General features: G+C 33.7%; 1 protein-coding gene across 3 annotated transcripts; it reads right to left on the bottom strand.

Annotated features, from left to right (window-relative positions):
• Positions 1-21364: 21364 nt before the first annotated feature.
• MANEA (mannosidase endo-alpha) lies at positions 21365-60783 on the bottom strand. 3 transcript variants are annotated; one of them, XM_016135604.2, is made up of 5 exons: positions 60635-60783; positions 44982-45563; positions 34967-35076; positions 23174-23250; positions 21365-22398 (listed from the first exon to the last, which is right to left on the bottom strand). In XM_016135604.2, exons 2-5 carry the CDS (start codon positions 45523-45525, stop codon positions 21756-21758), a joined length of 1374 nt encoding a protein of 457 aa, XP_015991090.2. In that variant the 5' UTR covers positions 45526-45563; positions 60635-60783; the 3' UTR covers positions 21365-21755. The 3 variants fall into 3 exon arrangements, with proteins under 3 accessions (XP_015991090.2, XP_015991091.2, XP_036076026.1); XM_016135605.2 differs by having other exon boundaries at positions 44982-45199; positions 60635-60782; XM_036220133.1 differs by lacking the exon at positions 60635-60783 and adding an exon at positions 60177-60528.
• Between the last annotated feature and the right edge of the window lie 11306 nt (positions 60784-72089).

Here is a 72089-nt window from a genome sequence, read left to right as displayed (position 1 = left end):
CAACCAAACTATGGAAGATCAGGTTGTTCACAGCTGATAGGTTCATGGGAGGAAAGGGTAAGGGCATTAGTGACCCATCACAGTTTTATCTTGAAGGTCTCTCCAAACAATCTAGTCTCTCCTTTAGGTGTCACAGCATTTCCCCCTCTCATTTCCACAGTCCTATTTTATCTAAGAAAATGTCTGTCTCTGAAAAGAAAACTATTTTTGCCTCCTTAGGTTGGCAGGGGTTTTTTTTGTTTGTTTTATTTTTATTTATTTATTTATTTTTTCAGTCTTACTTTTTGTTTTAGAGTAAGATAGACTGAGGAGAAATGACCCTTCAGTTACAAGAGTGAGAGAAGAGAGATAGGGAATTAGAGAATATAATTAGATTAATTAATACTTCAGGATATAATTCCACCATACAGATAATACTGAAAGCCTAGTGCCTGACACTAGTAGCAGACTTATGTTGCTATCTAATCATAATCACCACTATTATGAAGTCTGTCTTAGTTCAGGTTGCTATAACAAATAGCACATATTGGGTAGTTTATCAACAACAGAAATTTATTCCCAGAGTTCTAGAGGCTGGAAACATGAGAACGGAGTGAGGTGGTTATGTGAGAGCCCTTTTCCAGGTCACAGACTTATAGTGTCCTCACATGATGCAAAGGTCAAGGAACACTCTGAGGACTCTAAGAACACCATGCTATTCATGAGGGCTCCACCCACATGACCTAAGCATCTCCCAGAGGCGCCACCTCCTAATGCCATTATCTTCGAGTATTTGTTTTTCAACATATGAATTTAAGTTGTCGGGGACAGGATACAAACATTCAGACCATAAAAATGACCCAGAAAAGATTATAAATAAGAATTCCTAAATGGAAAGAGAGAAAAGGAGTGGGGCAGTTCTGTCTTGGCCACTTGAAATAGCAATCAATAATATAGACCAAAAGTGAGAGTAAACCACTTTTGGTTTTGAGGAAAGGAATCATAATTTTCCTGAATGCTTTCTTTGACTAGCTTTTATTTTTCTCTAAATAGCAGCACCTGGATCTCAGATCCAAGAAAGACAAAAATCGGTCCTGCTCAGGCACTCACACATATTTTAACAAGTGGCAATGGAATGTTGTTCAATGAACAGCACAATAAGTAAGACACATCTCTCTCACATCAGTCTTGACTTTGGGTATTGGTTTCAATGCTCCAGGTGGTGCCAAAGACAGGGGATCACTGCAGGGACCAGGCTGGGTGAACAATAACATGTTTCCTTTTCTTTTTAGCATGAGTGATTTCCAAGTCATTTGGGGTAAAGCAAATTTAAAAAATAGGTGGAAAACTCTCTCACACCATTAGTTGATGTTTATCACATAAATGAATAATATAGTTAAGAGATTGATATCAACTTGAAGATTTAATCAATTTGAGATTTCTTTTTCTATCTCTTAAGCCATTCTTGAGTCAGTTCTACATGTTGTATCCAGAAGCTGGAGTTATTCCTTTTACTAAAACAAGTCATCAAGCCCATTCTTTTTCCTTCTATTTCTATTAACCTCTAGGATATTTTCTGAAGCTACTCTGAGACTATGAGGAGGTGTATTACTCCTAATTTTTTATCTGTTTTCCCTCGTATGCAGATTTTTAGCACTGAACCTCAGCTTGATTTTTCACATAATAATAGTCTATTTGCATATGCTTTACATATTATTATACTGCTATTCTCTTTGCTATAATTAAAGTTAGTACTTTATTATAAAATGCTGTTTTTGAAGTTTTATAGTAAGATAGTAAGTATTCCCTGAAGCTAATATTAACCTACACAATTATTTGCATTTCCTTTTTATAAATTGAGATATACATGTGTATGTGTTTCTGGGTGTGTGTGTTTTCCTCAAGTGTGGGGATGGTAAAAAGTTTAGAAAATGTTGTATTTTTGTTTTGTTTTCATTTCTTAGCTTCAAGTTTAAGTTTTTTCTAGTAATAATAATTGAATATTTTTATTGTTATTTTATCATTGCTACAAGTAGTTTGAGTTATATATATCTGAATCAATATTTTCTATATGAAAACCTTTTATGTTAAATCACCTCTGCCGTCATATGATTAGTGTGAGTTCTGAATAATCCAATTACTTCCGAATCATCTTCTTGCAATGGAAATAGACCTGACCAGAACTTTGCCATGGGCTGACACCGGCATTGACTCAGCCAGTCTTACTGAGTTTAGAGGCCCAAGGAGAACTTCAAAACACTGATATCATTTATTTTGCATTTACTCTCCAAAATACAGACCATGCATCTTCTGTCTTCTAAATCCATCTTTGCTAACTTTGAAGAAAATATAAAAAACATTTGCGACAATGTAGATTGCTTATCAAGAGACCTAAGTTCTACCTGGCAGTCTGATACAGGGTATAAGTCTCTTAACTTCTCTCATATTTAGTTTATGAGAGTTTAGATGAGATAATTTCTAGAGCCTAGTATTGCTTTAAAATGCTGAGATTATAAGAGCTGAATTTTAAATGTCAAAAGTCCCGTGTCCAAATCCAAAATCTGCTCTGATAACCTATCAATTTGCCAATTAACCTCTCTGAGGTTAGGTTTTTCATCTGTAAAACAAGAGATACTATCTGATATCTATAGTCTTTTCCAAGTATACCATTAAGGATTACTAGATTCACATATTAGCAACAAAATAGAGAATAAAATCATTAATGACGACATGTAAAATATATGCATTATGTTCTGCTCCTTCCTCTAAACTCCATTAAATGACACTAGAAAATATATATATAAAGTAGGAAATGACAAGAACAGTGAGAATGCAAGAAGACATAAAAGTAACATCTGGAAGCTGGAAAGCAGAGGCACATGGAGCTACTGACTTGGTGTACCCGGGAAAATGAACCCTAAGCCAACAGTGTGGAAAGCGGAGAACAGCTACTATATTTTTATACTGTGCACCCTTCCAAAGACTCCAGAATTCACTTTAATAATTACCTCTGGAAATTGGTCAGAAAGTAGGGCTATAAAGGCTGATTGAAAAATCTCTTTAAGGTGTTGGCAGCCCGCCACATTCCCTTCTCACTCTTGCAATTGAGCATTGGCTCTTCATCCAGAGTGTGATTTAGGTTTCTGAATTGGGACAAATTGAGGATTTCTGGACTGGAGAACAGCAGACCAAGCTGAAAGTTGGGGTCCATACAGAAAAGAGGGAGTAAATAAAAGTGCACGTAGTGATTGCTGAGTTCCAAAGCTTTCTTCTTCGTTTGCTCCCTGAATGCTAGCAGCCAGGCAGGAGACTGAAAGAATCTTCTCTCAGTAGTCTGGATCAATCAAGAGGAAAGACATAATGATGCTGACAGGAATATTCTCAAAAAATGATTCAGAGGAATATTCCACATTAAAATGTCACTCAATAAGTCCGACCCAAATGTTCTATCAGCTTTTTATTGTCCACTCTGAAATATAAGTGAACAGACAAGGGCAACCAGACATTTAAGGAATGCATTTACTTTGAAGGACAAAGATAGAAAGGAACACAAAAAATAGAATAAAAAGTTACAGAGGAAAAAGTCTAGGCAATGACAAAAAAAAAAAAAATTCAAAATGACTGTTTTTAACTTCTTCAGGCTCAACTTTTATAAACATTAATTTTTTTAAAAAAGAAAGGTGACAAAGAGCTTTGGAAAGATGAAGACTAAGTGTAGGGACATAAAGGAGAAGCGAGGAGGAGGAGGGGAAAGAGCCACTCTTCAGTAGTAAACTGAGCCAAATTTCAACCAACTGATGGCCAGAAAGAAAACTTTTAAGTTACTGATCAGTCATTTCTTTTTAATATGAGGAAATCAAGAAACGCAATAACAAGACAGGTAAACTTTAGATTTTAGGAATATTCAAAGAAACTCCTGATATAACAACTTTTAATGACCTTTTATTTAAAGCCTCATTTAGTTATGGTTATCTGGATTTGTGGCCTCAATTTTATGCTCAATTTTGCTAGCAGAATTCTGGCTATAGTGACACGAACATTCTGAATTCCTTCTTCTTTCCCTGTTTTGGATCTGACCTAGAGAGTAGCCCTAAGCATTATTTATAACTCTGGGAGACCTGCAGGGGTAATTCTGGAGGCTAGAGCCACACCCAGTTTGGGAGAACCACTGACATACTCCTTGTTGTTCCCAGAACACTGTGATGAGGACATGTTGGAGGTGTGAAGTAGCAAGGATTGTGGCAGATTTGTCTGAGACAACAGTACTGTCACCAGGTGAAGAGGAGAGACTAGCTCTGGGGCCTGGGACGCCACTGGGGAACATCTGCCTGTACTCATCAAAGAAAACACATGTGTGCATTAATCCATGTATTCGTTCTTTTTCCCTGTGACATTATCCAGGGGGCAAACCAAGAGTCCAGCCCAGCTCTTCACTTACTATCCTTCTTGCTACACAGCAGCCTGCTCAGTTTGTGCAATCCACAGGCCCAGTTGTTCATTTTTATCTTTACTTTGTCAGTACCCAGTTTCCACATTTTAACCCAGTGTTTGTCAAAGCCCAGAAGACCCCACTGGGAGGTGGAAGCTATGCTGTGTGAAGTAGCCACTGTGCTTTGTGAAGCAGATTTGAGAGCAATGGAAGAGGCAAGACACAGCTACTCTAACATATTTGTGCAAAAGAAAATCAATATGCTTTCTGTGTCCGTTTCTTTGCCACTGCTTTTTGATTAGTATGCAGGAGGGTAACTATTCTCTCTTAAAACTCCATTTTTTTAATTGATGCATTTTTACCTCACATTTTTACGTGTGGAAATACTACCTAACTATATACAGTTTGCTCCTGATTATTTCTTCTTGTCCCAATATGCCCTACTTCACAGAGGTGGAAAAGATTGTCACACTTCAGTAAAGGATCCTTCCAAAACTGCAAGTGCTAGTTTGAGAACACTGACATTTGAGAAGCCATGCTGTGTTTCCATAGAAACTACTTGCAGTTTTAAGAAAAACTCTAAGAGCCAGATTTTAATCTCAAATTCAAGAAGCACAGAACTACACATTCTAAATGGAGAAGAGGAATGAAATAATGGAAGAAATGCTAATGTGAAGGCATAGTGATTGTTTTCTGCAAATTTAAAACCCTATCCTAAAGTTATATTTGTTGTATGTGTGTAATAGTGCATTCAGGTTTGATTTTGTCGGAGGTCCAAGCACATTGAAAATGAACCATCTTCAGTAGGAGACTTTCAACTTCATTTTTAGTGGGAATTTGAGAAACCCATTTAAAAGGAAAAGCACTATGAAGAGACAATTTTGTGATTATGCACAGTGGGTTCATGAAGGTTGGCATAGACTCATGTCTATAGAAGCATAACACCATTGTTAGGAACTAAATGACAAGTTGGCTGTGTGTTAAAAATTTAGAGGATAGGCAAGTGTGTGAAAAGTATGTTAAACAAATTAAGATTTAGAATCAGCAAATAGGATTCTTTTGTAAAATTTGTAATGACAAAAGGGAGAAAAAAAGTTTTGTAACAGTCTTGAAAAATTCATAGGAATTTGGCACATTTAAAGAGTAAATTTTAAGGAGGGCGGGTATTGCTAGCCAGGACAAAGAAAAGGTCTTTCAAAAGTTTTGAAAGTTTTTTAAAAATGTTTTTTATCATCTGAGAAAGACCAAAGCTAAATAGAAGATTCCGATTAGGTAATGAATCTATAAAATGTCCTAACTAACAATTTTTCCTCAGTAAAAGTATTGAAGCAGAAAAAATCGATTGATGAAAATTTCTTGAAAGCCTAGATAAATACTACTATAATAGCATACTGAGTTAAAATTAAAGGTTTTTTTTTTTTTTTTTTTTTTTAAACATGAATTATGGTGTTCAGAGGCAAGGATAATGGAGACAAGATCCCTTAATTCCCAGACGAAGAAAACAAATGAGCCTATCAGAAATGTAAGGATCATCAAAAGTACAAAAACAGCTACAAATGAATTCTAGAACCTAGATAATAGATCTACTGCATATCAGCAAATTCTTCAAGATATAAAAAAACTTGATGGAAAACTATCTTTTTTACAACTCAACAAAATGCAGTATTTTGTCATTTCCATTTTCATAATTTGCTGCTCTACTCATAATTCACCTACCCTCATGAACTTATCTGCATTATGATACAGCAGTGAGTAGGCAAAAGACCCACCAGAACACGAAACTTATATTCCAGAAGGGATGACAGACTCTAAAAACAGCTAAATAATATTGCCTTTGGGCAAAAGAGTCCTGAAAAGGGAAGTAGTACAAAGAAATAAAGAGTAATGTGGCTGCTATTTTAAATAGTATACTCGAGGAAGGGATTTTGAGACTTTTTGGTGGAGACATAAATGAAATGAGGGTAGCAGTGAACCTTGCAAATATTTGGGGAAGATCATTCCAGGAAGGGAAAACAGCAAGGAAAAAGGATGAAGGAACCTGAGCAACACACCTGCATAGAGTGCTCTACAGACAGCAAAGAGGTCTGCGTGGAGTGAGTAAGGGAAGAATACAGGAAACACGATCTGGACAGAAGCGAGGGCTAGATCATGCAGGCTTAGATGCCTACTTTAAATACTTCGGATTTTATTCTTAGTATTGAGGAGCCATTGAGTATTTTTAAGAAACGAAATATTGTGATGCAACTTAACATACTAAAAAGGATCACTCAGCTACTACTAATAGGGGGATAGGCTGTATATTTCCAAAAACAATAAAAAAGGTGAGAGACTACAGCAAGGAAAGAAAAGATGGTGACTGGAATCAAAGTGATCCCAGGAAATGGAGTGAAAAAGATTCATATTGAGAACACATTTTGAAGGGAGAACTGGTAGAGTCTCAATAAAGGAATGGATGTTGAATGTGAAATAGAGGAGTCAAGATAGATTCCAAAGATTTTGACCTGAGGAACAGAAAGTATACTGATGCCACTTTTTGGGAAAGCAAATGTTTGTGGGATGCAGGAAATTAAGAGTTCAATTTAAAAAAAGGTAAATTTGAGTTACCTATTAGAAATCCAAGTGCAGATTAGGTGTCTAAGGTTAGAGTTCAAGTGGAAAGCGAGGGATGCATGGAGATATATATATATAATGTGTGTGTGTGTGTGTGTGTGTGTGTGTGTGTGTGTGTGTGTATTTAAAGCCATGGATTTAGACAAGATTGCCTAGGAAGGGAATGTAGATAAGGAAGAGAAGTGGTGCAAGCACAGGGCCCAGAACACTGTAACTTTCAGTGGCTAAGAAAGGCAAGAGGATGCATCAAAGTAGACAAAAAGAGTAGTCGATATTAGAAGAAAACCCAGAAGTGGGCGATGTCACCAAAACTAAGGAAGAGAGTAGTCAACCGTGTCACTGCTTAGAGTCCAAATAAGACGGAAATTGAGAATTGCCTGTGAAATTTGGCAATTCGGAGGTTATTAAGTACCATAATAAGAATACTTTTAGGGGAGTGATAGGAGAGAAAGACTAATTGGATCCAAAAGAGAACAAGAGAAGTAATAGATAGGACAGGATAAATAACTCTTCTGAGAAATTTGGTGTACAAGGGAAGAGACGGCTGTAACTGGTGGGAGATGAAGTCAAAGGAAGGTTTTATTCTTGTTCTGTGATGGGGATATTATACATGCTTCTATGAAAATTAGAACCATCCAATAGAGAAATTTTTATGGTGAGGGAAGAAATAATTCTAGGAGAAACATCTTTAAGATGGAGAGAGGAAATCAGACCAAATGCACAATTTAGAAGATGGCCTTAGGAGCATGGAAAGTTCATACTTTGTAATGGGAGAGACAGTTGAATAACCAAGAAAAAAAATATAGGTATGTTTTTGGAATACTTGCTGATGAATGCAGGAATTTTCTGATAACCTTCATCTCATCAGTGAATTCTAAAGGGCATAGACTGGGTTTTGGGAATTCAGGGGTGTATTAGTTGAATATTGCTGGGTAACAATAAAATTTAGCAGCTTAAAACAATGCAAATTTATCATCATCCAATTTCTTTGGGTCAGGAGTCTAAGCATGATTTATCTCATCCCCCAAAAGGCTGCAAACAAGGTGTCAGCCAAAAGTATGTTCTTAAAACTTGTCTGGGGAAGGATTAACTTTGAAACCCATGGCCGCTGGCAGAATTCAGGTACTTGCGGACTGACTTACTGAGAACCATAGTTTCTTTTCGGCTGTTGGCTGATTACCTTTAGTTCTCTGTCTTGTAGATCTTTCAAATAAGGCTGCTTGCTTCATCAGAGCTAGCAAGAAATAGAATCTTCTAGCAAAACAGACATTACAGTCTTATATATCATAATCAGAGATGTGACGTCTAGTCACCTTTGCAGTATACTGTTGGTTAGAAGCAAGTCACAGGCCCCGCCAATATTCAAGGGGAAGAGATTGCATAAGAATTTGAGTACCAGGAGTTTGGGAAAACTGGAGTTATCTTAGAGTTTGTCAGCCACAGGAAAGAAAGTGACCTTGAGTCAGATTAAAATATATTTAATGCCATATGGAGCTAAATTGAGAAAGAATATGGAGTTTGGACTTCTTGTCAGGGGAACTAAGATAACCAGGAGTACAGAACATAGTGTTATTCATGCTGATAGTGTTTTATGGAGAGGTGGGCCTAATTGTAGATTAAGTCTAATTGTAGATCCTTCTTGGCATTGATTCAAGGTAAGTTTGGGATGATTAAAGGATGAAAAGTCATAGTCATAGTAAAAGTAAGCCAAGCTCTGTCATCTTTCTCTTCATTTAGTAAAGAGCAGTGCAGGAGCTAGGGGAGCTACGGGAAGGTTCTTTCCAGCAGCAGTTAACTTTTAGTAAGTTATAGCACAATCAAGCACACAAACTCTAAAGAGATCGAAGTTTATGTCCTAGTCCTATCACTTGTTAGCTTTGCAACCCCTTATAGGTCACTGTGCATCATTTACCTCAACTCATGGCAGATAATTCCAGATTAGTGCTACTATTATTTGCATTTCACAGATGAGGAAACTAAAAATGAAGCTAACTACAGCTCCCTTACCCTATAAGGAAGGTTCAAACCTTAAGACAACAAAGTTAAAGTAGATATTCAAAAAATATACGTAGAAAATTATGCAATTTCAAGGTGATCTAATTTACAGTTTGTAATTTATGAAAACGTGTGATCATCTCAGCTAAAATTGAGTTGCAAAGTCCACAAAATTCAAGGCAGATTATAACACAGAAAATTATTTTAGTATTTAGATTTAAGAATCAAAGAGAATTTTTAAAATATATGGTATTCTACTTTGTATCACAGTAGTCTGCCTATGAAAAAAATCTTGTCTGAAGAAATGTCGTTAGAAACACTAAGCTTTTTGTTAGAAAGGAATGAAGGACACTAGGAAAGGAGAAAGGGAAAGCGAGGGAAATGAAAGGGCAAAGGCAGAAAGCAGGGGAAGAATAAAGAGAAAGAAAAAGAAGAAAAAAGAGGCCCTAGAGAAATTTTTAAAAATTTGAAAAAGATGCACATGTAAGGCTATTTCTAAGGTACTTAATTTTTTAGTGCAAGTGCCACTAATAAATTGTTAGCTCACTTGAAGCTAGTTAGGTAAAATAGGTTTCATAAATTCATAAGTGAAAATATTTTATTTGTTAGAGCATAGTAGTTACCAGTAAGAAGGCACAATGCTTCTAAGTGGGGAATAAAAACACATTTTTCTGGAGTTCTTGGAAAGTGCACAGTAAAGGAATATTTCAGCTTATGAATTCTTGAATTAATACTTGCAAAGTTAAAAATTCAAAAAAGACAAATTTTGCAGGGCATCATTAAAGAAAATTAATATTTCCCAGCTATCTTAAGAAAATATGCCATACTAAGCAACAAACGGACAGTTGTCAATTAGTCAAAGATACCTTAATTAAAGAAAAGTTTGGGATATTTCATTAATGTTAAACAGATGACCAAGATCAAGCTACGTGGTGTTAATGATCACACTAGCAGAAAAATCAGATAGTTTGAATAAAATGAATGCTTTTATAAGAGATATATTTATGAGAAAAAGTGTAAGAAGCTGCAGCACATAGAAGAAAATCTATATGGATTGGTGTTAGATGTTACTAGATTTTGCGAGTAAGTAAAGTTCTCTCAAAATTGTCAACTTATAGGACACATCCTCAAAAGTATTGGCCACTTTTCCCCCATAGAAATTAACATTATTTTCTAAACAATATTCTGTTACTACTGAGAAATAAAGTATTTAAAAAGCATCACACTAAGCATCTCAATTTTTTTTTTCTTTGTTTGACTAAGTTGTACTGATGGAGAGAACTTCCGCTAATCTCTCTAAGTAGTTGTCTGAGCTCTACCTGACTCAGTTTTTCAGCCACAGTAGGAGAAATACTTGATTCACACAAGAAATTGTTAATAATTGTATATATTCAGCAGTAACTGCTCTGTTCAGAGGTTTATAGCCCATAGATGGTAGACCACTGGTCGATAAACATACAGTTATTTTTCTTTTAAGCCACATTTCTGTTTTATCCATTGATCTTTATTTAGTATATTGTTCACCTTAAACAAAAGTTAGATGGTTTGCCAATATGTTAGGTTCTCAGACTTTAAAACTTAAGAGCAATTCCTCCGAAAATTTTGTTAACACTTCAGAGAGGCTTGACTCTCTTCCCAATGCCTTCTTCAAATTTTCAGTTCCATGAAATAAACCTAACTAAAATTAGCTTAATGAAAAATGTTTAGTAGGTTATGGAATAGAACTCAAAGGTAAATATAGTTCAGGGCAGGGATTGAGGTCTCAAAATATGTCAGCCGAGCTTGGTTTACATGCCTAGCCCTGGAGCAATCACTGCAGCAAAGAGAGTCTATATCATGTGTCCCACTCCAAAATATATGGATTAATAATATCACCAAGACCACACAGAGTAGGGAAAGGTAATTGCTCAAATATCAAGGACAGATGTTTTAACTGAAAGAGTTAAGGGACACTGGGCATGCAGAAATAAAAGCTATCATGTAAAGAAATGATTCTTTTGCTGTGAACTCTTTGGGTATAGAAATAGTGCATTCCTCTTATTTCCTCATTGAAAAGTAAGCACACTATAGGTTTGTTAAATGGAAATAAGGGGTATAATCTAAATTAAAATAGAGTGGTAAAGAAAGGCCTGATATCTTAGCAAAGCCCTGGAGAAGGTGAGGGACCACCATGTTTACTCTATTTGTCAAAGCTGAGAAATTAACATCACTTACATCAGACTTTATCAGATTTCAGCAGTTGTTCCCTTAATGTCCTTTTACTGTTCAAGGATCCAGTCCTAGATCCATTTGCATATAGTTATATCTCTTTAGTCTCTTCTTGTCTGTGACAATCTCTCAGTCCTTGTTTGATGACCCTGATAGTTTTGTGGAGTACTGGTTAGGTATTTCACAGACTATCCCTCAATTTGAGTGAGTCTGATTTTTTTGTTGTTGTTGTTTGTTTTCCTCATATCTAGACTTGGAGTTTTTTTAATTTTATTTACTTATTTTATTTTTTATTTTTTTCATTTTTAGAAAGAACACCTCAGAGCAAGCATTGTTTTTTTTCTTGGAGTCAGAAGAAAACATCCTGTTTTCTGATGGGAATGCTTCACTAGAAAAGGGGGATTTAATGATGTGGGAGTAAGAGAGAACCATTGTCAGAGTAATGCCTTTGAGCAAACAAGAGGAAATTGAATTTAGAACCCAGGGGCAGAGATTGGCCTTAGTTGAAAACAAGGACAGTTTATTGATAGTTAAAAGAAAGGCTGACAGAGCTTATAAGCAAAGATGATGCATATGGTGTTGGAAGCTTATGCACATTTTCTTTTGATTGTGTATTAGTTTTCTATTTCCGTGTATCAAATTATCACAAATCTAGCAGCTTAAAACAACATATATTTTATTATCTGTTTCCATGAATCAAGATATCTGTCATGGCTTAACTCGATTCTTTGCTCAGGGTCTCAGAGGGCTGTAATTAAAGCATTGGCTAGAGTCAAGGACTCAGGCGAAGCTCAGAGTCCTCTTCCCAGCTTATGTGGTCGTTGCAGAAATTCATTTCCTTGAAGTTGTAAACTCATGGTGGTTTACATTCTTCAGGCCTATAAGAGAGTATTCTCTAATGTCTCATGTCTTACCTCTCTGAACCTCTTTTAAAGGGCTCATCTGATTGGTAAACCCACAGAGGATTATCTACTGTTTGATTAATTTAGTCAACTAATTAGCGATCTCAATTACATCTTCAAACCCTGTTCACCTTTGCCATATAATAATCTCAGAAATGATAACATCTTAACTTTGCCATATTCTCTTAGAAGTAAGTTATAGATCTTGCCCACTCCCTAGAGGTGGAGATTATATAAGGAAATGGTTTATTGAGCATCATCTTCAATTGCTTCTACTTCCTTAGTTATTTTGGAAGCAAAATTAGAAATTGTTTAGACAGAGAAGGAAGTGGAGGTTTGAAAAAAATGGGTAAAAGAATGAACTGTATATGAGAATGAGTGTACCTTTCAACTCTAAACTATCTCTTCAAGTTTTGTAGGGCTTCTCCAGTAAGTGTGTTTCCTAAGATAACTGCTTATCTAACTCTATCCTTAAACTTTAATCAATAACTAAATATTCTGAATGGTATTTGTGGGCTTTGTCATAAATAGTAAGAAATAATTGATTCTACTGTCAAGATTTATTGATCTATGAGGAATTATGCATAATGGAGAAATTAGGTTAATATTCAACACATGATTTTCTAAATTTTAATATTGCTTGAAAAGTATGTCAATATTTACTTTTTATAAATTTCTGGTGCATGTTCTATTTTAATAGCAGTGTTAAATTTAGCAAAACGTTTAATGGAAAGAGCACGGGGATTATGTAAATCGCTCATAAGTTATGACTATCTCAAACATTATACTTGTTAGAGTAAATTAATGATTAAAAGTCTGTTTAACTAGGACACTTCTAGAATTTCTGCCACTGATATGTTAAATAAACATCAATAGCTTCACTTTTAAGAAACAATATTTTTTTGTTTGCTTTACAGAACTGTCCAAAATTGACTTTGTGTAAAAGTCTCATAAAAAAAATAAATAAAAACTTATAACTAGAACTACAATTTTAAGGTTTTAACTAATGAAAAAGAAATTACACGCATACATGCCAATATTATTTGGCTGTAACCATCAAATCATGGAATATGTTTACAATCTTCTTCCAAGTAGCCCAAGAGGAGCAGAACAGTATTAAGAAATGTTCATGAATAGAAATCTTTGTGTAACACATCGTTTTATATATGCAACTCTTCATTTGAATTTCTCTTCAGTACAATAAGGATTTATTTTGTACCTGCTCTTTGCCAGACACTGTGAATATAAAGGCGGAAAAGAACCACTCATAGGAAATGCTACATTTAATTAAATTTAGCATTGGTTCCATGAAAGTCTATGAAACTTACATATCTATTATGCTATTTTCTATGTATATTTTATATTCTTTAAAAAAGTATAAATATGGTCCTTACCCACAAAGTGCTTTTATAGAGAGAAAAATACTTATGTATAAAAGCTGATCTCAACACAAAGTAGTAAGTGCTAGAATAGAAGTGTACTCTTGAGTGCCTGTGTGAGTGTAGGGAAAGGGCTGGGTATAGGGATATGTTTTTAGATAAGTTGACCGTACAGTAAAATGACAGTTCGTTTAGGTCCATATCTACTCAGCTAAGGGACACTGGAAACTTCCATACAGTTTCCTTAACTATATAATAAACAAAGACTACCTCAGAATGTTGGAATATTATATTAAATAACACATAGAACAATATAATGTTTGATACACATTAGGTACTTGTTAGGATATTATTTACTTCGTTCACTTTTCTGCCCCACTCTTCTTTCCAGGAGTAAATGAAATAAGGAACAATGGAAAACACATCATTCCCCAACCCAACCTCTCCCCCCCCCCCCAAAAAAAAAAGGTCTGAATGGAATTATGAAATAACAAGTTGTGTTTAGTGATCTCTCTAAAATATTATTGTAGCAAAAATTTTAAGAAAAAAATAAAGAACCAGGATTAGATGAGACTATCACCGTAGGCACAGAACAGTAATGGGGCATCTTAAAGAATTTGAAGCAAGAGAATGACCTTGACTCTGAGTCTAAAGATTGATTTGAAATATTCAGCTATATAAACTAGTTGAGAAGATATAATAGGCCACGTGAAAAATGATGATGTCCTGGTCATGGCCAAATAGTACAGACAGAAAATAGCATAAATATTTAGGAGATATCTAGGGGAGAAAAGGAACCAGTATTTAATGTTTGATAGGATCTGTGGCATAAGAGCGTGGTAAGGAAAAGAATAACCCCAGGTTTCTGGTTATGTTGCATAAATGACAATGTCATGAATTGAGAATGAGGAAAGATGAGAAATTCTAATGGAAGTGGAATTTCTGGTCTTATGGTAAAGATATACCTACCTTTATAAGAAATTGCCAGTGTTCGAAAGGTGAAATATTTTACACTACCACCAGAGAAGTATAAGAGGTTTAGCAATGTTAGTATTATTAATTTTAGCCATTTGTGTGTGTAGTAGTACCACACTGCAGGTTTTAAAAACTATATTAATATACAGAAAATTCATCTTTTTTTGTGTGTTGGAAGTGTAGAGTTCTGTGGATTTGACAATTAGAGCCAAGTAATCACTACCCCAGTTAGGATAAAGAATAGTCCTTCGACCTCCAAAATTACCTTGTGCTGCTCTTTTGTAACCACTCCCATCCCTAATTCCTAAACCTTGGTGACAACTGCTCTATTACTTGTAGTTTTGCCTTTTCCAGGAAGTCATATAAATAGATTCATAATGTATATAACCCTTCGAGGCTCCTTTCACTTAGCATAATGCATTTGAGATGTGGTTGCATGTATCAGTTTCACTTTTTATTGCTAAGCAATATTCTATTATACAAATGTATCAGAGTTAATTTATTCTTTCAACCAATGAAGGACATGTGGATTGTTCACATTTTGAGTATAAAAATTATACTAATGGCCAACATTTACTGAATATTACCATGTTTCAGGAATGTTTTAGGCATTTTATTTGCATTAACATTTAACATCCACAACAGCAATATTTGAAAGACAAAGATTAGAGTAATAAAATCCAATGTGTGATAAATATTAATTTATAAAAACAAAATTCCTTTTGTTTTTATGCCTTTATCATAGAGATGTTTCATTTTTCTTGGTTTTGATGTTATTATCATTAACATAAAAAGGATTTTAGTGCTAAATAGCAATCTTAGCCATCATCCAGACTAATCCTCTCATTTTAAAGATCGAGAAACTGGGCAGATCAGTTATTAGTAAACATTTTTGTTTTGTTTTGTTTTTGGTAAAGATTGGAGAGCTATGGTTAATATATTACCAATTCAGCAAATGTAAATCTCTTTCTACATAAAATTTGGAGCTATAGAGGTAATTTCATTTTTCATTTTCCCCTCTGGAACTAATATATAATTGACTGTTTCCTTTCATTTTTTCAATTATTTGTGAGAAAGGCTCTGTCATGGATATAGTTGATTAGATATATAGAATCGAAAAATGTAAACTGTATCACCTAAAACATGTTTTATTATTTAAAAATCTAAGTATCTTGAAAGCAGAAGCCTATGTAAACTGTATCACCTAAAACATGTTTTATTATTTAAAAATCTAAGTATCTTGAAAGCAGAAGCCAGTGTCTTAATCATATATATATATATATATATATATATATATATATATAATCTTTCACCACTATACACTCTGGCAGAAACTCATGAAATATTTCACTAATGAAATACTCAAAAGAATTGTGGGAAAAATTGCTTAAAGGATACATGGACCATGCACTTTTTTGAGATGGATATAAAATCTGGTCTTGATGCATTACAGGGAAAGTGCTGATAAAGATATTGTTCGTTATATTATTCTCCTTATCAGAACCCCCAGAAGGAATTCCTCTTAATATACGAGGCAGCTATACTTTTGAGAAATTTCTATCTGCAATGTCTATAGTATAAACGTGTATAAATGATTACATATTTTTTCATACTGGCTACTCAAAGCTTAAATGTTAGACTTGACCACCAGTCTAGTGATGTATTTACTGTAATATTCAGTTTGCATTTTGTGTTGGGCTCAGTAATATTCCTATCCTTGCTCTACTTTTAACTGAGACTATATTGTCACATGTTAACAGATTCTAATGAATCTTTTTTGAAATAAAGCACGTAAGAAATACAGGTGAGTTATGAGTAAGAAATATATGTCGAATGGCAGGTAGGCAGCAAAAGGGAAGAAAGTGGGCTGCAGAAGTTGGGGCTAGAATTGAACCCAGTTACTGTTTTTTCACTGCCTACTTGACAGGCTTCAAAAATGGATCCAAATCTAACGTGACAGAATAAAGGTGTTCCAGGTCCCTCTCAGTGAATACAAATTAATTTAAATCAGCTATTCAAAAGCCAAACTGTGAGAAACAATAGATGTCCTTTTTAAACACAGCAAATGTCTTTTGGCTAAGAGATGTTCACCTAACTCACTTATTGAGGTGCTTTTAATTTCTGATCTTGCATCTGGTAAGATCTGAGGAAGGCTATTACATCAGAGCCCTCATGAATTCACTTTTATCGACTGGTCTCTTAGTTATATATTTGGAATTTATCCAATGATCATCACAATGACTAGTCATATGAAATCCTCGAGTGTTAAAAAACGTTGAAGACATTTTACATGATAGTTTTACATTCTTTACTACCAGAGGTCACAAAATGGATCCAGTCAGCAAATATTTTCAAGAAGTTTGCATTATCTGCCATAATTAGAAAAATTTACACACACACACACACGCGCACACACACACACACACTTTTCATTTTAGCGACCCATAGCTACAAAGGGCAACAATGACAGGAGCTAATTAGCAACTACTCTTTTTAGTTGAGAGTTGTCTGCAGTCCCTAGGACTCTCTAAGGCTTTAAACCTGATGCATTTATTTACAATACCTGACAGGTTCCAGAAGGTTTTTGTATTTCTGACCCTATGTATAATGCCTATTTGAGAAACTTATTTTAAAATTTATCAACAAAGTAAAGTTTACCTCATATAGGAAAGGAGGAGGTGTTTCTTTTCTGGCAATATGAACTATAATATCTTGCATTAACTACTCAGAAGCTCAATACCAAATGTGTAGTCAATCATTTCTGCTAGCACTGTAAATACATTCTATTTTTAATTTCCTCATTCACTATATTTTAATTTTTTAGTTTTTGTGAAAATATACTTCAAATCTTTTTTTTTTTTGCAGAGTACTCATATTTTAATAAGAGGAAACATTACTTAAACTCTATCTAAAAATAACAAATGAAAAAAGTGAAATAAATAATGTATTAACAGAACATTTTATTTGAGAATAAATTAAGCCTTTAGCTACAAACACATAATACTCATATGAGAAAAAACAAAATAGAATTTGAGTTCAGTTACTGTTCATATCATTGTCACGAAATATTTTTCTTATAAAATATCTAAAAACATAATTTTCAAGAATGTACTATAATTAAATATAGCAACAAAGCAAATTTTCAAGAGTATAGCAATCAGATTTGCAATTGACTTTTTACACGTAGTCAAGAGATTAGACTGCTCCATTTTAATGTTAATGGCTTAATGGGCTACCATTTGGTTAAAATAAGTCTGGGTAATTAAAAAATGATATAGAGTACAGCGGTATTTAATAAATATAAATTTAGCATGTACAAATAAAAGTTGTGGCATGCTACACTTAGGTGACTGTTCAAACACAGATTCCTAAAGTTACTGCATGTATTACGACTGAATTTCTTCTAAATATTCTTTTGCATTTGATATTTTTGAAATCAGGGTAAAGATCACATTACATTAGACATAATTACCAAATTAACATGGTGATATAGTAGTTCGATGATATTTTATAAAACTGACTTAAAAGTACTTTTATATACAGATATAATTAATGCATTTCAATATGATTGAGTAGCTGAAGTTTGTCAGAGTTATTTACAGTATTTGCTCAGATTTTTAACCCATTTCAAAGTCAAAAACAAAAATACAAAAGCATGATGACACAATCCTATACCATAAGTTGAATTACATGTAGAATTATCTTATCATAGTCATCATTGTTTTGTGTTATGAAATAGTTATTTCAATGCGGTAGCTTCTAAAAGACTTTTTTATCTTCATGTTTAAATTTATTGTTCTTTATATAAATTGAGAAACTTGAAATCCAATATATATAATACTTTTAAATGAACATCCAATAGAAAAAGTGCCACTGTTTTGATTTTAGTAAATTTTAGATGACTATTTGTTTATTAGGTCTCAAATCATTTTGTCTTTTGATGTCATAAATAGTAATTATAACAACAAAAGCTAATTACATTGAAAAATGTCCCCCCTTCATTGATAGCAGGAATATAAAAGCACTACCACTAAGTTTTATAATTTGACCAAGAATGAATGAGTCTCTGTAATTAAGTCAATGTAATACCTAAATTCTCAAGAATAATAACTTTACATTAAGATATAATAACATTTAGCTTTTATGTGGCTATATGTCAGTATAAAATTAAATTTGGAGCACAGTTTTTTAAAAAGGACTATCTGAGCCAAAAAACTTTCTTTTGCTTGTGGCTAGGTCAACTGTTTTTTTAAATTTTGAAATTGTAAACATTTGTAAAAATAACTGAAATTTTGCTGATAAAGAAGTATGTAGTTTCTGTACTATGGGACATGAAAGTGTCGACCTTAACTCAAAATTTAGATATAGACTTTCAAGGCTTGTTTCTGTAGATGCTATAAAATTTAAGAGCAGTCATCGTGTTTAAATGGAATAACTGATGTTTGAAAAAGCAAAAGGTTATGAACTTAGGTTTTCAGGCAGCTTATTACCTTTGCTGTTTTAGGGGAAGATCAATTTCCTAAAGGATGTCAGAGCTAATATACAATTATACCCAAAGAATAAAAAAAAATAAGAAAACATCTCCCAAATTAAAAAAAAACCTTTTGTGTATGTGTATAACAAATTCAGATTTAAAAAGTATGTACAGTTCAAGATATCTACTTTGTTAGTGCTACATATCTTGAAAGAGAAAATATACAAAGAGTGTGACTGAATTCTACTTTTCACCTGTTGGTCAGAAATCAAATATTTCATAAATAGAAAAATTTTTATATCTAAGATACAATATATTTCATGTATGCTTTTATTAGATTAAAGTTAACTACTTTATATAACAAAATAGTCATCTTTTAATTACTCTCTTAAAACAGAAAAAAGTTAACATATAACTGATATAAACACTAATAACAGCAGTTTTTGACAATATTAGTCCTTAAGAGAAACAGTAAAGGAAAGATTTGGTGTCTTCACAGTCAAAACATGTAGATCACTTACACCATAAAAGAATTCATTATGATTCATGCATTGCATATATTACACTTTTTTCTTTGCAAACCTATAGTTTTTATAATTAGGAAATCAATTCTTTGCTCTTATTTGCTTGTGATCATAATGATCTACATGGTGCTACAAGTCAAATGGTAAAGGCAACTCAGCTGTAATAAATACCTGAGGAAGATTCGGAAGCATTCCTAAGAATAATAAAACTCAGAATTCTGCCTAATAACCTGTTTTTAAAAACAGGAGAAAAGAAACATAACATTCATATAATTATAAATTAGTAAACCATTATGTGCTCAGATTTCAAACATTCTTCCCTTGATAACTTTCTGCAATGAAAACAGAATGTTTTATTTTACTTTGAAATGTGACTGACTCTTACTGGCTGGTTGGGGTAATATGCTGGGACCACAACAAAGGTCAGAGGTAAACTGTACTGCAGTAGATTATCTGTCTCCAGTAGAAGTAGGATAGGAAGTGGTGGTATCCACGTTGAGGATTTGCTGACCATGTTTTTATACATTTTCCCTTAATCTTAGAACTATTTCATAAAATTAATTTTGTTTCATGGTGGGTTCAAATATACCTCTGTAGTAGATATTTCTCTAAATTTTAATAAAACATGGTATATTATAAATTATTATTAGGTACAACATTTAGAGTTTATCCCTAAGAAAATATATGGTGGCTAACTGGATATAAGGAAAAAAAAAAATCCACAGGTTATATCTGTACAAGTGTTCATATGAAGATGGTTGTTTCAGCATAGTGATTTTATAATTACTTGTAGAAAGTAGACAATTACTATTGTACTAATTTCCTGTGGCCTGATCATTCTAAGGAACAGCAAATTCTTAAGCTATAAATAAGTTTGACAATCATGCCCCTTTTTAAAAAACATTTTACTTCAAAAACACTGCTAACTTGTTTCTGTATAAATGTCTTCATACTCTGAAGATTTATATGCATTATTGTTTAGTATTACCCTATTGCTTTTTTAATAGAATATCTTAATATTCATGTAATAGCATATATATGATTTTTAGTTCTCGTTACAAATATTAACTATAATAATAGAATGCATTCTTTAGCTTTTAAAGTAAAAAAGATTCATTTTTAGCATACAGGTGATTGATAAATTTGTCACAATATGACGAATAACTGATCACAAGGATTTAACCTGTAAGAACCATAAAAGTATGCTTTTAAATAGGAATGTTATACAATAACTTAAAATATTGTCTTTTAAATAAGAGACTTCCATCATTAAATGTTAAACTTAATGAAATGTCAAACTTCAAAAATAAATTTAAGATATAGGAATTTTTATTTCCATGTCCCTAAAATCTAAAAAAAGCTAAATAAATGTTCTCTATTACTTTTGGTAAAAATAGCTTAAAATATTAAAAGAAGGCAATCCAAAAATAGTATCACTTTTTTTCTTATTTAACAGTTGGTCTCTGATTAATATTAAATTGTAAAATATGAATAGTAGAATAACAAGTTAACATTAACAAGATACTCTAAAAATGATAACATTTTGAATATTATTGTAATAATTGTGAAGCAACTATGTTTTCTTAAGACTTGAGAAACAATTGTTGACTTTTATAAAATAACTTTCTATAGCTTCTAAAATCTAGAGTCTAGCATTGTAAAGCAGAAACATTAGACAAGCAAAATATCTAGCATGCTACGGGAAACCAAAAATCTGCAAATGATGTATATTGTGCTGTAGAAAGCAGGTCTTCCTAACACAATATGGTTCACAGTAAGGTTTAAGGTATGAAGTTACTTTTCTTAAGAATTATCCAGAATCCAAACACCAATATAATAAAATTGTCTGAGTCATTGAAAAAACTTAGAGAGTACACTATTTTTTTCAGTTTTTCTTCAACATACCAAATATATGCACAATCCTACCTCTTTGGGCCCAGAATACAAGTAGAATTTAACTGTGTGCTATTTTATGTAACAAGCAATTAGCTATTATAAAATAAAAATTAAATTGCTATGAAAACAGGATTTAAATTTCAGTTATAAATTTAGTGAATGATGCCACAGGGGATGATTCTGCACAATGTTCTCTCAGGCATTTTCTCAGTGCAGAGTTGTGAAGTATGGCAGTGATAACATTACTACTAACTTTAAAAAAGTGCAAATTATTTTCATTAAAGAAAATTGTAATAATGCATCTTAATTTTTACAGTTTTTTGTCCCTAACTCAAAAGAAAAGGCATTTACTGAAATTAGGTAATTTCGATAATAAACAGGCAGCTATTGATCTAATGTATAAGTTGCTCTTTCCTTACTGTATATTCCAGACCACTTGTGAGTTAGTTCTAGATAAAGACTTGGTTTATGAGGCCGGTAATCCAGGTACACTGTACTGCTAGTTCTTTTGGGAATAGCCTTTTCAATCTGAGTTCCTTCATGCCACTCATTAAAAGAGGTGATAGAAATCACACTGGGGTGGGTTTGGAGAGCAGCACGCAGAGCCGTTTCATAATACTTCCCATTGATTCTGTTCCGAGTGTTTTGAGCGTTCCATGGACGGATGCTGGTATCTATATATCCTGGGCCCACACTTGGGATAAACATTAGTTTGAAGTGATCACAAAATAATTTTAGCTTAGCCCAATTCTCATATGATGAGCCATAAGTAAAGCCATTTGTGGCAAAATATGTATAAATTCCATCAAAACCACCTTGAAGGATATCATATTTATGCTTGTCTTCTACTAGAAGTGCAATAAACAATCCATCATAAGGAGAATTGCGAATGCTCTGAGACCCTGAGACGGTTAACAGGTTGGCCCATTGTTCAGGCTTTGTAATATAGGAATCGTAGACATAGAACATAGGAAGAGCATTGCCGGTCTTAGTCTTGTACCTATAAAAGGCCGGATGATTTCCATATCTACAATACAAACAGGTAAAAATGAAATTAATATTCACAACTCATTTGCCATATACAATGATTATTTATTGAAAATGAAGGTAATCAGTACAGTTTAAGCGCAATGTTTACCTTCTTTGGAGAGTCAGTTATATAATTATTATAAATGCACTGACTTATATATTGGGAAATAAAATACTGGATCCATTAAGACATTACTAAACAAGAAATGATCTTATATTGAGGTTTACGAATGATGACTAATACCGTGAAGAGTCCATTTTCTATATGAACATATAAACTGCTTTTAAAATATCAATGATAATTGGTCCACTGCTGCTGACAAGTTTCTTTGTAAGAGTATGGCATCTGTCACAGACTCTCATCAGTAAAATAATAATTCATTCAAGGGAACAAAATGAAACTATTTTTTCCCTGTAATCAGACTAAATATAAATAAAAATATTAAATGTTGTTCCCTTGCTATAAACAGTTCACCTATCAGAGTCTGAACTTTCTTTTAAAAAGAAAACTCTGTAAAATTGAAAGAATATCAATTTAAAATGTCAGTGTGATAAACACGTAAAATAAAAATCTTTATTCATAGAGAGAACTGTAAGGAACTTCAGAAATGTTCCTCAAAACGACTGCAATATTCATTACAAAATTAGTTTTATTTTAATGTCAGACTATAAATCATTCAAATCTCTCAAACAGAATTAAAATGTACTTTTCTTACAACAGTAAATTGGCAATGGATCACAAACTGGTGATTATAAACACAGAATAAACTCACTTGTCTATAATATATTTGATATTTTTGTACATGCTTTGGTCATCTCGATTGTAATATGGTTCGATGTGAAAAGCGACCTAAAACAAAAATATTGATTAGAAAAAAATTTATGATGTAAAAATAAAAGTATATTCCATATTTTAAATTAATTCCATGATTTAATAACCTTAATTTAAAATGCTTACTGAACATGGAAGCTAACAGAGTTTAATAGAATATTTACTAAGAGCTTTCTCTATTAAATAATATGCTAAATATTTTGTACATTTACCTCAGTTAATTCACAAAATGATGTTTAATTTGTACTATTAACAGCCACTAGTACTATAAAGGACAATAGTTTTCAGAATGCTTATTAATATGGTTTATATATCTCTAATAGTAAAAAGCAGTAACTAAAAGTACTTAAATACTAAGCACAGAAGACTCCATTTTGTTTTTTTTTAATTGAGGTGTTATTGTTCATTAACAAAAATTTCAGGTGTACAACACTACAATTCAATGTATATTGCATGCTCACCACTGAAAGTCTGGTTTCTAATTATCATCATACATCTGACCTCCTTTACCAATTTTTCTATCCCCCTCCCGTAATCACTAGTTTGTTATCTATGAGTGTTCATTTTTTAATTTTGAACATATGAGTGAAATCATATGTTCTTTGTCCTCTGTCTGACTCATACCCTCAAGATCCACCCATGTTGTTGCAAATGGCAATATTTCACCTTTTTTATGAATGAGTATCCCACTGTATATAGGTACCACATCTTTATTCATCTGTCAATGGACATTTAAGTTATTTCCATGTCTTGGTTATTGCAAATAATGCTGCAATGAACATGGGCTACACATATCTTTTCAAAGAAATGTTTTCACAGTCCTTTGATAAATACCCAGAAGAGGAATTGCTGGATCATATGGTAGTTCTTTTTTTTTTTTTTTTTAAGAACCTCGATGCTGTTTGCCATACCGGTTGTCTCAATTTACATTATCACCAACAGTGTATGAGTGTTCCCTTTTCTCTACATCCTTTCCAACATTTGTTGTCTTTTTGATAATAGCCATTCTAACTTGTGTTTGGTGACATCTCATCGTGCTTTTGATTTGTGTTTCCTTCAAAATTAGTGAAGCTGAACATCTTTTCAGGTACCTGTTGGCCACCTGTATGCCTTCTTTGGAAAAATGTCTATTCAGATCCTCTGCCCATTTTTAATTATTCTTTGTTGTGTTTGAATTGTATGAGTTCTTTATATATTTTAGAGATTAATCCATTACTGGAAATATTATTTTCAAATATCTTCTCCCATTTGGTTGGCTGACTTTTTGTTTTGTTGATGGTTTCCTTCACAGTGCAAAAGGCTTTTTAGTTTGATGTCCTATTTATTTTTGTTTCTCTTGCCTTTAAAGTCAAATCCACTAGAATATCACAAAGATTGATGTCCATTAAGTTTAGTGCCTATTTTTCTTCTATATATTTTATTGTTTCAGGTCTCATGTGCAAGTCTTTGAGATAATTTTTATATATGGTGAAAAACAGTGATCTAGTTTTATTCTTTTGCATACAATTATCCAGTTTTTCCAGGACCATTTAAAAGACTTTCCTTTTTCCATTATATATTCTTGGTTCCTTTGTCATATTAGTTGTCTGTATATGTGTGGGTTTATTTCTAGGTGTGCAATTATTTCCCATTGGTCTTTGTGTCTATTTTTCTGCCAAAACCATACTGTTTGATCACTAAGCTTTGTAATATAGTTCAGAATCAGGAAGTGTAATATCTCTGGCTTTGCTCCTTTCTCAGAGGATTGCTTTGGCTATTGGGATCTTTTGTGATTACATACAAATTTTAGAAATCTTTTTTTCTATTTCTGTGAACAATTCCATTGGGATTTTGGATTTTAATAGGAATTGCATTGAATTTATAGACTGTTAAAATGTCCATATATGTCTAAAGCAATGTTAATTATTTTAATCTATGAACACAATATCTTTCCGTTTCTTTGTAACTTCAATTTCTTTCAACAATGCCTTGTTGTTTTTAGCGTACAGGTCTTGCACCTCCTTTTAAAAGTATATCGCTAGGTATTTTATTCTTTTTGTTGCAACTATAAATGAGATTGTTCTCTTCATTTTGCTTTGTGATACGACACTGTTAGAATATAGAAATGCAACAAATTTTTGCACATTGATTTTGTACCTTACAACTGTACTGTACTAATTTATTATTTCTAATTTCTTTTAGAAGACTCTTTAAGGTTTTCCATATATAAAATCATATCATCCACAAACAATGACAGTTGTACTTCTTACTTTCCAATCTGGATACCTTTTATGTCTTTTCCTTATCTAATTGCTTGGGCTAGGACTTATAGCAGCACTGTGTTGAATAAAAGTGGCAAAGAGGGGTGTCCTTGCCATGTTCTCGATTAGAGAAAAAGCTTTCAGTTTTTCATCATTCCTGTAGGTTTATATATATGTGGCTTTTATTATGCTGAGGTATTTTACCCACTATAGTCACAGTTTTTATCATAAATGGATGCTGTATCTTGTCAAGTGCCTTTTCTATATCTTCTGAGGTGATCACATGATTTTGATTCCCCATTATGTAAATGTGGTATATCACAATGATTAAATTGCAGATGTTGAATCATTTTTGCATTCTTGGAATGAATCCCATTTGATTATGGTGTATGGTCCTTTTAATGTATTATTGTATGTGATTTCTAGTATTTTGTTGAGGATTTCTACATCTATGTTCATCAGAAATATTGGCTGTAATTTGCTTTTATTGTGTTGTACTTGCCTGGTTTTGGTATCAAAGTAATGTTGGTTTCCTAAATGAGTTAGGAAGCATTTCCTCCTCTTCAATTTTTTGAAAGAGTTTGAGAATGGTAACTATTAAATGTCCTATGAATGTTTGGTAGAATTCACCACACTTTTGTTTTTTTTGTAAGGTTTTTGATTACTATTTACATTTCCTTGCTAGGGTTCAGTCTAGTCAGATTTTGTATTTCTTCATGATTCGGTCTAGGAATGTTAAATGACTCTAAGAATTTACCCATTTCTTCTAGGTTATCCAATTTGGTGGCATACAGCCTTTCATAGTATTATTTTATGATCCTTTATATTTCTATGGTATCCATTATAATTTTTCCTCTTTCATTTCTGATTTTGAGTCTTTTTTTTCTTAGTGAATTCAGCTAAAGAGTTGTCAATTCTGTTTATCTTTTCTACTGTCTTTTTAGTATCTATTTCCAATGCCTTCTAAGGAATTTTTCATCTCACTGAGTTCTTCAGTTACAGAACTTCTGCTTTGTTCTTTTTGAATTATAATCTCTTTGGTAAAGTACTCATTACTTTTGTTCCTGAGCTCACTTAATTGCCTGAGTTTTTTGTATCTTCTAGAGTTTCCTCATGGATGGCTATTTTCAATTCTCTATCAATCATTTAGATCATAATCTTCCATGACATCACATTTGGTTACCTTGGTTGTTCCACAGGACAATGCATTTTCAGTTTTAAACACTATATTTAGGTACCTTTTTATTCACCAACTGAGCAGGCTGATAATTAGAGGTCTTCCTTTTATTTTATAGCAGATGGTACCAAGACACAAGATGTTTTCTTACTTACCGGTGCCACCTGTACCTCCGTGGTTGCTGGTGCCACTGTGGCGGGTGCCCCAGCTGTGTCTGAGACAGCTGGGTCCTGAACCACCACCGTGGTGGAGGGATGAAGAGGGTGGAAGTAGAGAAGGCTTCAAGAACCCACAGCTACCTGGCTCCCTATGGCCCTGCTGCTACCAGGCCCTCGAGAGGTGCAACTATAGCCACAGCAAGAGATGGAGGCAGATTCTCAAGTGCCAGTGCTGCGGCTGCCCCTCCTCTGCCGGGCAGTGGTGCAGGGCACTATTGTGGGTACTTTGTAAATTAGTACCTAACTCTAAGGAACCTGGGAAGACTCTCACCCACCAATGCAGTCTATAAGAAAAAGATAAAACTACATGGGATAGAGGAGGCAGCCAAAATGCCCAGGTGCTGGGCAAAAACTGGGTGAGGACAGACCTGGGTAGGAACTCATGCATTACAACTTGTAGAAGTGTCACCTTCCCAAAGTGAGACTCCAGCATATCACTGGAGGAAAAGAAAAATACATATTTGGAGGCTGTAAGAGAAACTTTTCCAGTACCACACCTCCGCCCACGGAAACACCTTTAAAAAGGACTGATTTTCTGGTGACCTCTCTCACAGAGAAAAAGGAAAGTGCTGAGTACCTGGTTTTATCTCAGCTGGAGAAATCCATTCTCTCCACTAGCACCTAGACTATGGTGAAAGCTCAAAGGTCTGTGGGTGTGTGCCCAGGGGGAGGAAGGGGTGTAGATATAGGGAAAGAGGCAGAAAAGAATTTTGAATGGTGTTAAAAGGATTATGTTCACCAGGAAGTCCACCCAGGAGCTGATGGGAGTAATGCTCCTGGGAGCAACAAACTGGGTCTGCAAACCCCCAGTGCACTCAGTTCTAAACCCTCAGCTCCTCCTGCTCTGCCAGTTCCTTCTATGGGCTGCCAAGTGCCACTGCAAGAACAAGCTCCAGTAGACAGCACACCTATCGACCACCGAGTTGAGGTAGTGTCACCTTACTGAAAACAACATTTTTTCAATAGCCAGCTTGGTGAATTTTAAGAACTGGAGAAGACATAAAAGCTTTAAACATTTGCCTCAGAGGGAGCAGTTACACCTTCACAAAAAGGAAAAACTCAGGTAATAACATAAGAGAACATAATATTTCAACTGCTGCAAAGAAAGAGGGAAAAAAAAGAGGTATCTACTACTTCAAGTGTAAAAGCAGTAACATATTTACAAGGAATAGGAAATATGTGTCACACCCACACAAAATGATATTCTCCAGCAACCAAGCTCAAAGGGACAATAACACTGTAATCTAACAAATAAAGTATTCAAAATAGCTTTTCTAAAGAAACAAGTTATAACTCAATGAAACCAGGACTAAAACATGAATAAAATGAGTTCTTTACTGAAGAGAATAAAATTATAAAAAGAACCAAATTCTGGAGCTGAAAATTCAATGAATGAGATTAAGAATGCAATAGAGATCATATGTAACAGGGCAGACCACAGCGGGGGGAAAAAACTGGAGAATGGGAATTTTGAAATAATACAGAAGGAACATAGATTTACGAACAGCAAAGAAAGCCTATGTGACCTATGGCTCTTCATAAACACACATATCAGAATAAAGGAGATTCCAGAAGAAAAGAAGAAGGGGGCAGAGAGGTTATTTAAATGCATAATAGCTGAGAAATTCCCAAACCTGAAGAAAGACTTGGACATACAAGTCTAAAAAGCTAAGATCATCCTATAATCTCAATGTAACCCTTTCTAAGATAGAACTGTCACAAACCAGTGATGAAGAATCTTAAAAGCAGCAAGGTTTAAAAAAAAAAAAACTACTACACAGAAACTCCTATTGCACTATCAGCAAGTTCTCAGCAGAAATTTGATAGGCCATGGGATAGTGACATATTCAAAGCGTTGAAAAATAAAAATGGCCAGCCAAGAATACTTTGTCCAGCATATTTATCCTTCAGTTATGGAGAAGGCTTTCCCTAGACAAAATTTAAGGGAGTTCACCACCACTAGACCTGACTTGCAAGAAATGCAGAAAGGAGTTCTTTGAGCTGAAACGAAAGCAGGCTAATCATGCACATGAAAACACACGAGGAGTACACAACCCACTGGTAAAAGTGAAAAACAGATATTTAGAAAACTCTCTATTAGGATGGTGTGTCAACTACCAACTATGGTATAAAGGTTAAAGGAAAAGAGTAGAAATATATATATATATATATATATATATATATATATATATATATGTACTATAAATTAACAACACACAACAACAACAAAATTGTATCAGTCATATTCAAGGGAAGAGTAAAAGGGTATATAGCTTTCACAGGAGATCAAAGCTAAGTTGTTAATAGCCCAAAATGTATATCTAAAAGATGTATTATGTCAAGCCTGTAGTAACCACAAAGCAAAAACCTAGAGCAGGGGGAAACAGTATACCACAATGAAAAATAACCAATTTACAAAGTAGGGAGAAAAAGATGGCAAAATTCCTTAGACATTAATACTCTAAATGAAAATGGATTGAATTAACCAATAAAAAGGCATAGAGTAACTGGATGGATTAGAAACAAGCCCAACTCTATGCTGCCAACAACAGACCCACATCAGTTTTAAAGACACACATTCACTTAAAGTGGAAGGAAGGAAAAGCTATCCCATGAAAGTGGAAACCACATCAAATTTCACACTGTAAATTTTTTTAAAAAGCAGAAGAATAATACATCTAGAAACTACAGCAATGCACTCAGGGACCATAGGCTGGGGGACACCACATTTGTGCTCTCCCTGTATCTCATTACAGCTCACCGGTCATCTCCCAGAAAGGAGCTTACACTTGACTGAAGCACTGATTTTCGTAACAGCCACTTTGGGGACACCTCTAAATTTCTTGACTCTGGTGGGTGGTGGGGCTTACACTTTTGGTCCCACAAGACTGCATATATTTGTATTCTCTAAAAGATGCTGCCTGAAGTTTGGCTTACAATGAGCCTGGATCTAGGTGCTGATTTGAGACCTTCCACTATGGGAAAGTAACTGGTCATGGCAGACTTCGAACTACTGGGAGATATTAAAAATAAAATGGGCTACTTTGAAAATCAAAAAAGGTTTGAGAGACAAACAAGAGCTAGGGAAAGCTTGAGCAATAAGATTCATCTACTACACGAGGTCAAACCTTCAAGACTGGCAGAAGTAGCTATTTTATCTAATGCACAGAAACAAAAACAGAGTCAAGCAAGATGAAGAAATAGAGGAATATGCTCCAAATGACAGAAAAAGATAAAACCTTAATAGAACACAGACAAGTAAATTACCTGATAGAGAATTCAAATTAATGGTCATAAAGTTGCTCACAGGGCTCAGGAGAGGAATGGCTGAACACAGAATTTCAACAAAGCAGTGGAAAGTAAAAGAAAGTACCAAACAGAAGTCAGGGAGCTGAAGAATAAAATAAACTGAGAACTGCACTAGAAGATTGAAAAAGAGACTAAATGAAACAGAACAGCACTACTCTGAAACCAAAAACATTACAAATAAAATTGCAGGTCAATATTCCTGATGAATATAGATGCAAAAATCCTCAACAAATACTAGGAAACTGAACACAGCAATACATTAAAAAAATCATACATATAGTATAATCACGTAGGATTTATTCCTAGGATGCAAAATTGGTTCAAATTTCACAAATTAATTAATGTGATACAATACACCACATAAAATGAAGCATAAAATTCATGATCACATCAATAGATCATAAAAACCATGACAAAATCTAGCATCCACTTATGAAAAAAACTCTCAGCAATGTTGGGATGGAGGGAACATATCTCAACATAATAAAGGCCTTATGTAACAAACCCACAGTTAACATCATATTCAAAAGTGAAAAGATGAACCCTTTTTTTAATTTTAAGATCAGGAACAAGACAAAGATGTCCACTTTTGCCACTTTCATTCAATACAGTAGTGGAAATACTAACCACAGTAATTAGACAAGAAGAAAAACAAGCAACCAAATTATAAGGGAAAAAGTAAAACTGTCATTATTTGCAGATGACACAATAATATAAAGATTCCACCAAAAAACTATTAGAATGAATTCGGTAAAGTGACAGAATATAAAAATATTCAGAAATAGGTTGCATTTTTAATCACCAGTGACAAACTATCAGATAAATTAAAAAACCAATCCAATTTAAATCTTATCAAAAAATTAAAATACCTAGAAATAAATTTATTCAAGAAGGTAAAAGACCTGTTTGTAAAATTTTAAGATACTGAAGAATAAGTAGAAACTGATACCATGATCACAGACAGGAAGAAATGACATTGTTCAAATGTTCATACTACTCCAAGAGATCTAGAGATTCAGTACAATCCCTATCAAAATATGGCATTTTTCATGGAACTAGAACAAATAATCCTAAAATTTATATTGAACCAAAAATGACCCCAAATAGCCATAGCAATCTTGAAAAAGAACAAAGGTATCAAACTATACTACAAGGCTATCATAATCAAAACAGCATGGTACTGGCTTAAAAACAAACACATAGATCAATGAACAGAATAGCGAGCCCAGAAATAAACCCATACCTATATGAGCAATTAATCTATGACAAAAATAACAATGGGGTAAAGACAGTCTCTTCAACAAATGGTGCTGGGAAAACTAGACAGATAACATGCAAAAAAACCCCCAAAAACAAAAAAACTAAACTAGACCACTTACACCATATACAAGAATAAACTCAAAATGAATTAAATACTTAAATGCAAGAACTTAAACTATAAAACTCAGAAGAAAACACAGGCAATAAACTCTCTGGTATTGCTTTTAGTCAATTTTTTTTTTTTCTTTTTGCATATGTCTCCTCCAGCCAGGGAAACAAAAGAAAAGTAAACAGATGAGACTATATTAAACTAAAAAGTTTTTGTACAACAAAGGAAATTATCAACATAACAAAAAGACAACCCACTGAATGGAAGGAGATATTTGCCAATGATACACACGATAAAGGGTTAGTATCCAAAATATATAAGAAACTCATACCATTTAACACCAAAAAAAACGATGTAATCAAAAAATGGGCAGAAGACCTGAATAGGCATTTCTCCAAAGAGAACACACAGATGAGCAATAAACATATGAAAAGATGTTCAGTGTCACTAATCATCAGGGAAATGCAAATTAAAACCACAATGAGATATTGAGATATCAACTCACACCTGTCAGAATAGCTATCATCAATGAATCAATAAACAATAAGGGTTGGAGATGATGTAGAGAAAAGGGAAAGCTGATGTACTATTGGTGGGACTGAAAACTGGTGCAGCCACTATGGAAAACAGTATGTTAGTTCCTCAAAATTTAAAAATAGAACTACCGTATGACCCAGTAATCTCGCTTCTGGGTATTTCTCTGAAGAAATCCAAAATACTAATTTGAAAAGATATATGAACTCCTATGTTTATTGCAGCATTATTTACAATAGCTAAGATATGGAAGCAACCTAAGTGTCCACTGATAGACAATGTGATAAAGACGTAGTACTTATATAATGAAATATTACTTGGTGTAAAAAAGAATGAAATCTTGCTATTTGCAAAAACATGGTATTATGCTAAGTAAAATAAGTCAGAGAAAGAAATTCAATATGATTTCACTTATATGTTAAATCTGAAAAACAAATGAACAAACAAAACAAACAAATTCATAGAATAAACTAATGACTGTCAGATTGGAGAAGGGTTGGGGGATTGGGTGAAAAGGTGAAGGCATCAAGTACAAACTGGCAGTTACAAAATAGTTATGGGGGTGTAAAGTATAGTTTAGAGAATAAGTCAACAATACTGTAATAACTATGGTCAAGTGGGTACTAGACTTATCGAGGTGATTTTTAAGTTATATAAATGTTTAAATATTATGTTGTACACCTGAAACTAATATTTTATGTCAACTGTAACTGAACATTAAAATTAAAGGAATAAGAAAAAGAACAATTGTGATTCATAGAAAGAGCTCGAAATATCAACATGATAACAAGACTCGTGGTAAACAAAAACTAAAAATCTATAGTAGATACACAAAAAATGGAGAAAGTCATATAAGCCTACCACTACAGAAAATCATCAAATCACAAAGAGAGCAAGAAGAAAGGAATGAAAGAATTACAAAATAATTAAAACAGCAAAACTCTATACCAATCAATAACTACTTTAAATACAGATAGACTAAATTCTGCAAAAATGAACAAACAGTGGCTAAATGGATAATAAAACAAAACTGATCTATGTGCTAACTATGAGTCTCTGAAAGCAAAGATATATAAAAGAGATATTCCATGCAAATGGAAATCAAAATAAAGCTGGGTAGGTATACTTATAACAGACAAGATAAACATTAAGTCTGTAATGTGAGACAAAAAAAAAATCAATATATAATGATAAAGAAATCAATCCAATAAGAGGATAAATATTTATCCAACCAATATAGGAGAACCTAAATATAAAAAGCAAATATTAACAAACTTAAAGGGTGAAACAGGCAGAACTAAATGAACAGCAGAAAACTTTAATACCCCCTTTTCATCAGTATAGATCATCTAGACAGAAATCACTGACCTTAAATGACACATTATACAGAACAATTAACAGTCATATACAAAATATTCCATCCAAAAGAATCATAATACACATCATTCTCAAGTGCATATGGAACATCCTTCTGAATAGATCATATATGTTAGGCCACAAAACAAGTCTTAATAAATTTAAGAAGACTGAAATCATATCAAACATCTTTTCAGACCACAATGATATGAAACTAGAAATTGAATACAAGAAGAAAACTGGAAAACTCACAAATATGTGTAAACAACATGCTACTGAACAACCAATTGGTCAAAAAAGTAACCAAAAGAGAAATCAAAAAGTATCTTGAGAAAAATAAAATAAAATGGGAGTACAACAAAATAAAAAGCTTCTGGACAACAAAGGAAGCCATCAACAAAATGAAAGGCAACCAACCTACCAAACTGGAGAAAATACTTGTAAATCATGTATCTGATAAGGGGTTACTATCCAAAAAATATAAAGAACTTATAAAAGAATAAAAAAACAACAAAGCAAACAAAAAAATTAAGCAAAACAAAAAAAACGCAAACCAAAAACAAAACAAAACAAAACACACAAGCAAACTAACAAAAATCTGATTTAAAAATGGGCAACCAGATGGCCAACAAATAAATAAAAAGTTGTTCAACATCACTAATCATCAGGGAAATGCAAATCAAAACCACAAAAAGATATCATTCCAAACCTGTTAGAATGGCAACAAATAACAAGTGTGAGGATGTGGAGAAAAAGGAACACTTGTGCACTGTTAGCGGGGATATAAATTGATGTAGCCATTATAAAACACAGTATGGAGGCACTTCATAAAATTAAAAAACAGAACTATTACATGATCTAGGAATTCTCCTTCTGGTATTTACCTGAAAGAAATAGAAACATTAACACGAAAAGATATCTGATGCTCACTGCATCATTATTTATAATGTCCAAGAAAAGAAAACAACCTAAGTGTCCATTAATGCATGAATGGCTAAAGAATAAATACACACACACACTGAAATATTGTCCAGCTATAAAAAAAGGGGAATTTTATCTGTTACAACATGGATAGACCTTGAAGGCATTATGCTAAGTGAAATAAGTCTGTCAGTGAAAGAAATACTGTACGATCTCACTTAAATGTGTAATCTTAAAAACGAACAAAAAGCCCACAAAATCAACAACTCATAGCTGCAGATAACAGATTTGTGGTTATGTAAGGTGGGAGAAAAATAAAATGTGTGAAGAAGGTAAAAGATACAAACTTTTAGTCATAAAATTAGTAAGTCTTGGGGATGTAAAGCACAACTTGGTCACTACAGTTAATAATACTGCATTGTACATTTAAAAGGTAATAGAACAGATTTTAGAAATTCTCATCACAGGAAAAAAATGTAACTACGTATGGTGATGGATATTAACTAGACTTATTGTGACGATTATTTCATAATATACATGTATATCAATTATGTTGAAGAAACTATTGTGATATGTCAATTATATCTCAATAAAAATTATGATAAAATACCTTCAGGTTATATTTATGAGCTTTATCCAAAATAGCTGGCACCAAGTCATCAGTAGACTCTCCATTCTCATCATGTGAATTGGGTGGATACCAAGAAAGGGCTAGTACACCTAACAGAAAACACCAAAAAGAAAAGAAAAATGAATACAGGAACAGGAATGACTGCAAACATTTTTATAATTAAAAAAGGGGAGGTGGCAGAATGAGAACTAAAATTTTAACAATAAAAAAGAAACACGTCTTCATTTAAATTTGTTTTGTTACATTGCTTAGACACTAGCTTTGGTTATTACATTACTTTGTATAGTAGATTTTATGAACTCTCTATCGGGCATCAGTAGCTTTTAATTAATAGGTTTTTACTTTCTAGAATAAGTTTTAAGTCTACAGAAAAATCACACAGAAAGCAGAGTTCCCATATACTCCCCTCCTACCCCCTCTCCGGCCCACAGTTTGTTATTATTAACATTTTGCATTAATGTGGTACATTTGTTACAACAGATGAACCAATATTGATATATTATTAATCAAAATCTAGAGATTACATTAAAGTTCACTCTTTCTGTTGTACAATTCCATGGCTTTTGACAAATGCATAATGTTAGGTGCCCGCTATTAAAGTATCATATAAACTGACTAGTTTTACTGCTCTCAAAACCCTTTGTGCTCCACCTATTTATCCCTCCATCCTATCCCTCTCAATTCCTTGGATAAAAATCAATCTTTTTACTATTTTTATAGTTTTGCTTTTTCCAGAATGTCATATAGGTGGAATCAAAAAGTAACTTTTTGAGACTGGCTTCTCATACTTAGCAATATGCATTTAAGGTTCATTCATGTGTTTGTATGGCTTTATAGCGCATTCTTTTTATTGCTGCATAATATCCCATTGTACAGTTGTACCTCAGTTTGTTTCTCCATTTACCTACTGAGGGACATCTTGGTTGCTTCCAATTTGGGGCAATCATCAATAGAAGTGCTATAAACATACATGGGCAGATTTTTGTGAGGATCAATATTTTTTTAACAAAAGATTCCTAAAATAAAAATAAAGTTTCTCCCTGTAATACCTATCTACTTATTTTTGAACCAATAAATTACACACACACACACACACACACACACACACACACACACACAGAAAAAAAAAAGAAAAAAGAAACATAACCCTGCAAAGAAATCGCGAATTGCACTAACTGGAGAGGGAATATTTCAAACCAACGAATTCAAAGCTTCATTACATATATAAAGAAATGAGAGGCTATTAGAAAGATGGTACTAGTTTCTAAATCAACAGACAAGGCAGGAACCGAAATGCAATGATACTAAAAGAGAAGCATGTAGAAAAACAGGAGAAACAAAGTTAGAAACTGGCAGAAAATTAAATTGTACAATTTAACTTTGTAGTAGCATTCCATCTACAGAGCAATCCCATCTAGAGGAATAAAACGAGTTTCACTGAAGTTAACAGAGAAAAAGATATCTATGTCCCCTATCCAGTCTGAAAATAAAAATAGCAATAAGATCATAAGAAGTAGGAAAAATCTACAATATGTAGATAATACATAGATAGGGCTTTAGGATAGCTTTTGGCTGGCCATGAAGAGAGTCATATATAGAAACAAATGTTGATGAGAAAAGTATCTAGAGACAGTTGATCAAATATTCAAGCTGCCTACTAGCCTAGCTTATAGACAGACCACCACCATTAAAAAAAAAAATGATAAAAACTTTCTCAACATAGGACCTATGAAGTGACCCTACAAAAAAAGTGGAGAAAAAGAACATAAGAAAAAATAATAAAGAAGGAACAAACACAAAAAAGATTATGCCATGAAGCTCAGGGAAATTATGAACACAGCAATCTTCCATGAAATTAAAAACAAGATTCCCATTTCTAACAATAGTAGATTAGGTTATCTAGACTAATATTCCCAATGAAATAAAACTACTAAATAAAATATAAAGAACAAAAAACTTAAAGCTAAAGAACTGCAGAGAGTAAGAAATTACCGGTCCAAATTGAAGCAAAAATGTGAAGTCAGAGAAGTGAGCAAGAAAGTCGGTTTGCCCAAAGCGCAACTAACATAAGTAAAGCAGCCCTCAAAACAAGTGAATTAAAACCCAGGTTGACAACGCTTAGGAAGTCGTCTAGCTTTAAATTTAAAGTGTCCAATATACTCTACTACATTGGACAGCAGAATTATAGAACACTTTCATTATCATAAAGTTCTATTGGACAGCATTGCTACATTATTCTTTTTCTTCTAATACCCTAACCAATTCCTTCTTATCTAGAGTTTTCTTCCTCCCAAATCCTCACTAAAGGTCTACTTTAAGGGTTTTCAGGTACCCTAACCAATTCCTTCTTATCCAGAGTTTTCTTCCTCCCAAATCCTCACTAAAGGTATACTTTAAGGGTTTTCAGGTATACGTTAGGTATATTAGGTATACTTTAAGGGTTTACCTAATATACTTAAATATTCTTTGTTCTTCCTTACCCTGTTACTGTGTTTCAGTTTATTGTATCAATTATCACTTCTACATGTCTAATTCTATCCATACTGTGCTTCACAGTCCAATTTATCTTTGTACAATAAGTCCTCACTTAACATCAAGAGGTTCCACAACGTTAGGTGGAATGATGTATAATGAAACCAATTTACCACAGAGTAATTGATATAAATAAGTTAAGTTCCTATGGCATCTCATCAATGTTATAATGAAATGATGTTGAACAAAAATTACATCACTTAGGACCTGCTGTACAGCACAAAAGACCTGCTATCTGCATGTGTGAGGTCACTCATGGGCTCTAAAGAAATAATATCCTGGGAACCAAGCCAAAGATGGTTCTACTCCTGAGGAGGGTTGGACCATTTACAATGATAATGAGTCCTTCACAATAACCAGAAAGATTCCTCTAAATATATCAACCAAGTATCATTTACAAGTAAAATCCATTACTATATATTTCTACCATTCTAACTGCTTAATGAAAAGTGATACTTTTTGAAATCCATTTTTAGATTATTAATATATTTAATGCAGATCATGTCATATAAATGGTGTCATCTCTCCACAGAACTTATCACAATATCTTCAATATAACTGACACCTAATTTTTTTTCATTAAGTTAAATAATGCATTGAAACGTGGTAATAATTAAGAACACTAGATATGAAATCAGACATGGAGAATCAAGTCCCAATTATGTCATCTGACAGGTATTTACCTTTATGTGAGTCATTTTACTTAAGTGATTACAGAAAACATTTAATAACTAGACTGTTAAATGGTAAATTTGGGTACCTTTAATTCCACAGAGCTTGTGACAGCTCCCCTTACACATAGGGAACTTACTGGGTGTTTCTTTAATATATCTTGAACATTCTTTCAAACTAAAGCCTTATCAGAAAGAAAGGCAAGCCCATTTCTAGACATAAACACTATTATCACAGGATGACACACTTTCAACAAAAAAATTACAGAGCACATAAAAAAAAAGCATGAAAAATAATGTGCCAAGAGAAAGCAATCAATAGAACTAAATTCAGATATGAAACGAATGCTGAAATTATTAAACGAATTTTAAATTACTATGGTTAAAATGATAAAAGATATATTGAGAAAGATAACCAACATGTAAGATCAGGTGAAAAATATCAGCAGAGATGAAAACTATAAGAATCCAATAGAAATGCTGGAAATAAAAAACACATTAAAAGAAGTGAAGAATGCCTTCAATTGAGAGACTCATGAATAAACTCAAAAGAGCCGAATAAAGAGTCAGTAACTTCTGGCAAATCACAAGAAATTACCAAACTGAAAGATAATAAGAAAAAGGATTAAGGTAAAAAATGCAACACATATCCAACAGCTGAGAAATCAAAGTTCTAACAAACATGTAACTGGAAACTCAGAGGCAGACGGTATATTTGATGAAATCATTACTGAGAATTTTGAAAAGCTGATGACAGAGACAAGCAACAAATTCAAGAATTCAAACACCAAGAAGGATAAATGCCAAATACAACTAAACATATATTTAAATTGCAAAAAAAAAAAAAAGGTTTTAAAAAGCAAAGGAAAAACACCTTGAAGTCAAAGACAGATATATATATATAGGAAAATGAAAATACAAAAAGATTTTTAAAAATCACAGCATACTTATCATCAGAAACCATGTCAGGCAGCAGAAAATGGAGTAACATTTTTAAAATAACCAATTTACAAGATAGGCAGAAAAAGAGGGATAAAAATATAATGAAATACAAAACCAGAAATAAACAGAATTACTAAGTCTTTACATATCATTATTACTCTAAATGTAAATAGATTGAATTCACCAGTCAAAAGGCACAGAGCGGCTAGATGGATGATAGATAAGACCCAACTACATGCTGTCAACAACAGACCCGACTTCAGCTTTATGGATGCACACACATTCAAAGTAAAGAGAGAGAAATATATTCCATGCAAGTGGAACCTAAAGGTAGTTATATTAACCAAAACAGCTGGAAAACACACAAACATGTGGAAAATAACAAACTCCCGAATAATCAATGGAGTAATGAAGAAATCAAAACAGGAATCAAAGAAAATAGCAAAATAAAAATGGAAACACAATATACCAAAACCAATGGGACACACAAAAGCAATCCTGAGAATGAAGTATGTATTTAAAAATGAGGAAGATTGCAAGTAAACAACCTAATTTTACACCTAAGGAAATTAGAAAACAAAGTAAGCCCAGAGTTAGTAGAAGGAAGGATGTAATAAAGATCAGAACAGAAATAAACGAAACAGATACCAAGAAAGCAACAGAAAATATCGATGAAACTAAAAGCTGATTTTTTAGGAAGATAAATGAAACTGATGAAACTTTAGCCAGACTAATAAAAAATAAAACTCAAATGAAACCAGAAAAAGAATTCCAACTGACACTACAGAAATACATAGAATCATACGAGACTACTATAAGCAATTATATGCCAACAAATTTAATAACCTAAAAGAAATGGATAATTTCCTAGGATCACAGTACTTTCCAAGACTGAACCAGAAAGAAATAAAAGTCTGAATACTCCAATAACATGTAAGGACATTGAATCAATAATCAAAAACCTCTGAAAACAGAAGATCCCAAGACCAGATGGTTTCACATGTAAATTCTACAAAACATTTAAACAAGAATTAATGTCAATCCTTCTCAAACTTTTCCAAAAAATTGGAAAGGGAACATTTTCAAACTCATTCTATGAAGCCAGCATTACCCTGACCAAAGCCGGATTAAGTACCATAGAAAACTGTAGAGCAATATCCCTGATGAACACAGTTGCAAAAATTCTCAAACAAAAAATATTAGCAAACTGAGTTCAAAAACCTATTAAAAGGATTATATACCATGACCAAGTGGGATTTACCTCTGGGATTCAAGGATGGTTCAACATATACAGTTCAATAAATGTGATAAACCACATTAACAAAATAAAAATCACATGATCATCACAAAAGCTACGGAAAGAGCATTTGACAAAATACACCATTCTTTCATGATAAAATCCTTCAATAAGATAGGTCTAGAAAAACATGACTTCAACCATAATAAAGGTAATATGTGACAAATCCACAGATAACATCATACTCAACAGAGAAAAACTGAAACCTTTCTTTCCTCTCAGATCAGGAACAAGAGAAAGATGCTTACGCTGGAAGTCCTACCTAGGACAATCAGGCAAGTCAAATCCAAGTAAGAGAGGAAGAAGTAAATTATTGCTATTTGCAAATGACATGATTGTATATATTCGAATAAAAAAATATCAAATCTAATCACTGTATACAGTAAAGTTACATAGTCAATACAACATAGAAATCAGAAATCGGTTGCATTTCTATATATTAACAATAAAACATATGAAAGAAATAAAATGATCACATTCACATCAAAAACAATAAAACAATAAAATACTAGGAATAAATTTAATGCAGTGAAAGACCTATACAATAAAAAATATAAGACTTTTCTGAAAGAATCCGAAGAAAACACAAACAAATGGAAAGCTACCCCATGTCATAGAACGAAAGAGTTAATACTGTTAAAATGTCCATGCCAAAGCCATCTATAGATTCAATACAATCTCCATCAAACTCCAATGGCATTTTCACAGTAATAACAACAAAAAAATCCATCCTCAAATTTGTATGGAACCATAAAAGACTTCTAAATATCCAAAGCACTGTTTGATAAGAAAAACAAAACTGGAGACATCACACTTTCTAAATTCAAGCTACACTACAATGCTGTAGTAATTATAACAGTGTGGTACTGGCATAAAAACAGGCACACAGACCAAAGGAACAGAATAGAGAGCCTAAAATTAACCCCCCACATATATGATCGACTAACATATGACAAGGGAGCCAAAAATATCCCAGGGGAAAAGGATAGTTTTTTGCAATTGGATAATCCCATGCAGAAAAAGATACCTGGACCTCTACATTAAAATATTCATAAAAACCTCAAAAATTGGACCCCTATATTACATCACTCATAAAAATCTCCTTGAAATGGACTGACGACTTAAACATTAGACCTGAAACCATGAAACTACTGAAAAAACATAGGGAGAAAAATCCCTGATATTGGTCTTGGCAATGATATTTTTGGATATGACACCTAAAGCACAAATAATAAAAAAAAGTTTTTCAACAAATGATACTATATTACATTAAAAATCTTCTATGATACAAAAGCAAAACTAAACAAAATGAAAAGGCGACTACAGAATGGAAGGAATTATTTGCAAACCATGTACTGGATAAGGTGTTAATATCTAAACTTTGTAAAGAACTCATGTAAGTCAATAACAAAAAAACAACCTAAGTAGAAAATGGGCAGAGGAACTGAAGAGGCACTTTTCCAAAGAAGACATGTAAATGGCTAACAAGTACATGAAAAGGTGCTCAAAGTCACTAATCATCACGGAGATGCAAATCAAAACTACAATGGATACCATTGCACACCTATAACAATAGCTATAGTCAAGATCACAGGAGACAACTGTTGGCAAGAAAGTGGAAAAACAGGAAACTTTGTGCACCCTTGATGGGAATGTAAACTGGTTTAACCCTATGGAGAACAGTATAGCGGTTCCTCTAAAAATCAAAAATAGAACTATCATACGCTCTCTTGCTCGTGCGCTCTCTCTCTCTCCCTCCTCCCCCCACCCCCAGGAAATGAAAACAGGTTATCAAAGCAATCTAGGACTCCCATGTTTACTACTGCATTATTTGTAACAGCCAAGATATGGAGACCCTTGAGTGTCCATCCATGAGTGAATAAAGATACACACACACATATTTGTATATATACATATATTTATATACCACACACAATGGACTATTATTTGGCCATGAAAAAAGGAAATACTGTTATTTGCAGCAACATGGATGAATCTTGAGGATATTAGGCTGAGATAAGTCAGACATAGAAGGACAAATACTGTAAGATCTCTCTTATATGTAGAATCTAAAAAAATATATATGTATATATATGTGCGTGTATAATTTATTATATATATTATACAAACTCAAAAACACAGTAGAATAGCGGTTACCAGCTGCTCAGAGTAAAGAAATGGGAGATATGTTCTTTAAGATACACATTTGCAACTAGTATATAAATAAGATAACCTAGAAATCTAATACATAGTGACTATAAACAAAACTATCATAAACATTAAACTTGATAAGAGACTCTTAGTTATTCCCGCTACTAGAATAATAATTATGTGATGTGATACAGGTATTAACTAATGTTATAAAGGCAATCGTATTGAAATATAAATGTGTATAGCACATTGATTTGATACCTTAAACATACACAATGTTAAATGTTAATTATATCTCAATAAAAAGCAAGTATAATCCAGTATTTAACCAAGGAAATATCTTTATAGATGGATTGTATTGTTATATTTTTTTTACTATCAAATGTTTTATTTTCCTCAGCAGTAAATCTACCAAAAAATATTTGCATCATCTGTGAAACTGTCAACAATTAAAATTAAAGTAATTGTATTGTTGACAATGTTTTGAAATAATTCATATTCATACATATTATACAGTAAGTAATTTGGAGGGGAAAGTCTTCACAAACATTAGATAAGCATCAAACTAAATATGAACTGAAACTTTTCTTCCTAAACATAAATATAGGCAGTATGCCATTTATATATGACTAACACATATCATTTATACATGATAGATATATTAATAAACATATACGTATAATATACATAAACATTTATACACCTATTCTAAGGAGGAAAAAAATACCCTCACTGTATACAGCTCAGTTTGCATTAAGGAAACTAAAACATCCATTTTTTTTTTTTTTTTTTTGTCAAATAAGCACAAGTTTTAGCCACAAACAAGTTAACCTTAAATAACAAAAACTGAATGTGATAGAAACTCTTTGTGGAAAATAGGGACAAGTCATTTGAAAAGGCTTCCCCCAAAAGGTAAATAGTTAATAGGGACACATACAAATGAAGCAGCTACTGCTATCTGAATTTACCAACCAATTTTATGTCATATTTTATGTCACAGAACATAAAACTAGAGCTGTAAGTATATCTAGAACCTTAGATTTGTTTTAAATAGTTGGAAAAAATACCCCACAGAAGAAAAGCAAGCCATCTTGCACATGTTTATGTGTTGATGTAAATTTACAAAATTCTATATTGTTTAAGAAAAAGCTTTGCATGTTTATATACATATCGGCTTATTAGTGAGTTTGTGCTAGGGACACTAACAAGATAGAGGGAACCAAAACAGGGAAGTTTTTATAAAAAAGATATTAATAAACTGAAGAATTTTCAGGCACCAAATAATTCTTTTTTTCATATTATTTACTTGGGGAATAACATGACCCTATCTAAATATGTGTAATTGGAGTGCCAGAAGTTAAGAGGGAAGAGAAAGTTGAAGAGGGAACAAGAATAAGAATAACCAGTGATTTCTCATCTGTTAAGTTAAAGGTACGTATTGTAAACTTTGGAGAAATCATAAAGTAAATAAAATGAAGGAATATATGTAATAAACAGAAGAGGCTATAAAATGGAATAAACATATTCAATATGAGACGGCAGAAAAGGAGGAAAAGGAACAGATGGAATAAACAAAAAACAAATAGCAAAATGAAACATTTAAAATCAACCACACCTAAATACATTTGAAATAAACACAAATTAAAAAAGAAGAAATTGTCAGACTAGTTTAAAAAACAGAGAAACAAGACCAAATTATATGCTACATGCCTAAAATTTGAAACAGCCCAAATGTCCATCAAGATGAATGCAGAAACAAATTGCTATAATCATACAATGGAATACTATTCAGCAATAATGACTAAACTATTGATACAGTTAACATGGGTAAATTTCAAACAGCAGGTTGAACAAAAGACAACCCCCAACCTCCCTGACAGAGAATAAATCTATTTTTATATAGTAATGGGATATTCACAACTACTATACAATGATGGAAATCAGATTTATAGTTTCCTAGGGTAGAAGGTGGAGCTGAGTAAGGGAGGTATGACAAAACTTTTTGGGCTATAGAATATTTTACTTCATGATTAGAGCATGGTATTTAAACAGGTGTATACCTTTGAAAAACATCACTGAACTGTATACTTAAAGTAGGAGAATTCATTGTCTCATGTAAATTTTAATGTAGTAAAACTCAGAGAGACCAGTAAAAATTAGAATAAAAAAAATATACCCAGAAATCCTACAAAATTTGAAAATTAAACACACTTTAAAGTAGTGTGGATATTTAAGAACATATACACAGTTTAATTTCAAGTTTATAAGTTTACAGTTATAATTAATAACATGAAGACTATTAATGTTCTACAAAAATTCATATATATACACACATGCATATACATACACACATATACATACACACACATAACTCGACACATGCATAAAATAAAATAATTACCAATTGAAGCTGAGTATATTTGTTTCATGTGAGTTTCAATGACAGAAGGATCCCGAGAGCTGTAACTTCCTAACTCAGGGTAAAAGCTGGAGCCAATGTCATCTGGGGGTTTGTGTTTCCCTTGTGGATAATTCTTGCTTATTTTAGGGTTCCAATGCTTCAGAATTGGATGGTTCCAATGCACATATTCGCCATCAAATTGTGGATTCCCATACCAACTATAATAAAATACATGTAAGTTATAATTCAGAGATGGCTGCTCTTCTGAGTAAGGTTCAGAGGCTATGGACGGTTTCACAGTGATATCAATGCTTTTTAAATTCTTGATATTTATTTCACTGTTGATTTTATCATTCTTTTGGGAATCAAAATTTTTCTCCAAATGAGGAGTTCGTTGACGAACTTCTGGAAGAAGGCCAAGTCCAAAAGGATCTCCAAAAGTAGCTTTATTTGGTCTCAGCATTTTTAAACCCATCATCAGAGAGAAAATAAGCAGAATGAAAAGTGACAAAATGATGCAAGTCCTTCTTCGAAACTTTGCCATGATGACATACTTTAAACTCCAAAATGATAAATGTTTAGCTGTAATTTATTGAAAAACAGTAAGTGGATTAGTAAGTAGTATTAACAATATTTTTTCATGTATTCAAAAGTAAAAACTCAAATTCGTAAAGTTCATTACATTGAAAAAAATTTTAAGTGCATTAGGATATTAATTATATCATCAAATACTGATATCTACAACAGAATTTATATATGGCTAGACCAAATGGCAATATTTATTTGGAAATACCACAACTGTCAGATAAACATTTTAGAAATTTTTAACAAAACAAATATATTTTATGACAGGTTTTGTGTATAATAAAGAGAACGTTCTATGAATATGGACTAATATTTTCTAAATATAAATATAAAATTGAAGGTTCATAGTTTAAAAAAAGAAATACTTAAGAATATATTAAGAGCCTAGTCCTTAAATGAATTTTCAACACTTATTTTTATTAAAAGTAATTATTTCACAAGAAGAGAGTAATTACAAATTTTAAATGACATTTTTTAGATGGAACAGAGATAAAATTTTAAAAAGTGATCATAAGTTAGAGATTCCTAATTTTAAAAAACATTATTACTTTATAACTGAAAATCTTACTGAACAAAGGTTATAAAATTACCTTACAACTTCTACAATATGGTTTCATATGTTGTTTTAAAAATTGTATATATACACATATATATATAGTTAGATATCCATACATACATAGGTATACATACATATACATACCTATGGATATTAAAATATTTGCCTTTATGTATAAATTTTTTATTAGTTATTGGTCAAAAGTTGACACTGATTATACTCATATAAAACATAACTTTCTACTATACATCATGCTGTTGTTATTCTAGAGCATTAAGTTAAACTAACTCTGATAGAAAAAAGAGAAGTAAAATTTAATGAGCAAGTAATTCTGTCACACACAAAATCTTTCTACAAACCAATGCTTCTGTTATGCATTTATGTAAGAAATACTAAGATAAGCAGCATATTTCTTTTACAGCTAAAATTCAGAGATTCTCCTCAAAGTCGACCTTGTTTAATTGTGAAAGACATCACACCTAAAGATTAATATGAAAGATATACGCTTAATGTGAAATATATAAAATTCAAAAAGAAAACTGCCAGCTTCTCCTTACTTAAGGACAACACCTTCTGCGTTTACCATTCCTTCATCTTTTATAAATAGTTTTTCAAAAACATAAGCGTACTTAACCAATATTGTTTTGCCTGTCTTCAAAATTTTATTTAAGTAGATATAGCATATCTATCAATCATAAATACAAACATATAATATGCTACTAACCATAATATAGACATATGTATGCCTTACAGATATTTATATACACTATAAATATGTACAACTATTTATATTAAATGTATATAAAATATACAAAACTCTTGGGAAACAATATCAAATAAACCTCTGACACTTTATCTTAAAGGTGTCTTACCATTCCTCATCCCTGAATTCCAACACATCAATTCCTCCTCTCATAAAAAGTCATAAAAATAGACTTTTAGCAAAGGAATAAGTAGATGTGTCTGGGAAATTTCGCTTTATAATTAATTCACTGCTTTGATAAAAATGCTTTCATGTCAAATATTCGCTTTCCTAAACTTCAAAAATAAGATTATCAAAGTAACACTTACTGTTGTTACTAATACTCTAATTTAGGGACCTCCCCTTAACGTTTTTATTGTATTTCAATAGTCATCAAATGAATACACTGTGACCACACCAAAAAGCTGAACTCATTAAAGTATGTCATGTAATCAATCACCAAAAAAAATAAGCTAAAACAAGCATTATAAAAGTAGATACAATTGACTTTGAGATGAGAAACAACTGAATCCTTATTGTTCTCTAAGGAACAAACAAAAGCTTATTTCATGTGGTTGAAATACCAAAAAAAAAAAACCCCAAAAAACAAAAACGAACAAAAAAAATGTACAAAAACTAGCAAACAAAAAGATATCTAATTCAGCAACTGTATTATGTAAAATATAGTATGCTAGATTGATTATTAAGACACAGTTCTTATGTTCAAGGTGCTTAGAGTCCATGAAGAGGTGGACATATACAAATAACTGTTAACTCAAAAGAGTGCCAAAAGAGAAGTGGAAGGCATATAAAGGAATAGAATGCAATATAAACTAAAGAGCTGATGAAAACTCTTTAGGAAAAATAGTAAAATCTTGGAAGAATGAGTATAACATGCATAGGCTGATGAAAAGAAAATGACTGTGTCAGGAAAAGTATACTTGACATGCAAAATGTATCTTTTGGTTGCAGCACAGAAAACGAGATGGTAAGATAAAGCAAAGCTGTGGTGGCATGTTAGAGCCATACTGTACCTAAGTGAAAGGACAATTCTTATTTGCGTAAACAGAGTGTCAGTCACTGAAGACTTCTAAACAAAATGTTGGCATAATTAGATCAGAAGGTTGAAGCACCTATTAAAAATGACGTCTCAGCCATCAAACTTTACCATTCACTGATGATTTTAGCAAGTGATTTACTGTCTTCCTTCCTACCCTACTTCTAATGACTCTACCAGCATGGTTGATCCACCCAGTAGTTTGGATTCCTGATCCTTGACTGCCTCACTTCTAAGAATCTGTTCTTCCACCTCATTTCACCAACTCAAATGTGATACTCATACTCTTGATAGTCACTTACAATCATTTACCACTCTAAAATATCTACTTCATGTTTTTCCACTATTTCTCATTTTCTTCATGTTTTGTCTCTAATGGCACAACTTACAGCCCATAGTCCAGCACTGCGATTCCTCACTTGCAAATACCCTTGACTCCCTTTAATTCTCTTTTCTTAATATTTACGGGGAAAACCTCAAATAAATGATGCCCATCTTGACCTTGATCCAGAATAACAGAATATTAGGGGAAAAAAAAATCACAATCATGTTGACTTTTTACTTGCAAATTCATGATCATAAAATTCAAACCAAGACTTCAGACTGCTTACCAATCTTATTACTATACCCTAATATGTTCACTTTTCTAATCTCAAAAGAATTATTTCATTCCTTCTCATTTTTCATCAAACCCGCTACTACATCTCCAACTTCTTTTATTCTCTTCAGACAGCTATGTCTTAGAATGCATAGAGAAAACAGAAACAATTGTACAGGAACTCCCTTAACTTACCATTAAGAAGTTAACTCACCTAGAGAATATAGTCAATATTACAATAACTATATATAGTGCCAGGTGAGTACTAGACAAATTGGCGGGACCACTTCATAAAGTATATAAATGTCTAACCACTATGCTGTATACCTGAAATTAACATAACATTAAATCGTAATTCTAAATTTTTAAAAAGAAATTAGCTAAACTATTAACATCTACTTTTTTGTCAGGTTTTGTCTATTTTATGCTTTGCTTTTCTATGGAAAGTCCTGTGACTTTTATCAAATTATTGCTCAATTTTCACAACTGCACTTTTTTTTTTTTTTACCATTTTCTTCATTTCAATTTTTAAGTTTCTCTTCACCTGCTATTTCTCACAAGGCATTATCTGTTGTTTGTCTTCTATGAAGTAATTTTTCTGTCAATTTTAAATTATTTTCTGATGAATGTTACCCATTTGAGTTATAATTTACTTATTCATTCATCTCATAATTACTTTAACTGTTCATGTCTACTTAAATACTAAGTTACAGCTGTCACATATTTTGTGAACACATCTCTGGCATGCTTTCAATGTTTACAAGTATATTAGCTTTTTTGCCTATAATTACTTTGTATGGGATTTGACTGTGGTCTTTTTCTGTTGCTAAAGATAGCTACAATGTTACTGAGATCTAGGAACCTTTGTTTATATCAATTTGCCTACTGTAAAACTGGTTTTGATATAAGTTGTTTTGCTTAAAGTCACATCAATCTATTGCCAATATTAAGTGAACACTTACTGTATTACATGAAATAATTTCCCCTTAATTTTTGGAAGTGAATGCTGAATCGTAATAGTCTTTCTAGCTTCACAGCTCTAGAGATCTTTTCTTCTGTTGTTTTTGTAAAGGTCTTAAAATGGCGTGGATTTTTTTTTCTGGGATCAGTTGGGTTTTTATCCTTTCCCATGTTCATTTGAAATTGTTTATTTCCTTTGCTTCGATTTATTCCTACCCTGACCTTACTCTTCGATATGGACTTTTGCCTAGAAAACAAGCTTCAAGTACTAGTTTTTCCGAAACCAAGATGCTCTAGCCCCTTCAGATGTGACTTCAAAGTGCCCCTCCCCCATTGCAGCCACTATTTTCAAATTGGACTGTCACTCTATCCAATTAATATCTATATTGTGATTTTCCTGTTTGAAGATCAAGCACACATACTACTGCTTCCTTCTAATTCCTCCTGTACAGAGATAGACTACAAGTCTTGTACTTGTTAGTGAACCGTTCCCCTCCACTTGTATTTTGTGGTCTGTGGGGATATATCATCTCTTCGGTTTTGTTGCAGATGTTTCTTTTGGTTTAACTATTTTCCTGCTGTTTTTATTATTTCAGGAAGGTTCTAACACTATGTTGCTGCTGCTGCCTTCAATTCAGAACTCTTTTGTACTTCCTTAAAAATTTAGTTATACTCGAATTTCACCTCTAAGTACATCTTTAGCAGTATCCCAAGTTTTGGGCTCTGTATTTTCATGATCACTTAACTAAAAATATATTGTAATTTTCACTATGATTTATTCTTTGAGGACTTATTTATAAATGCATATTTGAGAGATTTTCGAGTCATCTTTTTGTTACTGAATTTCAGTGTGAATCCACTGAAAACATCACTTGTATGATTAGAATCCTCTGAAATAAGTTGAGACTTGCTTTAAGGCTTACCCTATGACCTATTTCATTCAGTGTCCCATATTCTGCAGTTAGTGGTTACTGAGTTCTACATGTCTATAGGACCAAATATGCTTAGCATACTGCTTATATTTTTCATATCCTCACTAATCTTCTGCTCGTTAAAAAACCCCAATATCACTACAAAATGTCTATAAATGTTTACATTATATAATTTTAACTGATGTTATTAGGTGAAGACATTTAGGACTCATATTTTCTTGAAGTATTAAATTTTGTTTTATAATGAAATGTTCCTTTCCTTCTCTCCTGGTGGGTTTTGATTTAAATTCTAATCTAATATTAATATAGCTACAACAGATTTCATTTGGTTTGTGTTGTCAAAGAGCTCATTTTCATCATTTTATTTTCACCTAATGGTTAGTATTTTTAAATAATTGTTTGTTATTGTTATTTAATATAATTGTTATTGTTGTCCAACAATAGGAGTATTCGGTACATTTACAATTTTGCAAATAGGGATATTATAGCTTTAATTCTGCCCTTGCTTTCCTTTTGGCCTCCTTCTTATAAGCTCTACTTTCACCTTCTAATTGTTTTAGTTTTCCTTATTTGCTTTTTAATTATACAATTTCTTTGCTACTGCTTTAGTTATTTTAGTGATTACAGCATGTACTCTTATTTGTTAAAATACAGTATTTCTCAAACAATAAAAGCACACTTAGAAGACTTTAATTCCTTTATCCCTACCCCAACTTTTGTGTTCTTATTTTGGTATATTTTTTACATACATCTTAAGCCCCACCACATACTATTTTGTACAGTCAATGTTCATTATATTTACTTTTTCCTTTGCCCTTCATGTTTTCCTGCATCTCCAAACTTCCATTCAAAATAATTTCCTTTAGGATGAAGAAATAATTCTTCCCTTTAATAGGGCATTTAGTGAGAGGGTCTACTGCTGATTAACCCTTTCCAGATTAGTTTGTTTGAAAATAACTTTTCTTTCTCTTTGACATGTATGCGTGCTAAAAAATACTGTAAACAAAGTGAAAAGACAATTGCCAAACTGAGTAAAAACTTATTTGTAAGATCTACATCATTTAAAATTAGAAAAATGCAAATAAAAACTACACAAAGATATCATTTTTTATCTATGACATTAGCAAAAAGTAGAAATTATGAAAATATCCTGTTTGCAAGACAGAAAAAAAATACTATACATTGCAAGTGAATGCAAATTGCTACCACCCTTTTGGGAATTTGGTAATACATCATCTAACAAAATTACACATCAATTTACTTTTGATTCAGCAATCTTACTTCACAGAAGACACTTTGAGAATACACAACCAACAGTACATGAATTCATATACAGCACTGTTTGTAACTGGAAAATATTGGCATTTTCAGCTGAAAAAAATAAGGAAGAGCTCTTTGAAACCACTTCAAGTGATTTTATGGGTATACTGCTAAATGAAAAAAGCAAAACACAAAAAAAATACCCTTTCTCAAGTGAGCAAAAGAAACAAAGAATAAAGAATCTAATTAGGTTGATTAGTTAAAGGGTAGTAAAGAGGAACAGGGTGGAACATATATGGGGGATGAAAATGGGGTAGGAGGATTGGGGAATGCATACTTCTCTGAGTATCTTTTTGAGCCACGTTATAGTAAATATACCCCAAACAAACAAACAAATATTAAATGTTGAACTCTAGTTAGTAAACTGTTTGTTTTTTGCCATGGTACAGGTTAGCAATCCTTAAAATACTTAATGTGTATTCCAAAAGTAAGCAAATAAGCAATATATGCTAGAAAATGAGGTCCAGGATTTTTTCACTGACAAATAAAAAAAGTTTGTTATAAATATAGAAAGTGGGAGGCCAGAATGAAACTTACGTTGTATGATGGTAATTGGCAGTATCAATATGTATGTGTGGCTTTTAATAAATAGATATATGTGTACACATAAATATATTCACATTATTCCCTTGCTCTGTCCATAATAGGGTCTAGAACCAAAGAAACCCCAGCAGCAACGAACATATCTGATGCCAAGGCTTGGGTTTTTAAATACCTATTTTTATTTAAAAGGACCAGGTTCTTTGGAGAAATGTCAATTCTAAGACTTTGGAAAGTACAAGGTGAGCCTAGAACATCTTGAAAGAAAGTAAGGAAGTACTCAAAAAATATAGGAAACATGTCCATAGGACACAGAAGGCGGCTCGAAGGGGCAACCACTAGCTAAATCAGGGACAATTTCAGCATCAAGAAATAATAATAATAAATTATAAATATTAAAGTAAAAAATTTATGAATCCATACTGATATTTTTTAAAATGCAAAAATAATAAATGGAATAAAGACTCATTTTAGAATGCCAACTAATAAATTCAGATGGAATAATGGAATTAGAAATAGACCACTTGGCAACTGTCGTAATAACTGTATCAAGCAAGAATCATCAATGAATATTATGTGAGAAAGAAAAAGTTTGATCAGAAATAGGATATATACATATTGAGAAAGTATCACCCCAAAAGATACATAATTAACTACAAAGGGAAAAACAGTAACTTAACAGTGAGTAACATAGCAGACGCCACCTTAAACAAGTGATCAAAATTAACTTCATCAGTCAATTTTGGAAGTAGATATCATGAGCCTCCTGAGAACACAGAATCGTTGGTATGGGATCCATCAAAAATGTAATTTTCGTCTAATCATGAGGAAACATTAGACAATATATTAGTCACACATATAGATCTACACATACATATATAAGAACACATAAACACAAACACGTTGCTCCCCTTGAAACAATAATAAGCTGAACATCTAAACTCAACAAAAAGCACCCAAACTGCACAATAGCACATCTAAGCATGGGATCTGCACATAAGAGCTACCAGAGGTCAGAACCCCAGGTGTCGGGAGGTGGACTGGGAAAAATAAAGCTGCTGCTTCTCACAGCCGCCAGAGCTCCTGGCAGGAGGAGGGGGAGGGGAGAAAGTGCAGTGAGTTCCCTGAACTGCCCTTCCTAGGAAAGCTGTTAGCTCCCCGCAGCCGGCGGCAGGGTCCAGTCATCAGGGCAGAAGGTGGAGAAACAAAGATGGCAGAAAAGTGGGGACAACAGAGAAACAACAGTTGATTTTTATGGGCCACGGATGCAAAACCAAGGCTGAGCCGCAGCCCCCAACTCCCAACCCAGAGGGCCCCTCCCCCATATCCTCCGAGACTGAACACTGTGGAGCCCCAGGAGAATCTGAGCAAATGCTACCAAAACTGTTCTTAACACTGACAGGGACTTAGACTAAGGATAGCGAGCATGATTAAATATTTACAAGAAAATAAAAAGGCATTATTAAGGTATTATATAAAGCAGGGATCTAAGAGGCTTAGACTTCACCTACTGGAAACCAAAAGAAAAGTGTCTTCTTTGGAACAGACTAAAGAGAGACCTTTATATAATAAATCTTCTTTTGGGAAAAACAACGGAATACACTTCCATTAATGCTCAGGCAGAGAAACAGTCCATTAAACATGAAAAACCAAGGTGAGAAGGCATCTCAGAAAGAAATAAAAAAATTCTCCAGAAAATAACATTACAGACCTAGAAATATGCAATTTAAATGACAGAGAATTTAGGATCGTACTTCTGAAAAAATTCAGTGAGTTCTAATACGAGTCATATCAACAATTTCAGGAACTGAAAAATAACTAGATAAGCAGAGCAAGGAGACTGAAACCCTCAAAAAGAACAGAATATTCTGGAGATAAAAAAAAAAAAAAACACAGTATAAGAGTTAAAAAACGAAATGGCACGCTTGGGAAATAGAGTTGACCAAATGGAGGAAAGGATCAGTGATACTGAAGACAGAAATCTAGAAATAGAAGGAAGAAGACAGAAACCGAAGAATGAAAAATAATGAAAGAGAAATTCAAGAAGTAGCTGATACTATCAGGGGAGGAAACATAAGAATAATGGGCATTATCGAACGCAAGGAAAAGGAGCAAGGACTAGAAAGCATTTTCAGACAAATAGTTGATGAGAATTTCCCAAATCTAAGGAATGTGCTAGGGGTTGGAATTCAAGAAGTCAATTGAATATGTAATTATCTCAATCCAAAAAGGCCTTCACCAAGACACATTGTAGTATCAAAAATCAATGAGAAAGACAAAATTCTCAGGGCAGCCAGGGAGAATTAAACAGTAACATATAAAGGAAAACCCTTAGATTATCATCAGAGTTCTCAGCACAGACCTTACAACTCAGAAAAGAGTGGAATCAAATATTCAAAATATTAAGTGAAAGGAACTACGAGCCTAAAATAATGTACCCAGCTAAGCAATCCTTTAGATATGAAGGAGAAATAAAGACCTTCCCAGACATACAAATATTGAGAGAATTCTCTACTAAAAAGGCCTGCACTACAGGATATTCTGAAAGGGGTCAGCTCACCTAAAACAAGATGACAAAAAAAAAAAAATAAAACTAAAAGCTTAATTAGGAGTAAAGTGACTATCAGGCAAATAGAAACAGAAGAGTGCAACCTTTAGTAAGAATAGAGCATTATAAGCTTAAATAATAAAAGAATTGCTATAGCAAGATAGTAATGAACGTTCAGCATACACAGAGATAAACTGAGAAAACAATGACTAAAAAGGAGAGGATTCAAAGATCCAAATTTGCAAAAGGGAATGGAGATAAGGCACATGCAGAAGAAAATGGACGACTGTGTGTGTGTGTGTGTGTGCGCGCGCGCGCGCGTGTGTGTATAACTATCCTTTACATATTTGTAATGGTAACCACACACCATAGAGTCAGAACTGAAGTATGTAAAACAAAACAAGAAGAACCAGAAGGAAAACCCACAAAAGCCAATTAAAATAAAGAAAACAGAAACACAAGAACAAGAAAGCAATGGAAACACTGAGCTACCAGAAAGCAAAAGATAAAATGGCTATAAGAAGACCTCATACTTCAATAATCACCCTAAAAGTTAATGGACTTAACTCACCAATAAAAAGGCACAGAGCTGCAGAATGGATTAAAAAAAACAAAGCCCAAACCATATGCTGCCTCCAGGAGACACATCTCAGCTCCAAAGACAAATACAGAATCAAAGTGAAAGGGTGGGAAATGATATTTCAAGCAAATGGTATTCAGAGAAAAGTGGGAGCAGCGGTACTAATACCAGACAAAATAGACTTCGAAATGAAAAAGGTAAAAAAAGATACTGATAAAGGGAATCATGAACCAAGAAGAAATAACACTTATTAATATCTATGCTTCCAATCGGGGAACCCTGAAATATGTAATGCAATTACTAACAGAACTAAAGGGAAAAACAGACCAAAACATTATCGTAGTAAGGGACCTCAATATCCCACTGTCAGATATGGACGGATCATCCAAATAGAAAATCAATAAGGAAATAACATCCTTAAATGACACATTAGGCCAACTGGACATAATTGACATTTACAGAGCCTTCCATCCCAAAACAGCTGCATATACATTCTCTAATGCACATGGAACATTCTCAAGGATTGACAACATATTGGGACACAAGGATAGCCTCAACCAATACAAGAGAGTTGAAATCATACCAACTATATTCTCTGATCATAATGCTTTGAAACTAGAGATCAACTGTAAAAAGAAAGCAAGAAGAACCACAAATACATGGAGATTAAACAACATGCTACTGAAGAATAACTGGTTCAGGGAAGAAATAAAAAGAGAGATCAAGAGATACATAGAAACAAATGATAACGATAGTACAAAACTTTTGAGACATGGCAAAAGTGGCCATAAGAGAAAAGTTCATACCATTCAGGCCTATCCAAAAAAACAAGAGCAAGCCCAAATAAACAACCTAATGCTTCATCTTAAAAAACTAGAAAAGGATGAACAAATGAGGCCTAAAGTCAGCAGAAGGAAAGAAATAATCAAAATTAGAACAGAAATAAATGAAATTGAAAACAAAACAAAACAAGATAGAAAAAATAAATACAACAAAGAGCTAGTTCTTTGAGAAAGTTAACAAAATTGACAAACCCCTGGCTAGAGTCACTAAAGAAAAAAGAGAAAGAACACAAATAAACAAAATCAGGTATGAAAGAGGGGATGGCTTCCCCAGTGAATTCTACCAAACATTCAAAGAAGATTTAATACCTATTCTCATCAAACTCTTTCAAAAAAATCAAAGAGGAGGCAATAGTTCCCAAGCATTTTATGAGGCCAATAATACAAAAACCTGGTAAAGATAACATGAAAAAAGAAAACTACAGAGCAATATCTCTCATGGACACAGATGTAAAAATTCTAAATAAGATACTAGCGAACTGAATACAGCAACATATTAAAAGGATTATACACTACAATCAAATGAGCTTCATCCCAGAGGCAAAAGGATGGTTTAACATATGCAAATCGATTATTGTGATATACCATATAAACAGATTAAAAAATAAGAATCATACAATCATATCGATAGATGCAGAAAAAGCCTTCGACAAGATACAGCATCCATTTATGATCAAAACACTAAACGAAATCAGTATAGAAGGAAAGTACCTTAACATAATAAAGGCCATCTATGACAAACCCTCAGCCAACATTATACTTCATGGTGAAAAACTAAAAACCTTCCCTCTAAGATCAGGAACAAGGCAAGGCTGTCCACTATCACTACTCTTATTTAATATAACACTGGAGGTCCTAGCAAGTGCAATTAGACAAGAGAAAGATATAAAAGGCATCCAAATAGGAAACGAAGAAGTCAAACTGTCACTATTTGAAGATGACATGATTCTTTATATAGAAAACCCTAAAGACTCCACAAGAACACTACTAGAAACAATAAGCAAATACAGTAAAGTTTCTGGATACAAAATCAATGTTCAAAAATCCATAGCATTACTATACTATAATAATGAAGTATCAGAAGAAAAAAAAAAGTGGAAGAAATAACTCCTTTTGCAATTGCAACAAGAAGAATTAAAAAACCTAGGACTAATCTAACAAAACATGTGAAGGACCTATATAATGAAAACTACAAGACCCTACTAAAAGAAATAGAAGATACAAAGAAATGGAAAGATATTCCATGTTCTTGGATTGGAAGAATCAATATAGTTAAAATGACCATATTACCTAAAGCATTATAGAGATTTAATGTAATCCCTACCAAAATCCTACTGACATTTTTTTTAAAGAAATAGAACAAAAAATGCTAAGATTTATATGGAAGCACAAAAGACCTTGAATTGCCAAAGCCATTCTGAGAAAAAAAGAACGAGGCTGGAGGTATCATTCTGCCCAAATTCAATTTATACTACAAAGCAAAAGAAATCGAAACAGTGGTATTGGCAGAAAAATAGACACACGGACCAGTGGAAAAGAATCAAGAGTCCAGAAGTAAAGCCATATTTAAATGGGCAAATAATTTTCGACAAAAAAAGCCAAAAATATACAATAGAGAAAGAAAAGGCTTTTCAATAAATGGTGCTGGGAAAACTGGAAAGCCACCTGCAAAAGAATGAAACTAGCCTGTTGTCTATCATCACACACCAAAATTAACTTAAAATGGATTAAGGACCTGAATATAAGAACTGAAACAATAAAATGCATAGAAGAAAACATAGGAACTAAACTCAAGGACCTTGGGCTTAAAAAAGATTTTATGAATTTGACTTCAAAGGCAAGGGAAGTAAAAGCTAAAATAAATAAATGAGACTACATCAAACTAAAAAGTTTTGCTCAGCAAAAGAAATCATCGACAAGGTAAAGAGACAACCATCTGAATGGGAAAATATATTTGCAAGCAATGCCTCCGATAAAGGCCTAATTACCAAAATATACAAAGAACTGATATGACTCAATAATCAAAAAATAAACGATCAAATCAAACTAATGGTCAGTGGACCGGAACAGACACTTCTTCCTAGAGGACACATAAATGGCCAACAATTATTTAAAAAGATGCTCAACATGGCTAGCTATTAGAGAAATGCAAATCAAAACCACAATGAGATATCATGTCACACCTGGTAGGATAGCTATAATCAACAGGACAATAACAAATGTTGGAGAGGATGCAGAGAAAAAGGAACCCTCATACACTGCTGGTGGGACTGCAAATTGGTACAGCCACTATGGAAACAGTATGGAGGTTCCTCAAAAAACTAAGAATTGATCTACCATATGATCCAGCAATCCCACTACTGGGTATTTACCCCAAAGACTTGAAAACTCATATTCAAAAAGATATTTGCACACCAATGTTCATAGCATTATTCACAGTGGCAAGGACATGGAAGCAACCGAAGTGTCCTACAATAGATGATTGGATAAAGAAGCTGTGGTACATATATACAATGGAATATTATTCAGCCATAATAAGAGATGAAATACTGCCATTTGTAACAACATGGATGGACCTCAAGATAATCATGCTAAGCGAAATAACTGAGACAGAAAAAGTTGAAAATCACATATAACTAATATATGGGATTTAAAACTAAAAGAAAAAAAAACTTTTCTGCAAGTCTAAGCTTATTTGAAAATTAAAAAGGAAAAAAATTTTTTAAATCTCATCTTTAATCACCTTTCAATTATCTATTATCTATATCCAGGCTTCTGGTGCTTTTTTTTTTTAGTATTGTTTCTTCTATTTTATTTTTCTAAGAAGTCACTGTAGATAAACATTAACTAATACTAGAAGACACATCTGGAAGTTTCAGATTCAGCTTCTGTACTGCTTCCTGCCCAGGTCAGTTTTAATATAAACACTTACGAACAAAAATTAAGTTAAGCATAATCTCATCCTTCCATTTTAATCACAATGTATGAAGCGGAATTTCTTTTTAATACCATTTTACAGATGATGGAACTAAGGTACAGAAAAGTAATTTCTTTTTAATACCATTTTACAATGATGGAACTAAGGTGCAGAAAAGTTGGTAACTTCATCCAAATACGTCAGCTAAGAGTAACTTAACCTAGCAAAGAGGAGGGCAAGTCTGGCTCTAGAACTCAAGCTTTTGCCCTCATGCTGCTTCACCTTCCTACAATATATTATTATACAAATCAAGTGTAGACTATGAAAACTGCAATTTTTATGACATAGATAAAAACTGCTGACATGCGGTCATGTTTTCCTTTAAACATTATGGACTTAGTAAACAGTGATTATGTTACCTACATATAAATTGTAGCTCTAATTTATCTCAAGACAGCTTATTTTCTGATCGCTTACTATTCGTGCCTGTTTTATGTATGGACCCCGAAAATCCCAAGATTCACTGCGCTCCACTGTTTGTTTCAGGGTTTACATACAGCTTAATATGAATGGAGGAACATATTATCATGAAAATGATTTGCGAACAATGTGAATTAATATTACCAATATCAAAATTTTATTTTGTACTTTTCTTTCAAACTCTTGTCTAAATACACTAACATAACCCATTCCAGTCCTATTTGACTGTTTTTAAGTTCAGATAACATTATCCTTTTTTTTTTAAGCACTCTACATCTTCCCTTAAGCTCTCGCAATAAAACAGAAACAAATTATCATAACTGCCTGAATTTCAATATGCTCCTATGGAAAAGGGAAAAAGGCACTAGTCCAACATAGTTGCCCCGTGAGACTTTGCAAAAGGTAAGTCAATGACGACAGTGCCGAAGAATATGTTAACAGATGAATGGAAAAACCATCGCAGAGGGGCCTCGTCCTCCTTGTTCTCCTCTCCCGACGCCTAAAGCCACCAGGAGACAGGCGACCGCGACCTTCCTACCGCAACACAAGTCGGGCAGGCCTCGATCCTCCACTCGACCCGTAGGCTCAAGGCCCAGGTGCAGTCCGATTTTAAAAGAACAAGGTGTTGAAAGGCTTCCATCACTCCTGGGCTGCCCAACGTGCAGGGCTGGGTAGAAAGGAAAAACCGAGGGGACAGGAGGTTCCGTTCAAAAGTGGCGGGGACAAGGCCTGCTGGGTTTGAATAAGGCAGGGCCGAAGGCCATAAAACTAGCCCGCACAGAAATAAAGAGTAAGAGTGACGGAGACAGGAAGCTCGGGGTTTCAAGCCTCAGAAGGAGTCACCTCCCGCCAAGGCCTGAGGGGCGCAGGGCCAAAGGCCGCCGGCAGGGGAGCGGCGAGCAGATTGGCCGGCGGAGGAGCGCAGAGGCGCTGCGAGTAGGCCCCGTGCCCGCCGCGACCGCGCTGGCGGGGCCCTGACTCCCCCGCTTTACTCACCAGGGTCTGGGAATCAGGCCACGGGAGGTGTAAAGGCTGGAAGTTCAGCGAGAAAGGACAGACTGCGCGGGGCGCGGGCTGCGAGCCCAGCCAGCCCCGCCTTCCAAAAGCTACGCGCGGAGCGTTCCCGGCGGCCGGGCTTCCTGGAGGCGGAGCTCCCTGGAGGCGGAGCTCTGGCTCCCGGGGCACGGGACCCACCTGTAGGTGAGGCTCGGGAGGGGAGTGTGTGAAGGAGGCGAGAGCTTTTCCAGATGTCCTGTACCAGTGGAGAAAAGGGGCGGAGTAGAGTGGGGCTGGATTCCCATCTTCTTTCTTCAAGGAAAGATAACCCACTACGCTCTTTGAAACTAGTCATCTAGGTTCCGCTGGAAAACAGACAACTGTTTTTGATATCAGGCGTTAAAAAATTTTATTTAACTCGAGTACGCTGGTTGTTTTCAAACTTTAAATTGATGAACCGTTTTGCCTTTTTTTTTTTTTTAATGTGACTTTACTTGGAAGGCCAAAGTAGACAGACAAGGGACACTTTCGATTTGCAAATGTATTTTGTAGAATCACCTTTGTACTAGAATACTTACAGAAATAATTGAAAACAACGAGACAGGTGTGAGCAAGAACTTTTGAAATAGCCGTTACAGCTGAAGGTTTTCATCTTACATCAGCCTCAGAAGCCAAGAGGATTCTCTATTTTGGTTACATAGTAACAAGGAAATCCTGACTCACAGTTTAGAATTTACTGATGTGTGCAATTAAGGACTCTCCTTATAATCTCACTGAATTTTTAAAACAAATTTTAATTGTGAAATATACATGTAGAAATTTATCTCATATTTTCACATTTAAAAAAATTATAAAAAGAATATCCAGGTACCACTGCAGAACTGAAGATACAGAAAAATACTGGTATTTTTGAAGCCTTCCAGGAAGGCTTCTCCTAGGTATCTCTTTCTCTCCCACCCGGAAGTTATTATGCTGAATTTTGTATACTTATGTCTTGCTTTTTTTGAAAACAGTTACATATATACGATACCATAAAAATATAGTTATCCTGATGTTGTATTTTATATAATGAATCACACTGCATTTTTTTCCCTCTTTTTTTTTTCACTAACACTTTCAGATTTTGAGATTTATCTATACATAAATCTATTGCACATGGACTAAACTGGAGCATAATTATCCATAAAACCTACTAACATTTTGCCTGGAAATGGCATCTTTTAATTTGCTGTTTCCCCTTGCTAATGGGGTTGTATATTTTTAATATATGCTTAGTGACTACTTGTGTTTCTGTGAAATGCCTGTGATCAATTTTGGACTCATTTTTAATGGCCATATTTGCTTTTGAATGTTATATTTTACATAATCTTAATGTATTTTTAAAGTTTAAATACTTCTCTCTTATCAAATTCTTGCTAAGAACTATCCTAACACATAAAGCTAATAATAGCCTTTTCTTTCTCCTAATTACCATTTATTATTAAAATCGTCTCCACCCTACAAGATTCTTGAGTTTGATCCTTTTCTATTTTGCTAATGGAAAAGTAGCACCCATTTCTCTTTTGGCATTAGCAATAAAGATCCATCTCCTGATTTCCCAAGTTATGCAGACTTTTTTATACCTATAGCCATCCTTGTCAGTCTCCATTTCAATTAACCTCAGACATATACAAAATAATAGTGTATGAGGAGGTATGTCAGTTAGGATTAGCTTTAGTTATGTAAAACAGAATGCTCAAATAACAGTTGCGTAATAAGACAAAACTTTGCATATCTCTTCTTAAAAGGAGTCCAGGGCTCATGATGACTCCACAGTTGTAATGAATCAGACTCCTCTTTTTGATTTTGCTCCATCATTGTTATTGCTGGCTTCCATCCTCACTTAATATTCTAGCTTTCATTCTCACACCTGTCATGTAGTTCAAGATGGTTGCTATGCTCAAGATGTCTTGCCTGAAACCCCGTCAGGAAGTAGAAGGAAGGCAGTGGCAGGGAATGTTGGAAAGAGCAAGGATGGCTCCTCCAGCTACTTGTTAAGGGAGTTTTCTGGGAAGCACCATCCAACAGTTTATGCTTTCATGTGATGGAATGCAGTCACTTATTCATGCCCAGCTGCAAGGGAGTCTTAGAAGAGTGGCCTTTTACCCAGGCTCACCCCCACCCCAAATAAAATAAGAGCTCTGTTACTAAGAAAGAAAGAATGGTCATTGGGTAATCAATAAACAAGACTTACCTCAGCAGAGAATAGGATAGAGAAAGAAAAGGAGGTGGACTTTAACAAGATTGTTGTGTACAATCCAAGATTATGGAAATGCATACTGCTCATCACCTTATAGCTTAGTTCCCCTATAGGGCATCCCTGTGTTTAGAAAGGTAATGGTATAATGGGCTTGCCATGGAATTGACAGCGTCTTACAATATTACCACACATCAGTCTTCCAGTTTCTAATATAAATGGCAGGATGATGGGGTGAATATAAGTCTAAATATAGGTCTTTAGGTTTTCAGAAATGTAAAACAGAAACACTGAGTAGATGTCTTCTCCCAATGCCAGTTATAAGCCATCATGTTCTTTAATACCATTTGAGAGAAAGGGTAATCAGAGTATACTCCTGGTCTTAGCACTAGAGGTGGTACATATTCTTTTGGTTAAGCTGTATTTGATGCAGGAGTTTTGATAAAAAGCATATAATTAAAGGTACCCATTGATATGTTCTATGTGCCTGTTCATCTTTAAGAGTAATAGATAGGTGGATGAAAAAATAAAGGGCCTTAAATTGTTTCCTCCAAACCTAGCATGCAACTGACACCTCTAGTCTGAAGCAGGTGCCATGGCACCTCTGACCCTCTCCTATGTCTGGAGTATGAATTTAGACGGATTAACTTCCTTATTGGAAGACTGAGCCATTCTCTGGCTGCAGAGGAAGTACTCCATGTGTCAGCATTTGCAAACCTTGCTGTAGTACATGTATTGACTCTCAGCCCATAAATATATATATATATATTAGTTCCTAAGTAACTTTAAGAAAAACATAAGATATATATATATAATCTTTATATATTTTATATATATATATATATATATATATATATATATATATATATATCTTAAACCTTGGAGTAGAAAGGGGTGGGAAGGGGTTACAAAGGTAGAGTGAATGAAAAAGGGGCTATGCGATAAACCTGACAGGCTCAGGTGGCCACATGCCAAATCTGACAAGCTCAGTGACCAAAAATAACCACACAAGATGCTCTAATCACAACTTTCTAACTGGGCAAGTCATAGCAGGTATTCATGTCATCCTCAGGACTATAGCTTCCTTAGCAAAGGTCAACCTGTACCTTAAGTGAGCTTTGTTCATTGTTTTTATTCTTCTAGGATAAAGTACCTTTTAAATGTCAGAGTAATTTTCTTTCCTATTCTTTAAAAGCACAATCTTTGGCACCAGAGCATAAGACCACCAAAGCACAAGCCCACAGAACCCCTCATTGTTTTCTTGTTGGCTGCATACCATCTCTAGGTATTGTAAATATGAACTATCCTTAACACCAATGTAAAAGAAGTATGTCTCTCTCTGTTTTGCTTTTCATCCAATCCTAGAGATTTCCTGCTTTGCTTTCTCCAGCCCTCTTAATTGCCTACCAACAGATTTCATGTAACCCTTCTTATATCTTCTCCTTTGATTCTAATATATAAAATAAGCTTCAAAACTGCCATCCTGCAGAGCATTTTGTCAATCCATTGAGATTTTGCTTCCTGGCAATTGTTGTCAGGTTGACTCAAATAAACTCATAAAAATTCTCTATAGGTTTAAATGTTTCTTATGATGACAGTAGGATGATGCTGGAGAGTGGCACTGGAGCCAGGGTAACTGTAGGCAACATCATCAACTGTGGCATGTGAAGTATCCAATTGAACATGGACAGATAGCTGCCCGTCAGCTGAGTCCAAGTACAAAGCTCAGGAACTCAGGAGTATGGACTTTTTAGTCGACATTGTCTTAAAATATTTCCTGAGTTAATAATTAGCTTTATACTGCCAGTTCAGTATAGACACTAATAAAATCTACTAGGTCAAGAGGAGATTCTTATAAAATCACATGTGGGCCAATAATGTGTCGTATTAGAGTACATGTGTGAGTAGGACCAAGAACAAATAATGTTGCTCAATAGTTGTAAAAGCAATTTTGATTCCTGGAAAAGGCAAAAGCCATGGCAGTAAAATGACTGATAATATCCACTTTTGGCAAGGATATGGAATATAAATACTCTTATTTATTACTGGCAGAAATACTGGTAGAACCTTTTTAAAAGATAATTGTCTGCACTCCTGTGTTCATGGCAGCACAATTTACAATAGCCAAGATATGGAAGCAACCTAAATGCCCATACCAAACATACTAAATGGAATCTTATTCAGCCATTAAAAAAATGAAATGCTACCATTTGCAATGACATGGATGGACCTAGAGGTTATTATGCTGAGTGAAACAAGTCAGACAGAGAAAGATAAATACCATATAATTTCACTTATATATGGAATCTAAGGAACAAAAACAGCAAAAAACAAATTAATCGAAAGTAGACTCACAAATAAGGAAGACAATGTGGGGACAGACAGGGGAAAGGGGGTTTGGGGAGCTGGGAGAATAGGGTGAAGGGTTAAAGAATTACAAATTAGTAGTTGATAGATGGTCACAGAGATGGAGAGCAAAGCATAGGGAATGCAGTTAGCATTAATATAATGGCTAGGTGGAGAGCCAGAGGAGAGAAAGAGCAATTTGGGGGGTTGTTTTATAAACTATATAAGTGTCTAACCAAGGCACTATATACCTGAAACTAATAATAAAAGTAAAACAAACAAATAAATAAATAATGAATAATGACCATAATTATCAGATACAATAAAAAAGAAGTAAAACTGAAAAAAGGCAATTGTCTGCATCTGATAAAATGTTTCTACTCTTTATGTGAGCTTTTCCATTTTTAACAATTTTCCTACAAAATTATGCCTGTAATGTGCAAAGATGTGCCCATAAATGAATTCTTTTTGTAAGTGACATGAAAATGTGTTCATGTGGTTTTTCATTAAGTTTATTGGGGTAGCATTAATAATATACAAGTTTCAGGTGTATATATGTTTATATTTTTAAATGATGTTTTCAAACTACATATATATTACAGAAATATATTTATATCTGTATTAGTTTCCTATCACTGTCTTGTGAAATTACCACTACTCTAGTGGCTTGAGCAACACAAATTTCTTATCTGTAGGTTTGAAGTTAGACTTGGGTCTCTGTAGGCTAATATCAAGGTGCCAGCAGGTCTGCTTTCCTTACTGGAGGCTCTAGAGGAGATTCAGTTTCCTTAATCAATTTGCTGGCAGAATTCAGTGCCTTTGAGTTGCCTGACTGAGGTCTGCATTTTCTTGCTGTCTGTAAACTGAGGCAGTTTCCAGTTTACAGAGGCCATGGCTATATTTGCCTAGTGGCTCCCTTCTCCCATTGTGAAAGTCAGCCACGGCAGGTCATGGCCTTCTCATTGTCACATTCATCTGGCCCACTCATCTGCTTTCCTCAGGGGATTGTATTGGATCCAAGTGAATGACTCAGGAAAATCTCCTCATCTCACGATCCTTAATTACATGTGCAAAATTCCTTTTGTTATGTAAAATAACATTCACAGGTTCTGGGGAAGAGGGTACGAACATCTTTGGGCCTCCATTATTCTGGCTACCACAATATCTATATATACATTTATTTATACACACATACATTATTCATGTGTATGTACATGCACACACGTATACTCACATACATGCATATACACACACATATCAACACAGGGGCAAGGAAAAAGACAAAGAGCAACATCAAAAACAACAAAAAATAAATATGTGTGCATGTAGAACTAATTTCTAGAAATAAACATACCACTTTAAATAGTGACTATTTCTGGACATTGGGGTTTCAGATTTTATATATACACTGAAAAATAATTTCCATTTGTGCAATAAGCCTATATTAATTTTACACATAAAAAAGTAAAGACAATTGATCAATTAGGCTTGAGACACTCGATCTAATTTTCTTGCTACACCTCCTAGTATTAATATCTAGGGAAAGAAACAATCTCTGAGTAAAATACGTATCCTTGAATTATTCATCAAAATAAATTGGCAGATACTTTGCCACAGGTGTTATTGCTCTGAATTGAAGAAATTAACCTTTAAACTAGTGATTGGATGAACTATTGCATATTTAAATAGAGTGGCAATTCTTAGTACAGAATAATCATATGAGTAGTATTACCAATAACACTATTCCTGCAATTATAATAACAGTATAAATAATAGATTGTTTTACAGTTTAGTCATTTATATTCTATAATTTTCAAAGCATTTTCAAATGCATCATTTTTTTTAATTCTGAAAATCATTCTGTAATGTTAAGTAGGCATAACAGATAATATTTTTATCACTTTTTAAAAGAGCTAATATTCAGAAGACCAAGGTAAGTCTTGCCTGCACAAATATCCTTATATAGCCCATTATTCAAGCCAGAAATCTTTACCTCTTTCTTCCCCCGAAGGCCCTCCAAAATCACCATGCCTTTTAAAATGCATTTTAAGATTCTTAGCTTTTCTTTATCTCTAATGTCACTACTTCAATCAAAGATTTTATCACCTATCATTTGATTCTAATTGATCTTTCCTTGCCTTTGGCCTTTCAATGCAACCTCCGCACTGCAGTCAAAATGAGCTTTCTAAATTTAAATTTGATCATGTAACTCCCTTTCTAATAATCTTCTAATTCCTTCTCTGTCCTTCTAAAGTACAAACTCTTTAATACAACTGAAAGAGCCTTAAGGATTTGTCTGTTGATTGTTTTTCCAGTCTTAAAACTCACTACTTTGTACCTCCCTCTATCACTCCAGCTATAATGAACTATGTTCTATTCCTAGGCTTGCTATGTGCCATGGTCTTTCTCATTTTTATACTTACTGTTCTCTCTACCTAGAACATTCTCTCTTTCTCCCTTTTACATGGCTAAATTACTACACAAACTTTAGCTCTCAGCTCAAATGTTACTTCCTTTAAGAAGCTTTTTCTCACACCCACATGAGGATTAGGTCCCCTCTTTATTCTTTCATTCTATCCCAAACACTTCCTGGTACTTATCATACAATAGCCTGCTTAGTTGTACACATGCATGTTTCTTAATTCTGTGCAAACTTCCTCAGAGAATTGACCTTGGCTACCGTTTTTACTAACAAAAAGAAAGTATTCAACAGATACAATAAATGGATGTATAAATGAACAAGTAGAAAAATATATTTGGGAAGGTAGAAGCTTATGCACTCATTTTTAGACATGTTACTTTAACTTAAAGGCATTGTCATCATCATATCCAAGGCAGGAACAGATAATCACCTGAATGATTGAACTAGAGCCTACTGGAAATGTAAGAGTAGAGAGTAAGATCTGGGAGTTAACCCACAAAGCAGAGATAATTGAAACCATAAATGAAATTGGATACAGAAAATGTAGAGAAAAGAATGAAGGCTAAAACATCAAGGAATACTTTAATCTATTTTTAAGTGAAACTGTAATACACCTGAAATCAGGTAAGTAAAAATTCCATTAAGGGCTCTACACAAATAAAATTGATGAGGGTTTATGTTTGTGAATAAGAAGTTATTGGTAATGACCTCCAGATAGGTAAATGACTTGAACATTGGTATACATAGTTTTTTTGCCAACCGAACAGTCTCAATTACCTAGTAATTGTTGAGTAAAATATCCAAAGAAACACAAAAAAATGGTAAACAAAACAAAACAAAACAAAACTTACATTGTGTCAGAAACCATGACTGATCAGTATACTTCGAACTGAATTAATTTACCTGGAAACAAATCAAAGAAATACTTATTCTTCTTCCTGAGATTGTATGTAGTGTGACATTAGAAAAAATAAATGTAGAAGATTCTGGCACACCACAATTTCCAACAGAGAATAGACATAGAATAGAATAAGTGAGAGGCAACTCTCTTGGATCCCTTTGCTTGTTCTGATCAACCAAATTCCAAATTATCTGCCCTGGGAGATGTTTAAGAAAGTAACCTACTTAAGGAGGAAACCAGTAAGTGGTGATTTTCTCTCTGATCCATTATTCTCAGTGGTTTGGTATTAACACAAGAGAGACACCAAGACTGAGCCAAATGAAAAATGAGACAGAGAGAGATAGTCCCTGGAATAGCAGCCTCATAAATTACAGAGAGGAAATTATGCACAGGTTAAATTAACCCACTAGGCCTGCCCATGCTTTAGCCGCCTTCCAAATCTTTTCCGAATGCTGGATTACTAAATTTATGCAAACTGCATGTAAACAAAAGTCCAGAGATACCTTTTAAAAAAGAAATTTAAAAATAGCTTATTCAGATAATGATTTGCAAAGCAGTAAATGTAGACCTCGGTATGAACTGAGAATATGTTCCAAAATGGAGGGTATTGGGCAGGTTTATAAAGGCAAAAGTTGTGAAGAGTTATTGATCAAAGAGATGGGTTGCTAGGGAATATAAGACCATAAACTTACATCATCTGTTTTCTGATTGGTGGGGGCAACTGGACTTTTAATGATTGGCTGACTCAGTGATCAAGTAAGTAGCATTATGAGGTGAGAACAATGGGTTCTATACTAAGCATTTATCAAGTCCTAGTTTTAGCCCAGGCTTATAGAACAAAAAGGCTGTCTTTCATCACACAGAGTACATGGAGTATTATCTAACAGTGATGCAAGGAGTACAATTTATCAAACAGTACAATCTGCACAGAGGGGCTGCTCACTCTGCAGGCAGTTCTGGAGCCCAAAAGGACAGCCTCAGAGCTCAAGCTGTACAAATCCAAATATTGGGCCACAAATTACTAAATTAAAGTTCTTTTAAGTTCTGACTTTCTAGTTTAAAACATTAGAAAAATATTCAAAAAATATATTCACATGTACTGTGAAGACATCAAAAATATATCTTCTCATGTGCTGATGGGCAAATATCAGACCTAAATGACCACTCTGCATTCAAGAATAAGAAAACGGGATGAAGAGAAGAAAAAGGACTAGTTTGTTCTAATAAAAGGAATAGAACACAACTCTCTAAAAGTTGTTCTTAAGAAAATAAAAGCTTTCCCTGAGAAACAAAATATATATATATATATATTTAAAAATTGTCTTATACTCTCAAAAAAATTCGCATGGACTCTTGAAGCAAAATAGTATAAGAAGAAATGATAATCAAAATACTAAGTTCAAATCTTATAACACTTCAATGTCTCTTAGTTTCAAGGGATTTGGGCTGAAGATATGTGCTATAATTGAGGTCTCATTCCCTGCTTCCTGTCAAGAGTCAAGAGACTATTGACCTGAGAAGGTTAAGAGTAGCTAGACAAGAAAGTACCCAGAAGCACACTCTTTTTCATGGTTCTCTGATCTGGCAGTTGGCTATTAGCGAGGCATTTCATTAGATGAAGAGATATGTAAAACCTAAATGCAAGGGTACACACAAATTGTTTAAATCAGATTCCATAAATGAAGGCTGCGGGGCTAAAGAAAAATTAATATTATTCCTCCCAAATTCTAAGTTCTAGCTGGGCTAATAATCAAATAACAGCGACAAACTAACAGGAGAAAGTCAAATTGGAATACATGCACATAAGGAATTCGTGTAAGCATGGAAATTTCAATCCTATGACATTTTGGACTGAGGAACAATGTGTTAGATTTCACAAGTGAAGTGAGAATGGGAGATTTACATACAGTTGAGGAAGAGCAGAACTCATTCTTTCTAGGAGGCTCAGAAACAATGGGGCAGATGGAGAGGTATCTTGCTAACAGGACCCTGCCTGAAGCCCTCCTATTTACCATACTTAATTCAAATTAGGCTAAGACAACATTCTAAGATTCTCTTCCTGGAGTAGGCCTTTCCATCTGAATTTCTTAGGCAGGAATGGGGAGAGTCAGATGTTCTTTCTAAGTCTTTTGTTTCTTAATAAACAGCTTAAAATTAATATTCCCAAAAAGGCAGCTTTAAGGTGACAAAACTTTGGTTCCCTTTAAGGCCTACAAATGAAAAGTTACAAGTACAGATAAAATATGCATACATACAACAAAGAAAGCCAGGAGGGAGAGGGAGGGGAAGGGGAGGAGGGAGGGGGAGAGAGAGATAGTTCTCTCCAAAATTTTTAGCAAATCTCACAACAATACATATTACACTTTCTTGCAAAAGGTGGTGGACACAGTACCTGTTGAAGTAATTTTTAAAATAAAATTCCTTGGCTTTGGTTGTTTGAAAGTATAACTTTCACTCCCCTCTTTACAGGCAGCTGAACAACTGAATAGGTAATAAAGCCTTACAGCCTGAGGACACCTTAAACTTAAATTCTAAGTGAATAATCGAACATGGCCAGTAAATAGAAAACTTAAAGAAAATTCAACCAAGGTCTTATAGTACACAAATTACTTGTTTGCAACTTGTAAATGACAAAATAGAAGATATTCTTTTCTTATGAACTCACCTGGAAGCCAGAATACAAGGGAACCTGACTGATTCTGTCCACAGTGGACTTTCTCCTGTGGCATAGTGCAGAGTGGAGACAGGTGAAAAATGGATCTTGAGAAGCAAACGGCATGGTGAGCTTTTAATTTTTTTGAAAAGATTAGATCTCAAAGCAGAATGCACTTAAGAATGTACAGCACCTATATAAAAAAGGTATATTCTACTAAGGTATATGAATAAAAGAATTAGATAAATGGAGATAAATCCTTGTTTTTACCTGTGAAAAGTTAATGTTTAAAGACATTGATTTCTTTAGCTAGATCAACATATTCATGGTTTTTGCAATCAAAGTCTCCAGGGTTCTATTTCATGACTTGATAGAATAATTAAAAAATAGAGGTTAGAAAATTAACCACTGAGAAAATAACTAGAAAAATTCTGAAGGGAGAATGAATAGAGTTATAGAGCTACAGTAATTAAAAAGGTGTGGTTTTGGGGAAAGATTACTCAGATCAATGAAATTGAACAGAGGGACTCTAGCAATGTGTTACAGTAATCTGTATATGTGTACTCAGATAAGATAAACATGTGGGCATGTAACCCAGATAATGCAAACCCAAAAAATGTAAACATGTTTTTACCCGAAGTGTGTAAACATATTTTGACTCAGTAAGATAAACAGACACCCGTATGGGTGGTTGATACGACACTGAAGACGTCAACATAGAGTATAAAATGAAAGGAACTCTAATACAGATTTAGAGAGTGTTCTCCCTATCCTCCCGGGATTACGTTCCTCCGTTCCTGTTCCTCCGTCTCTTGGTTCCTCACTGCTCTGCTTTGAAGAAGAGGCCTCCGCTGATCGACTATCGCAGATCGACAGCATCCTAGCCAGCATCAACCG

Source organism: Rousettus aegyptiacus, unplaced genomic scaffold (assembly GCF_014176215.1).
Source record: "Rousettus aegyptiacus isolate mRouAeg1 unplaced genomic scaffold, mRouAeg1.p scaffold_m13_p_1, whole genome shotgun sequence".
NCBI classification, from domain to species: Eukaryota; Metazoa; Chordata; class Mammalia; order Chiroptera; family Pteropodidae; genus Rousettus; species Rousettus aegyptiacus.
This window is presented reverse-complemented; position numbering and strand designations above follow the sequence as displayed.

Excerpts from the sequence above, each read along its gene's own strand:
- MANEA (XM_016135604.2), bottom strand. The coding sequence starts at position 45,525 with ATGGCAAAGTTTCGAAGAAGGACTTGCATCATTTTGTCACTTTTCATT. Across the intron at positions 23,251-34,966 it reads CTCATAAATATAACCTGAAG|GTCGCTTTTCACATCGAACC; the intron begins GTATTTTATCAT and ends TTTTTGTTTTAG. Across the intron at positions 22,399-23,173 it reads ATCAAATATATTATAGACAA|ATATGGAAATCATCCGGCCT; the intron begins GTGAGTTTATTC and ends TTTGTATTGTAG.